The sequence below is a fragment of the Leuresthes tenuis genome, unplaced genomic scaffold (assembly GCF_036924035.1).
Source record: "Leuresthes tenuis unplaced genomic scaffold, fLeuTen1.0.hap1 SCAF_18, whole genome shotgun sequence".
NCBI lineage: Eukaryota > Metazoa > Chordata > Actinopteri > Atheriniformes > Atherinopsidae > Leuresthes > Leuresthes tenuis.
In genome coordinates, this window is record NW_027325372.1 from 15,250,700 (window position 1) to 15,321,594 (window position 70,895).

The following is a 70,895-nucleotide window of genomic DNA, read 5'->3' on the forward strand; positions in this document are numbered from 1 at the left end:
GCTTATTGTTTGACTTACTACATGCAGGACTATTCAGGTTGAGGAATGAAAATGATTGTTCGTGTATTGGATACATCTTAGGACAGAACTGGATGCAGTTAACTGTAACAAAAGTTGTAAACTGGATTGGAGGTTTGCTGTGATTGTGTATTTAGTGTTATTTCCACTGGAACATTTGGAGGGGGAAGATTTGCAGCTAATCCACAAGAGCCCTGTTGTATGTATTAACTGATTAAACAAAAGCTATTAGAGTGAAAGCAGACAAACACCTGGTCATATGCCATCTTGATAATTAACTTTGGAAAATCGATTGTTCCAAGAGTCATTGCCAAGTGGACATGTATTATTAACCTATGAAAGACAGTTTTAGAGGAGTCCTTTCAACTTTAGTTTTGGATTATGATCACTAAATGTGTAAAACACGGACAGTTTGCTTCTTAACAAAAAGATAATGTAAAAAAAAAAAAGATAGGAAGAAAATGTAATAAGGTATTTTTGCAAATTATATACAACAAACAGAAGTACGTTCTTAATGGCTTTTCTTATGGTGGTGAACCCAACGGGGTGAGTTTGAAACTGGTTATGGAAAACAGTTTGACCGTAAAATACACTATTATTACTTTTAAAAAAAATTCCCCAAGTTACTCAGAATAAGTAAAGATCCAATAGACATCTGCGTCTAGAGCTGCATAGTATTTATGATCCAATCCATGTAAAGCACATTAGTTAGATCACTTGGCAGTCAAAGAGCAGCGGCTGACAGCGACAACCTACCATGCTCGTGGAAATAATGAACTTGCTTTCTAATGCTCCAACATGATTGAACGTTCCGTTTAAAGGGCGTGGCTAATATTGATATACTGCTCCCTTATTGGCTTGGAATCATGTCACTCAGCGGAGACCTAGTCCCCATCGTTTGGTGGTAGTCTGAGCGGAGAAAGTAATGAAGATGGAAGGGGCTGATGGTATTGAATTATTGAGGATATTTATGGAGTAGCCAAGTGATAGCTGTTTAACCGTTACGTCGGAACGATAGAGGACAGTGATACCGGGAAATTGACAGATAGCATGCCAGTAAGTAAACATTACCTTCCTCAGTTCACTTGGCGTCTCGCCTTAGCCGACCTAGCTAACTAGCTAATCTGGATGCGATCGTGGTGACAGCTCGAAGTCATTCGGCAAGCCGTGGCAGAGAGCGCGTGACGGCGGAGGATTGATTTACACCGTGGCTGATACCGGCTAAGAAAGACGCTGAATTGAATGACCGGGAGTGCTAACCTTTTTCCCACTGAGTCATCAGCGCGTTGAAGAAGAATTTGTTTAAACACAAGCTGCGTTTTAGTTACCAGTGGCAAACCAGCTGGTTAGCACTGAGACAGGTATAGTTTCTTGGAACATCATCTATAAAAAAGGCTGTTCAACATGTTTTGGTAACGTTCTGTTTTGTTTTGTTTTGTTTTAAAATGTCACCCCTTTTGCAACTGTAGTAAAAAAAAAGTTACATCCGTCTGAAGAGACAGACTTTGTACCTGGCTGCACTGTAACAGCTGTGTGTGTGTACTTGAGATTCCTCAGGTGATTCCTCTGTCTATTTTTTTTTTATAGAGGAAGTGAAACTACCACAGTCTGGTATATTGCTTGCGCATTTTAAGGATTTTCATTTCTCAACGCGGCTACCACAAGGTGCAACTTTTTTCCTTTACCACTCAGGCAGTTCAGGGGTTTCCTGTATGTGGTGAGCCGCTGTAAAGATTTACCCTCCAGCTCTTGGTCTTAAAGCTTCAAGAGACTTTGAAAACGGCTCGTTGTTACTCTCTGAGTCGTTCCCAGAAAGGCTTCAAGTTGCGCTTAAGAAAAGGTCGCATTCGAAGCCCATTTCACAGGTTTCCCTTTACTGTGTATCTGTGTCTTTGGCTTTTCCCTTAGTCATAGATGGGTTTGTTGAGGGGGCACTAGTGAAGGAGTGTCATTAGGGTGTGTGTGCATAGATGGAACGAAAGTAAGCACAGGCTTGTTCACGTCCGCATCGTTTGCTGCTTGTGCCTTAGCCCTCTTAATGTTTTTTGACAAGGAAGCACACAAGGTCATGGAGCAGGAAGATCAGACAGGCTGTGCCCTCATCTGGCTTCACAAACTTGACCTATGTTGGTGCGTTCATGGCAAACCGAGCTGCCCCTTCCTATTGCCCCCGCACCAAATTCTGCATACACAAGCAGATATTGATTTTCCTCAGTGATAGAGTGTTTGGTATTAATAGTTATTCCTGAACGCTGGGTAATCCTAGCACCAGTTTACAGATTGAAAAGCGAGCACGTCATCTGCATTAAAAGTGCCGTTTGTGGCCCAATATTATTTTGTTTCTGTGTGTAACAAACAAGCCAAGACAAATGGAGGGGGGGGAATGTTGAAATGGTTACTCATGGCTTCCTCGGGCACGGTTGCTGCAGGATGATGGGGAACTGAAAGGACGAAGATGCATCATTGGCTTAGAGGCAAGAGAGAAGAGAGCGTGGGCTGCTATAAGAGGATTCCTCCCTGTCAGATCGCTCTATCTGTCTCCCTCAGTGCCAGAAACCACGCACACAAATACATGCACGAGCCACAGACTCTATCGTGTCTATTTAGCTGCTGGCAGTTCTTTTATGTAAATGTATATGTGTGCCCAAAAGAGAAATAAAACCGTACATAACCCCACTCCATTCCCCCGAGCTACAAGAAACTTGCTATTGTTGGAAATCCTTGGGGGAGAGCAGGACGGGAGGCGGTGATGCAACAGGGTTAACCTCAGACCAAGGTAGTCCAAATAAAGAAGATGGCAACGGACAGCGTGGAAGGGAGAAAAAAGAAAAAAAAGATATATAGTTGGCGAGTGATGTCATAACAAAATGCTCAAGTTATTTGAAGGGGTGTAAACGGCTCTTAGGAGGGCGGGGGTGGTGAGCAGGTGGGGTCAGGGCATGTTAAAGACTGCTTTTTCTCACCATAGTCCTGGGACTCAGCTTACACCTTCACCTGGACACTACAGGCCTCCTCCGTATACTAGCTCATCAGCTTTCTTCCCTTTAGGTTAAATCACACTTGCAGTAACCAGTTGAACCTGTTAACAGTTTTTAGCTGACCTGTTTTGGAGTCTTTGGGTGGAGGCACATGGTTTTACAGTGATTAGTGCGATGTGTTTTGTTTTTGAAAGAGCTGAAGTCAGCTGTGTAAACTGGTTTACGGTCAGCTGGTTTAGGTTTATTGAGCTTATCAGGTTTGTTTTGCTCCCGTTTCACCGTAACATTAATTCGGAAAGGTTTAGGGTGGTGTGATTATCTCACACTAACCAATAGCTTGGTGCAGCTGCACCGTGTACCGCAGGAAAAGCAGCTGGGGCGGCTCGGTCGCTCACTTCGCCGCTGCCTCTGTTTCTTTCTTCCTTTAGTTTAAGCCTACATTATTGGTCCACTCACTTCCTCAGATAAAGAGGGTTTCTAAATATGTGTGTAATAGGAAGTGAGGTAATCAACGGGCAGGGGATGTGAATGTGGATGTCCCCCTAATTCACACTCTCTTGCGTCAGTCCTCTCACTGGCAGCTTTCAGAGACGGGTATGTTCTCACTTCTCTTGTGAGTGCAGGGGCAAAAGCTGTGTTTGATGTGTTTTTTTTTTTTGTAATCTTCCATGTGAGGGCTTTGGTGGGGTAATGTTCAGGTGCCTTTCTGTCTGTCTGGACGTGCAAGCACACAACAAGGACTACAGGAGGAATGTAAATTCCAAGAAGACTTGTTTGTGTTGGAAGGAGGAGTCAAGAATAAGCTCATTTAGACGCGCAGCCCAGTGCATGTGGTTGTGTGTCAGAGTTTAAGACGGTGGCGTCGGTGTAGATTCAGCGAGTCAACTTCAGCTAGCTCACAGGAACAGGTTTTGTCAAACTAGGAATTGAAAACACTCTCTTGCACGCACTCACTGGTACAATATATGACGCGTTCTGTCACTCCATAGCAAGACGCTGGTTACAGCTGAGCTTTGCATGGGTGAAAAACTCAGCGAGCCACGTTTAGGCTGCTTAACGTGTCGGTTATTCCTTGAGCTCGTGTGGGTCTTAAGAATGTGCATCTTTCCTGATCTCATGTGTTCCTCAGAGGCTGGGAGGTTGCCAGCTGGCCAGCAAAGATCGAAACCAAATGAACTCTCCTCTTTTATTTACCTTACCGTCTCATTACTATTGAGTTATCCATCCCTTGGGTTGTTAAACACTGGCTGGTCTCCTCTTGAGGTTGAAATACCTGTGGAATCCAGCTTAGCCACGACATCTACGTGTATGAAAAGACTTTTTCAGTTCTGCTCACGTAGTTCATAAGATAATGATTCTGCTGTATGTTTCATCATATAGATTAGCTTATGTTGGTGGTCTGTTTCACTTTGTTTTCAAATAGATATATTTAGTCCGTTGAAAAAGAAATGAAAACAAAAAGGTTTCGGAGGAGTAGAAGTGATCCAAGAGTATTCATGTTTGATTCCATATACAGTATACACATATTTCCCATCCATCTCTCTCTGTTCACCTTGCCTTTTAGATCTGCTTTCTTCATCGCACTGTGCTGTCTGTCTGCACGTCTTTTTCACCTGTCAGACTTCTACTTATTCATCACTTGAATTAGTTCTCGCCTCTGCTTGTCAAGCCAGCTCAGCCACTTGTCCTCGACGCATGTTTGCTCATGTGTGTGGGCTGGTCAGTGATGTCGAGCAGCACAGAAGAAACTCACCAGCTGCTGCACAATTGTGCTCTCTCTCCTTTGGCTTCTGTCACAATCTGAAAGCCCATAATAACAGAGATGGATAACTAATTAGACAGACCAATACGGAAGACAAACATGTGCCCGATTACTCTCTTCGTTGTTCCCCCAAAGCGATTAGTTTTCCTTTTTCCTCCCGCAGTGCGTCAGTAAAGCCCTGAAGTCAGTGTTATGCGCTGTGCCGCTGTCGCGTGTGGTTTAACACGTTTTCCAAATGAGTTGTCGCTATGTCAGTGTGGGAGTGGTCCCAGTGATGGATTCTTGTTGTGTCACTGGTGCTCCACTAGCAGCTTGTTTAAACTGTATGATGTCAGTTGTGTTTTTGGGAAAACCAAGAATTAAAAGCAACAGCTGTAATGCGTGTTCCTGAGCTCTTTTTCTTCACCTCGTCGGCGAACATCACGTGGTGAAGGACAGCAGGTAGGAGAAACTCATACGGACTTTTCAGAAGATGACGCTTACAGTAAGAATCCGACCACACCTACACTCTGCTTTGTTGTGGATCTGCGTCACTAAAGTTCAATAAGTTTTCAACAAGTGCTGTAATGACTTAATCAAATGAAATGCAGTTGTATCACATTGGGACACGGAGGTGTATATATTACATGTATAATAAGATATATATTTTATTATCAAGGTTCATAATCAAGAAAGTTCAGAAAAAGGCGTAAAAGTGAACCCTTTTTTAGTGATAGGTCACTCACACTTACCCTCCTGTACTAATATTTAACCACAAAAATCCTCTTTAGTATGACCGGTTAAAGATTATTGACCATGCAGCTGCTTGGTTTTGAGTGACAGAGCTGTTTCCTTTTTCCTTTTCTAAAAAGATAATCAAGGAATCACTATGGCTGAATCCCATCAAATATAGAGAATTTGAACAGATCGCATCACGGCTGCCACTTCTGGCCTTTTCACATTTAACCGTTAGGTGCCTTCTTTGGCTTCTGCCACTCGAATGCCTCTGGGCCAGCAAGTAAAGGAGGTGAACCAGTTGATGTGTTTAAGGGCAAGCCAGCGACGCGGAACTTCAGCAACGCTGTTGTCACTCCGCAGTGTGTAACGCACGCATTTTGAAATGCCAAAGAGGAAGCGCAGCGGCTTAACATTGATACCTTATTTGTGCCAGTGGGGCGTAATCAATATTTGAAATCGACTTTAAATGCTTTCAGGTCATTTAATTCGGTGGGGAAGGTTCCTAACCAAAAAAGATGAGTACAGTGTGTTGTTTGGTTGCCTCCTTTGTACATCGCAAATGTTTTCCCGCACAAAAAAAAAAGTTTCTCTTTTTGAATCCTTTTTTTTTTTTTTTCACATACTTGTTCGATGTATCCATCCCTTGTTGATGCATCTCTCTGAATCCGCTTCAGATCACCTTCTTCCTGCAGCTTTGTAGATAAGCGTATATCTCGCGTAGGGAGGCGGCACGGTGGGCAGCTGCTGTTGGTTTTTGAGATGTCTTTTTCTGGATGCACTTGATTCAGATTACATGCCCCAGACACCACCGAGGACAACGTTGAGAGGTTACATGTCACTCTGTAGGAGGAGAATCCTTCCTCTTACAAGGCTGACTCACCCACACTCTAATCACGGCCTTTATTTTGTCAGCCCAGTTAGCCTTTATTAAAGGCATATGTAGGCTTTCGATAGCAGCGTTCTCTTTGTTGTCTTCATCAGTGTGAAAGAACAGAATAACAGCCTGCCACAAAGTACTAATTTCTCTAAATGGAGGCTATTCTGCTTTATAATCCTACCCTGTTTCGTGAGTCACTGGCTCCCCTCCCCCCTGTCATTCCTTTCATTGGTACGGTCCATAAATAGACACCTTGCTGCCATGGAGGGAACGCGCAGCAGAGTGATACAGAATGAAGCATGTGGACGCATGAAAAGATATATCTGGAAGCAGGGAGCATGCAGACAGAGAGACATGATGTGCAGGGGGATGAGGAAAAGAAAGGACAAAATAAATCCTTAGCAGTTTTCAACATTTATTGAACAGATGCGCGTTTGCACTGTGATCTAATGCATCTATATTCTGATGGGTTTCTTTGGGTTCACTTCCAGGGTTTTAAATGTTTTTCTTTGCAGCCAGCCTTGTTCGTAAGTTTAAAGGTTAATCATCTTTAAGAGAAAGAGTGTGTGTGTGTGTGTGTCTCTGTCAGATGTCAGACTCATTGAAAGGGAAGGAGTCTTAAAAAGATGGAAATGCGCCATCTTTAGTTCAAATCTGAGCACACGTTTCTGCATGAGTGTGCACATAGAAGGACATTTTCCTCCTTGTCTCCATTTCTCTCTGTATCAGCAGACATAACCAAACATGGACACTGTCTCTGCATTCAACAGCTAATTCAGCCTGTACTCCCACTGACACGACGCAGACGCAGCACACCCCCTGAGTGAAAACTTGGGTGGCATGTCCATGCCTACCATAAAGTGCAGATCTCAGGTCAGCCATTATTGTATTTTGGCAGTGTAAAGGTGGTGACTGTGAGGGGAAGAATATGCGGTTAGGAGTGATCTACGAAACAAGATAAAGCTGGACACATTTTGCATATGAGAAGCTGGGGGAACCTGTTTATGCATTTGGAAATACTGGCCCTGTGAGTGGCTCTGAGGATGATGCGAGGCTGTCCTGATCAGTCTACTATTTTCAGCCCAGTCTGAAATACATCAACTGCTGGATGGATTTGATGTGACATTTGTAGTCCTGAGGATGAATCCCAATAACTTTGGTGATTCCTTGACATTTTCCTCCTGCATAAGGTTGTCTTTTTCTGACATGTCTCATAACTAACGGATAGATTGTCATGGCATTTGGCACAGATGTGCCCAGCTCAGAATGACCCTCAATTACTTGGGCGATTCCTAAATTCCTCTAGTACTCTGGTGCGTGACCTGTACGACTAATGAAATGTATCACCCTCAGCTGTATGTGATGTTTAGTGCTATTTGGCAATTGCTGCCATCAATCTGTCAAACAAAAATGATAAAATAAGAGGTGTTGGCATTTAGCTCAAAGCACTACAGTGTCCCACAGAGCAGCTAGCGTGATTGTAAGCTATTGTGTTGTTGCCCTGTGAAGACATGAGCAGTAATGTCATTTGGAAAATAGCTATTCTGCTTGTTGATTAACTGACAAATCATTATCTGTAGGGTCAACTGACAAATCATTATCTGTAGGGTCAACTAGTTCATTATAAATGCCACCGGTTAACCCAAAGACTGTAGACAGAGATGCTGCTCTCTTAGCCCTATACCGTCAGAAGTGTATAGTCATTTTTTCCTCTTTCTCTTCCATTTCCTCCCTCCTGCTGATGACAGATGTGTCTGACAGAAACCATGGGGCTTTATTCCAAAATGGTGAGAATCAAAATATGTAGAAGCAGGCATATTGTTTCAGGGGTAAGCATGGGAGGAAAGGGCACCAGGAGCATATCACTTTAGAATAAGCTAGATGCATAAAAGTGCTTTGAGTGGGAAAGGCAGAGGGTAATGTGCGGACTGCGCAAGTGCTTTGACGAATTGCACGAGATGGAGAAAAATGACGACCGGGGACGGGAGCAGAGATGTATGGAGCAGAGTTTGTTTCACCATGAAGATGTAAACTGAAGTAAGGATGTGCCGAACTGTGCAGCCTGCTTTCCGTTTACTTTTTTTTTCTCGTCAGTGTGAAGGCAGCCAGGTTATTTGTGTGGGAGATTTATTTATTTATTTATTTTTTTTTTAGCTTTGCAAGCCAAAGTTGGGAAGCGGCTTGCTGCAGAGGTGTGTGTCTGGAGAGGAATGAGAGGCAAGCGAGGGGGATGATAGACTTGTGATTCTTTACAGCTTTGAAGCCGGGATCGTGTACATTTTACTGTTCGCCGCAACCATGGCAATGCACGTTGTTTTTAATAGAACGCTTTTTTTAAAATCCCAAATAATAGAATGCAAGAGGAAGTTTCCTTCAAGCCCTGATTGCTTATGTGTCTGTGTGTATATGTGTGCTAATGCATGCATATTAGTGCGTGACAACTAGAGCATGTATTTATGTAACGTTTCCTTCTCTCTCAGGTAGAGGTGACTCCACTGCAGATGAGGGAATATGTTGGCTATGGACCAAGGAGTGGTGGAGGACTGGCTGTCAGAATTTAAGGTACTCCTTTATTCCGTGGGAATCCGTGTGCCCTCAACCCATGATCTGTGTGCAGTACAGTCTCTATTTCTCCTTCTTATTGGCAGAATTAATTTCACTGGCATAAACAAACGCTCTCTCTGAAGTGCTTTGTTCGCACAAAATCGCAGGCTCCCACTCAAACATGAGCACCCACCGGTACGTGACTGGTACCGAAGCTGAGGCTTAGTGAGGAATAATAATATAGGAAGAGATGAGATTTTTACTGTGTAAAGGTACAATGGATCAGTCTGTTGTTCCCCCTCTTAGTGACGCTGACCTCCAAACGCAGCCAGTTCAATTTTACTGACGGCTTACATTACACAAACTTTCTTTCTCAGCAAGTTTTAAATGCCACAGACCGACCGTTTTCTTGCAGCAATTTCCTTCCATCTATTAATGTAACTTTGAGACTTTCTGTCTTGATTCATTTGTGTATCCTGGACATGGTTAAGTCTACGATGTAGTAAACTTCAACTGTTTGTGTATTTCAGACCCTCCCTGACAGTGCCATCTCCACCTATGCTGCCTCACTAAAAGACAAAGGTTCCCTGGTTCCCGCACTCTACAAGGTCATTCGAGAGAACTACAGTGACGTATGTACACATTTAAATCCCTTTATTCGTTTAACCTGTTGGGCAACCTCAGGTGAAATGAGTTGAAAAAGCCAAATTTGGAGCTTCTCTTGATTCGTTTGCGAGGTAACACGAATAATTTTCTCACATTGTCCCAATCCCTCAAAGTTGCTTAAAAGCTCAAACAGTCATTTGTGTCTGTGGGGTTGTGCTTTCACTGTAGTTTGGGAGTGTTAGCTGGAGAATTCAGTCCTATCACAGCCTGGTACAGTACCTCACCACGTTCTGGTCCAAATTTGATAACGGTACCTCAAAAATGAATATATTATTCAAGGTTTCTCTCAGAGTATGTCCAGACAGAGAGCTTTGGTAAACATAGTTGCCCTCCTGGGATGAAATTGCATTATTTATCAAGTAAATAATAATCTTATTGCCCAGTGATGCACAAACAGCTGGCAGCAGGGATTTTTTCCTTGAGGCTGAAATGACAAACCGCTGCTTTAGGATTGGTCTGTCAGAGATGTTTCAGGTATAACGAGGTCCTCTTCTGCAGGGGACGGCCTTTACTTTCAACACACACTCATTGCTTATTGCGGCCTTCAGAGAAGGTCATAGTTCCTATTTCCTCAAGCGATACTCCCAACAAAAGGATGCAGGCTCAGTTCAGACGGTGAACACGTAAAGGAGAGGCACTCCTCCTGACTCATTGAATTTACTGACACTGCGATGTTTTGGCTTGAATCCTCTGTATTTTGTCTGTTGTAGTAAGATTGTTTTTGGAGAGGGATAATATTTATCACTGGGTGGAAGTTTTTCCTCGATGGAATTTTGTACTTTTCCTGATTACTAACCACTTGTATCTTTAAAAAAAAAAAAATGCAATTAGAAAATGAAATGGACTTTCCAGAGGTATGTTTAAGGTATGCTGCACATGACAGATGGGTTAAACTTTAGATTCTAATCGCCTATCTTAACAAACTCGGACCAAAACTTTTGAGAATAGAGGTGTAGATGCCTTACTTTTTTTTATATATGTTGTAATTCTTACACTTTACGTTGTGACTATTTTATTTTGACCAACTTCCAAGTACGCCGCATCGCCTGAATAGTGTCTGAATTTAATCTGACATCACTGGTGAACCATAGATGCAAAATTGTGGCCTCACCGTGCATTTGCCTTTTTTTTTTATTTTATTTAAATTTTATTTTAATTTTTGCATGTCCGTCTCTTCCCAGCTGTTGGAGCCAGTGTGTCACCAGCTGTTTGAGTTTTACCGGAGCGGCGTGCCGCAGCTGCAGCGTTTCACGCTACAGTTCCTGCCCGAGCTGCTGTGGAGCCTCTTGTCAGCCAGCGCCGCCCGAGACCCCCACACGTCCGGCTGCATCGAGGCACTGCTGCTGGGCATTTACAACCTGGTAGGGGAGAGGATGGAGGCAGCCATCACAGTCTGTCCGTTTTCAGATGATTGTTTATTTGTTTATTACATATTTCTTTCTGCTGTTTCTGCCTTGTAAGCTATGTTTTTGAGAGAGATAGGAAGTAAAGGTTATAAATGGGGGAACTGAAACACAATGACTTTGCACCTTGCTGTGCCCATAATCTTCTCACAGAGATATGGCAGCACTAATAATTATTAAAGTGTGTCGAGTTGCGTTTTCATCCACTTTTGGCTCTAAATGCTCATCAGCTATCAGCAAAGTGCACTGTTTCCCAGCTTCCTCTCCAAATACCCGGATAGTTCAGCTGTCACTCAGCGCACTGGTTGGCCCCTAATAATCTGTTTGGCATTAACATGCACACAGGGGACACCGAGAGCCTGGGGTTTTCGTGCACGTGTGTTCACACAATATACACGCAAATAAGTAGACACGCACCAACAGACAGAGTGGGGAAATGACGCCTCGAGGTCTTCGCACAAAACACCCACACGAAGCGGGTGAATGTGCTCGGAGAGATCAGCGCACGCGCCTGAGAGGTTTAGGGCAGAGAAAAAGAGAGAGAAAGAGAGAGAAAGGCGCTCGTTTTTCCTCTCCTGCAGCAGCATTTTCTCACTTTTCCTGTCTTTCTCCTTTTTACAGGAAATAGTTGATAAGGATGGACAAAGTAAAGTGTTATGTTTCACAGTTCCTTCCCTCTCCAAACCCTCAGTGTACCACGAGGTGAGCGCGTCCACACACAAATACTTAGCTTGATTTTGCTGACATTCAGTCAATTAAACTTCATCCTGCCCTTTGTAGCCCTCGGCCATTGGCTCCATGGCTCTTACGGAAGGAGCTTTAGCTAATCACGGCTTGAGCAGGGTGGTGTACAGCGGGCCACACCTCCAGAGGGAAACCTTTACGGCACAGAACAGGTAAGGGTTTGTTTGTTTATTTATTCATTTCTCATTTCTGGTTGCATGTCCGTGTTTATGGCCTGTTTATTATTTTCTGATTTGTTCTTTTAAGTGGTAGCAAACATCAGCCACAATAGAAAAGCACATTAAGGACGGTGAGAGCGGCCTGACAGAAGCACTTGTGTTGTTATTCCTAGTATTTATAAGTCCACTGTGAAGACAGATGGTCGAAAATAGATGAACGAAGACATGAATGTTGATGGTGTGTGTTCAACTGCTGCCACAGCCAATTAGTTGATGCACGATTCACCGCCCATGGCAGTTGTCTTCAGCTTGCATGTATTTGAAGTTGTTACTTTGCTGTTAGGCTTTTCTTAAATTACTGTAACTTTGGAGGTCATGATGGACTGAGTGAAATCTTCTCGGCTTCTCTTAGGTCTCATTTCATACACCGATTGAGACGGACTGGATCAGTCTGTAACCTCTTTGTGATTTAGGCGTGTCATTTTCTACCGTAGTTGGACATAAAGTGCCATTTGAACGATTTGTTTGTGCCACTTAGGTTCGAGGTGCTGACCTTCCTGCTGCTGTGCTACAATGCTGCTCTCAGCTACGTGACGTCCACCTCCCTGCAGTCCCTCTGCCAGCTTAGCTCCAGGTAAAGGAGACAAACAAACACACACACACATGCACGATTCATGTGCTTCCTTTGTTGTCATACTTAATGTGTTTATGGAGGCTTCTGCCACACATACTCATACGTGCTGGTTTGCAGGTTCCTGCTTATCTGATCCTTTTATAGACTGCACTGCCAGTGAGAGCCAGGTTACTGCTATTTGGCATAGAGCTACAATGTGCATCTCAGTGATTTTGGTAATCTGTCAACTGCAGCTGAGCACTGGTCTGAACGCAGTGCTAAAGAGAAGTCACAGTTTGCAATGTGACAGCATCTTATATATATTTATATTTATATACAAATTTTAATACTATAAATGTGCAGGTTTTATCAGGTTTTACTTCATTCCTGCAGCTTATACTGCAACTATTTGAAAAGAATTTACTATTTATGGTTTAAATTTAAGCATATGGTACTTAAGACTCTTATCAGATCATTATTATGTAGCGTGCATTATATGTGGTGTGTGTGCTTGAATGTTTCTATTCAGCCGCTATTTAGTTTCATATCAGCTCACCACAAGGACGTAACCTGCCATATTCAGGCTGTCACCGTGCAGCCTGTGTTGACCTGCTTCCCTTTTTGCATTGAAGCAAGCTTCTCTTTTGCGTTTTTAATGTTGCTTCTCCTCTTCAGGGTGTGCATATGCGGTTACCCACGGCAACAGATGCGGCGCTACAAGGGCATTAGCACACGACTGACTGTCACGTCAGAATTTTTGGTTCAGCTCATCACGGGGATCCACTACGCACTGTGAGTGTTTGCAGATGACCACACGCAACCAGAAAACAGCTTTTCAGTCGAGTTTCTCTCGTGGAACCGATGAGCCAGAATATTATAGTTCTGAGTTGTCAGGGCACGGATCCCATCGGACCCCATTAGAGGGGTTTGGAGGTCAGATGAACACCTCAGACTTGTTCATCCTAAGCTGTTGGGCCCATTGCTGTGTCGCTACTGTAGGACGGGTGTAAATGGCCTGAAAACTATGTTTAGGTGTTACTCACTGAACCCGGTCAGCTGTGGCTGATTGGTGTATCTGCCACACCTGCACCTGATACTTAGTTGCACTGTTCTTTTTCTTTTTAAGTATCACTAGAAAAGATGTGACATCTTTATCTACAAAGTGACTGTATTTGGCCTCAACAAATGAAGCGCTTTCTTTAAAGAATGCTTCAGTTTGTGCAGGGCCTTGATGCCACATGTCTGTGTATTTGTAAAGGAATGAATCTGCAGTCGCTTTAGTTCAATGGGAACCTCTGTGAAACCTGTTGTTAACTGAAGTCTCCCCTTTTTCTTTTTTTTTTTTCCCAGACCAGAATTTGCCTCAAGTGTGTGGGAATTTTTTTGGGGGGGAGACCGTACTGTGTGCCAAGACTTTTCAAAAAGCTAACTCTTTTAAAGGAATGCATTCCTTTGCATTGAACACTAGCTGTGTCGTCACAATGTTACAGTTGCCAAGGAAAACCGCGGAAACGAGGTGTGACTGCCTCAAGTCTGATCTGATCATCGGCTCTTAATCTGCTGTTTGTGTACTTGTGTGTGTGTGTGTGTGTGACTGTGTCCCTAACTGTGTTTAAGGTGTAATGGTGAAGTTGAACTGGGATCCAAAGCACTGGATGACGTTCTGTATCGAGCCCAGCTGGAGTTATTCCCCGAAGCTCTGTTGGTGGGTGCAATAATTCATCTGCTGCTATTACATTTCCCTTTTAATGAGTGTGAGAGACAGACCGCATGTGATTGAGACGCACATGTTGACCTTTGGTCTTGATTTATGCACAGCACAGTACGCTGTATTGTGTTGCTCTCTGTGTGCCAGCGACTGCGAGCAGAGTGTAATCCCTCTAGATTATTTACATGCTTTCCCCTCTGCTCGCCTAAGCTGTAATCCTTGAGGCACAGGGAGTAGAGGATTGAACGTAGATCACAGTGTTACTACACAAGTCAAGGTGTGCTCCTCCAGCACAGTCAAAAACACACAACCTATACATTCACATTGGTGGGAATGCCGTTGACATTTATGTAAATTAAATTTCTAGAGTAAAGGGAAAAGTTTCGTCACATACCACGAATGCGTGCGTCATATTTTGGAAGAATAACCTTTTCTTTTTTTTTGTCTTTCTGTGTTACGTTCGTGCATTCGTTGTGAGTCTGCTTGTGCAAGTGGAATACACCAGGTGGCTTATAGCTTAGCATAACTTGATGACGTTTCCTTCATGAGACCAGTGTGCTGCAACATTATGCACAAAAGGCATGTTGTGTTGCGATCATAATGCCCTCAGCCCCGTCATACGCACTCGAGTGTTACATGATCATTTGTGCAAGTGCCACACGAGTTTCCAGCATGAGCAGACTTTATGATGCGAAGAGTTGTAAAACACAAAGGCCTCTTGGTCCTCTTTGATTTTTAACCTCGCATAGATGTGTTGATTAGATGCTGTTGGTTCAGTCGCATCAATAGAACTCGTGTGTGATGGTTCCGACATCTGTTCTTTGAATCTTATCGGTGGGATTTCTGTGTGTTCGTCCTGTGCCATTAGATGATGTAGCTATTAACGTAGCTGCGCTCAATCTATAGATCTGAATGATTCTATTCGTATGTTTGTGAAAGTTGTGGGATTTCACCTGGGTCTTACAGCTGCAAGTCTAAGGAAGTTAGGACACTGTAAAGTGTGACTATAAGCGGAACGCAGTGAGTCTCAAACCGAGAAGTTTTCAAGTTTGTGAATTACAATATCAAACGTTGGAAATCGGACGTTTTACTACTTCACGTGAAACTCAAATCAAGGTTTGCGACTGGCCCGTGTTTACTTGTGTGAAGCGTTCTCTCTTTTCGGTCTTTAAACATCTTGAAACTGAGGAGACCCGTTGCTTGACCTCTGGCAGAGGAATGCAGGCCAGTTGTTTACCAAAATAAGATTCTAGCCTCTCAAGAGTTTTGGGTTTCAGGATGCGCCAGATATTTGCAGTTTGTCTGGGCCCCTCTTCTATGAAGCCCTGCTGTTATAACGGATGCAGTCTGCAGTTAAGCGTTGTCTTGATGCAACATGCGAGGTCTTTCTTGAAAAAGACGTGATCTGGATGGGCGGATATGTCGCTCTAAAACCTTTATGTACCTTTCAGCACTGATGGTGCCTTTCCAGATATGCAAGTCATTGGTTTCCTAGGCACTGATGCACTCTCGTACAGAACAGATGGTCCCTCTCCTCTTTGGCCCAGAGACGTGATTTCCAAAAAGGAATTGCACATTTTTTGACCACAGAACAGTTTTCCGCATCACTTCAGCTTATTATTAACGAGCCCTATAGCCTTATAGCCCAGAGAAGACGGTGGCCATTCTAGCATATGTTCACACGGCCTCTTCTTTGCATGACAGAGCTTTAAGCTGCTTTTACAGATGACAAAGTGAACTGTGTTCACTGACAATGATTTCTGGAAGTGTTGCTGAGCCCATGCAGTGATTTGATTATTTATTTATTTACAAAATCACGCCTGGTATTTAATACAGAGCTGCCTGAGGATCACGGTAACCGGTATTGATATTCAGCCGTGTCCCTTGTCCACAGAGAAGTTCACATTCTCTTAATGTTTTGACAAAATTGCAGAATACTACTGTACTGTACACCTGAAGAATAAACTGGCTGCATGCATTTTGTTACAAAGCAGATGGATACAGTTTTGCTGTAAGACCCAGAAGTGTCAGGGATTGTCGGTTTTTAAGAAAGAAAAAGTGTAAAACAACACAGAGCAAAGAATACCAAAAACCTCCAATTAATTAGTAAAGATCCTGGGACCAGGCAGCCACTCCTGCATCCTCTGAAATAGTAATGTGTGTGGATGTGTACTTCCTCTACTGGTCAGGTGGGAAACGCCATCAAGTCATCCCTGCACGGAGCGGCGCTGAAGAGCAACAACAAAGAGGGCGCACGGAGTATCCAGGTGGAGATCACGCCCACCTCCTCCAGGATCTCCCGCAATGCCGTCACCTCCCTCTCTATAAGGGGCCACCGCTGGAAGAGACACGGTGAGACGCACACACAGGAATAAAGGCAACAACCGCGGGAGCTCGACTCGCTGAAACCAGAGAGGAGATCTCATGTCCTTTTTTATGTTTTCTTTAAAGAAAACAACAACTTTTTGATTAAAAAAAATTCCACATCAAAGGAGAGAGCAAGAGAATTAGAGCTTCTCATTGTTCATTTGTTCATTTCATAGACGGTCACCGTGTTCATCTTTCATTCCCACAACTTGTAGATTTACTTTTCTGGCATGTGCTGTTTGCCTCCATTATTGCCTACTTTTAATTGATTTATTTTTCCACATACGAATCTACTCGTTCACAATCACAAATCTGACTTGTGCGGATCTTTCCAAGCAGCTGGCAGCATCGTGGCTTAAAGCCTTCTGTTTGCCAGACACGTCCGCATAATGAGTTCATCCTTGAATCTTTTATGCTCTCCTTAGACCCAATAACTTTTGTAGTTTAGAAGTAAGAGAAAGCATCCTTCTCCTCCCGCAGTCGGGTAAATTACAGCCTTCGGCTGGTTTAATGATTGGGTTTCCTCTTGAGCAAACACCCGTGGCTCCTGCGAACAGGTTGCTTTTGTCATGAGCGGAATGAAGAAATCGCTGTTAAGTATTCATTCATTTGTAGGGGTCGAGTCTCCATATATCCCCGTCGCATGTATTTGTGTTATGTTTTGATCTCTATCATTTTTTTCTTTAGATTTTTCTGCCATTGCACTTATTACCATGGTCTGTCTTGTGTTTCTGTGGTCGTGTGTGTCTGTGCACATGACTGTCTTTTTGTTTGTTTTTTTTTTCCACGTACGTGTGCATGAAATGTCTGTCCATCTGTCCGTGTGCGTGTCTGTGTATTGTTCCACACCCCCCCTCCATGCTCCACCTCACCAGAGTCCCAGGAGGTGAGTGTAGACGGTGACGCTGCACTGGGGGGAGTGGCCATCCCTGAGATCAGTGTGACTGGTGTAGGTGGCGAGCGAATGGCCAACGGAGACTCCCTGCGGCCGCGCCCCGACGGCCGCGCCCAGCTTGACGGCGATGCTTTGGGTGCCTCCTGCGAGGTCAGCCTGGACCACCGAGGTCATGACTCCGGCACGCGGAGTCAGGAGGTCAGAAGGCAGAAGTCTGTGAGGCGAATGGTGGAGAATGAGGGTTCTGGGTCGGCCTCCACAGGGAGGAGCCAGTACTAAAGTCCTGCCCCTCCTTCCCCCTGCCCCACTCCTGGGGTAACCTAGGTAACCATATGTGGTGGCGTGGTCTGAAAAGCTGCATGATGACTTCCCCTTTTACCTTTCACGCTGGGCTCCAGCACCCTCTCTTCGCCTAATTGCACTTATTCCTCTCATCTGTCCGTCCACGGCCATTCATTCATTTACTCTCTCCTTTGTGGCTACAGCTTCCTCATTATAATCGCTTTCAGAAATTGCTTAAGGTCAAATGAATTATTAAAGATCTCGCTGAATAACCGATCAATAACCTCATTAAAAATGAATATGTAGTTTGTGGATGAATTACACAGTGAAAATCATTTGAAATGTTTCAGTAAAATGAATCTGACTTCAGAAGAAGGGGAATAAAGTCGATAACGGACAAATAATCTTAGTAAATGTCACACACAATCTCTTGCTAACTGTGTCTTTAAGGTTAATGTCACCCAACAGCGTCGAGTCGCCGATAAAGGTCCTGATGACCTGCAATCATGAAGCCTAATCTCTGTTAGCAGTTCTAGAAGACTCGACTCTGACAGGCATCAGTACACAGACGCGTGGAAGACCTCAACACGTAACTCCTGGGTTACACCTGGAAACGGATTACTTTCTGCTGACTGGTAGCTAGGAGCTGAGGAAAGATATGCAGGTCTTGAATTAAAATTTTTGCCCAGAGGTCGATGACTCTTGACCTGTTCCGAGCAGGCTAAATCTGGTCTTAAACAACTTTAACAGGACCTTCCTATCTGTCTGTTTATCAGCCTTGGACTGCTGTTATGTTACCGTGATAGCAGCAGATCACATGTGTATTTGTGAGTATGCAGGTTGTTGGCCTCTCACATGGGTGTGGATGCAAGCCGCATACTGCAGGCCGGAAACGGGCCTCCAGGATGTGTCTTTAGAGTTAATGAAGTGAAACAAGCAGCTCGTGCTCAAATTTATGCCATGTTTGCTTTCCTCTACTTTCCCTTTTGTGGTCTTTCCGAGGCTTATGTTCTGAGATGCTGTTCCCGCTTTCCTTTGGGGCGAAACGTGCTCTCCTCTGCTTCCAAATTACTAGCTGTTATCTCACAGCGCTGCTTGTTATCCTAATGTGTGCTGATCTGGAACTTGCAGTGACTCGTCAGGTGGCGAGATGTCCCTGTTAGGCAACTGACAGTGTGAAGGCGCCACCTGCTGGATAGTGTAAGGCCTCCTTTGTCATCCAGCTGCAAATTCTTCTATAATCTTCTATGTAGCGTCTTCTTTTTTGAACTGTCTAATCGTAATAAAAGCTTGACCGGATTCAGTGGGCTGGATGCCAGATGAGGCTCTTACACTTGTACTCTGCCACTGTTTTTCACACGAGTGCCTGTTTACCCCCCCCCTCTGTCTGCCTCACAGATGCAGTGGATCTGGGTTCCCCGGATGAGCTGATGGACATCTCGGAGGTGGATGAAGGGGTGTGGCCTGGTGGGGTGGCACCTGATATGACCCCACCCACCATCACGATCAGCAACAGCATCACAACGTTGAACCTGGGGGCCAAGGCCATGAAGAAGTGTCGGCTTGGCGGGCGCAACAGCAAGGACAAAGACGCGGGCCCTCTGACAACAGGCCGGGCCGCGAGTGAGAGCACGGAGCTGTCCATCAAGCGACTAACGCTCACTTCCAGCCAATCCGTGCCCAAAGCGGGGGCTCTCACCAGCCTGACGCGCACCGCCAGCGCCGTCTTCTCTCGCTCCTTTGAGCAGGTGGCCAGTGGAAACGCCCTTCCTACCAGCAACCACACAGCCTCTGAGGCAGGCCGCTACTCCTGCAGCCTGCAGGAGGAGGGGATGGGGTACTTGAGTCCCGCGCCAAACCACGCCCAGCGTTCCCCCAGCATTAGCGTGCATCTCGGCTCTGACCTTTGAACCCTTTACAACTCCTGACTGTATGGACCCTCATCTCTGATCCTGTGATCCCGTGACCCTGTACCTGTGATCTGGAACTCCAAGCCATGCCAACCGCAGTGGACCACAAACGTGTGAAGAGACGCTCCCTCTGGTTTCCCCCGTCACTCCATTTTTATTCTTTTTTTTTTTTTTTTTCTTCGATGTCTTTGATTCTTTGTGCTGTAAACTGCCCTGCTTCATTCACTCCTCTCCCCTACCTGTGGAGTCTCCTCTCAGCCTGAGGGAGGCAGGGCGTCAGGGACACCACTTCCAGCTTTGGTGATTTTTAAAAAAAAGATTTTTTTTTTTTTTTTGAAGTCGCGGCAGGACAGAACTGTGCGGAGCAGCCTGTCATAAATGAATGCACTTAAAAATGATCACTAAAAACTGTGTGGGAAGAGCGTCTGGAAATAATTTAACCGGCATTTGTTGCCCGTATGGGTTTCTTTTTTTTTCCACACATCCATCCTGAGATCGCCCTGGCGTCAAGGGGCGGGTCTACTGTATGTGTGAACAATGCTGGTGTGCGTGCATGTGTGTGTGAGTGTGTGTGTTTACTGTTTGCGTGTATGTGCAACAGTTTTTAGAACCAGGCTGCTGATTGATACAGTGGACAAGTCGATTCTCTTAGTGGAAACAAGTGTTTCCTTTCCTTTTTTAAAAAAAACGATACTAAGTCCCTTCCCATAGCAATACAAATCTAAATTCATCAGTATTTTTTTCTGGGCTGATTTACCCAAAAAGCCACACTTGACAGAAATTCTAAACGTGCTTCTTAAAAGAAAAGTCCTCATTCTTCCTTGAAAACCATTGAATAATCAAACCAGTGTGAAAAGAATCGGGTCATCATGTTTACAATCGCAGTGTTCTCACTATGATGAGAAGCAATACTCTCCTTCGCCCTCGTTCGCCGAGCACCTTCCTTTGCCGTGTACTTGATGGCAAAAACGGAAAAAACCCAGCTTCTTACAAAAGGACAAAGATGATTTGCATTACATTTTGGGGGTGGTGGTTGTGTATTAATACTGAATTTTGCACATGGAAGAACAAATGAGTCGTTTTCATCTGATTTTTCTCTTATAACTGCAGGGGTTTGCCTCTCAAATTGTCGTATTTTTCTTAACTATGCTTTGTTGCTCCTTCTCGGTTGATGTCGCCACCTAAACAACAAAGTCTAAAAGCGCACGCACCCACAGTTTACCGGCGTAACGAGTTGAAACCTCTCGAGTGTTTTTTCGGTTGAGTGATCGCTCAGCCCACACTGTAATTGAATCTCGTCTTGTTTTAGCAGTGGGAGCACATCTGGGGGGGTGTCCGCCTTCCACATTCCAGGTGTTTTTATAGTGATCAACTGATGTGTTTCCTCCCCCCCCCCCTGTCTTGTTATATATTGCATCCTCGTCATGTTGCAAGGCACGATGATACCAAAAAATGAAACTCAAACCATCTGCTACAGTCGATGTCCAGAATCAAGCACTCATTGCTGCTCCACTCTTCAAGCAAAATTTGTACCCCGTTTGTCTTTGTTCTGTAGCTGTTGAGTGTCTGTAGCTCGGTGGGACAATACCAATCATGTTTCTTTGTATGTGGGTTTACAGTGAATGGGTAAGCTATTGTTGTACATCATACTGTTCTACTAAAGTTGGTTATATTGGCCTTTCTATGTCTGAGAATAACTCACTGCTACAAGTTCTGGGAATAAAGTGTTTCTATATTTCACTTGTGTGCTTGGTTATATTTCTTTTGTTTTTTTTATAATGGCTGATTGATCAAACATCACCTTAAACCATATTGGAATATTTTTACTGTTGTGTAGAGTACACGGCCTGAATGAATAAAGTGACATGTATGGAAATGGTTTGGATCACATTCTCTGAGAGTTTACATTCGGTGACAGTAAGGGCTCCAGTTTTTATATTGAGGGTACCTGGCTTGACTTTAGATTTCTGATATTGATAAACGAGCCCCCTCTTAAAAATGGACTATCCATTAAGGCTTTTTTTTTTTTTTTTTTTTGCCCATTCTCATGAGTTGAACATGTTTTTGGAACACAGTGGTACTTTCCTCAGGCTTGAAAGGTTGACCTTATATTAAAGAATCTAGATGGCTTACCTGCTGTTATGGTTTCTATGGTTGATATATATTTAATCTTAATGTGTACACTTTCCTTCATTTGAGCTATGTTAAATGCAAGAAATGTGAGGAAAGGTGTGACATAAGAGGGCCCCCAGCAGCCTCGGCCTATAGCAGCTTAACTATGGGATGTTTCAGGATCACCTCAGCCATCCCTAACTATAAGCTTTATCAAAAAGGAAAGTTTTGAGCTTAATCTTAAAGGTAGAGAGGGTGTCTGCTTCTTGGACATTTACTGGCAGCTTGTTCCACAAGAAAGGGGTCTGATAACTGAAGGCTCTGCCTCCCATTCTACTTTTAGACACTCGAACCACAAGTAAACCTGAAGTTTGGGAGTGAAGTGCTCTGTTGGGAAAATATCTTACAATGAGATCTTTAAGATATGATGGAGCTTGGTCATTAAGAGCTTTATATGTGAGGAGAAGAATCTTAAATTATATTCTGAATTTAACAGGGAGCCAATTAAGTGAAGCTAAATTATTAAAACATCCGATGGAAGTTACGGTAACGAAGCTACAGTTATACAAGTCACCACAAGATGGCGACATAGAGAAGACGGAAAGCATCGGTTAACTCAGCGCACAGGGGGTTAGTTCTCCTACGTCACTTCCTTTTTCCTGTCCTTGGAATTCCAGGAGCCTCGCTCTTCAGGATAAACACATGGCTAAACTGACTAAAGAAACCAAACAGCGGCTGCAGCAGCTGTTCCAGTGCGGCCAGTTTGTGATCCGATGGGGTTTTATCCCAACCGTGCTGTACCTCGGTCAGTATCCGAACAGATGACGCAGGAGCTGAGGAGATGTGTCTTGTTAATGTTAGCTCAGCTTGTTAGCCTTTGACTACAGCTAACTGTCAGCGTTGCTGTTTACAGAGACAGTACAGAAGGTTTCGCATTAAAACCTACGTTGGATATTGTTTCATTGTGTCTCTCATAAACATAGTATGCAGGGTTTAAGGCCCAGCCTTATTTAATTAGCTGGAGTACATGTAAGGCAGCGCTATCCACGTTGATGGTGAAGGTGTGTAAGATAGTTTTTTCTATTTTTTTTGAGGACTTTGCAAGGCCTCTATAATGTAGAAAAATGCTGACTTTGAAGGACCAAAGTAGAATGCCCCTGGTGGGTTTAAGACTGTTCCTCTGAAGATATTTCTGGAGGACCAAAATACTTGACTGTGGTCAAGAAGCAGAGTTGGGGAAGTTGGGATCTTTGCATGGCTGTGGTGAGGGGTGTAGATGGGGAAGTTGATATTTTTGCATATGCGAATCCATAGCAAGTGGACTTGCCGTCCGTGAGAGAGTCTTCTGCGACTTCAGCAGAATGGAAACGCCAATGCTGAAACAGTATTTGGACTTTCATCATCTGTTACGTCATATCATTAAGAATTTTAGTGAATCTGGAAACTGCATCTGATGAATCAAAATATGAATTGTGGTCGTTGCATCCTCAGGCCTGGAGAGCACAGTGTGAAGGTTACTCCCTAAACATTCAGTCCCAATGTCAGCATCCGTGATAGTGAGATGCTATAGAAGATAACATGGGATGGTTAACGTGTACATCTCTGAAGGCAGTGAATGCTTCAGATCACCTTTTAGGATTTGATTTGATTTTTTTTTTTCCAGAAAGAAAAAAGCCAAACCACATTCACAATGTGTTAGAACAAGTTTGCCCTGTGGGCTGATCTGGCCTGCCTGTAGTACAGGCTTTCCTTTAGGATGAGAGGCAGCGTCCTGTAATTCTTCTGTATGCTTTGGATTTGCAGGTTTCAAACGAGGAGCAGATCCAGGAATGCCTGAACCGAACATCTTGAGGTAAGGATAGACTGGCGTGAGGTGTGTGCTGACATGTGGGGTCATCAAAAAGAGCAAAGCTGTTGAGACAAATTAGAGTTCTGCCAGAAACGTTACCAAGACAACAGTTGGTTCTGCCTCTGTGAAACATGGTGTCTTGTTTGGCTGTCAGTGGGAGTTGCACACTGATTTTAAACTTTATGTGAACATTACATTTTCTCTTGAATTCTGAAGAAGCCAATGAAGAGGCACTAATGCTATGCTTATATTAAAGAAATGAGATCGTCCAGCTAAGAATAGGAAAAATACTACATTTTATCGGCTCTCTGAGAGTTAACGGTTACAGGGGAGCTTCCCAATGGGTCTCCCAGTCCCCGTTGACCAGGGGGCTGTTTCTGATACACTTGAGCTTCTCTGTTACCGATCACCATATAGTTCTGGTTCCTTTCATGCTGGGAAAAGCTCCTAAGGTGTGTTAGGACCTCAAAAAAGACTTTCTTACGAGAATTTCTTACGTGTTGGCACAAAAAAAGAGACGGGACAATGAAAAATATGAAAGGCACTGGCTGTCTGACAGCACCTTGGACTATCTTTTAAGCTGGGCAAGCTGGAAACCTGTTTGATGCGCATGTTTAAGAATAATAAAAAAATCACAGCTCAGGCAACCAGAGCGTTTCAGGGTGGAGAATTGGAGCACATTTGACTGGCTATATGTCTGCTCTCCTGGTCCTCGGTGCCTAAACTGTGGCAGAGACCAGAAGCTCCGACTTAGCAGTAGAAAACAGTGGAAAAACTTTCATTGGGGTTAAATGGAATAAAACTGTTCCAATTAAAGATTATCTGTAGTGTGCGGACTCAACAGTGTGCGTCCGAACACTGAACGCTTCTTATGAGACCATAAAAGAGATGATTTATTTTTAAATGAGTTTCAATTTGATTGTATGATATAACATTACAGTAAGCAAGACCAAATGAAAACCACTGTATATGATCCAGAGCGGCAACAATTACTAAAGTCATTTTCAGCTGTAGTCGCCAAGTGTTTTGGTAACTGAAAAATTAGGGTGAGTACATTTGAATGTTTTCTATTTTTACTGTCCGTAAGGGCAAAATTCATTTGTGTTGTGGGCAAAGTGAGATATTTGTGGACATTTTATATTAAACAAACAAACTAAAAAAACTACACAGGAATAATCAGTCGGTAACTGCCTGTTTTCAGGGGACTTCAGGGATTTTGATGAGTTTTTATTTGTTTCCTTCCAGTTTGCTCTGGGGTTGAGGAGCACCTTCTCACAACCAATTCCTTCCCCTCATCAAGACCATGTGACCTTCCATCAGTGGGCCAGGAAATGAACATCATCTCTCAGATCAGAATCTCACTTTCCTCTCGAAATCATAGTTCCCAGTGTTGGAAAAATAATGAATGGGCGTCATTTTCTGCAAAACATGCGTGTACAGGATACGATTCCATGTCCCTGCAAAGATGTTTGTGTTTTTCTTTGTGAATGTGTGACGTCTGCTATGGTCCATTTCATGTTTGTCTCCTTTTTATTTGTAATTTAAATTTCTCACAATAAAACCTCAAAGAATGACACTCCTGTCTTGTTTGATTCTTGAAATCGAGAATCCTGAAGATGTTCCAGAGATTTTGCCCATATATATATATATAAATCTTCTGTGGGATTTTTAAACTAAACTTTAAAATAAAAGCCTTGACAAATGGCATCAACGTTGTCAAGGCTTTTATTTTGAAGTTTATTTAAAAAATCCCACAGAGGATTCTGCAATATTGACCATGATTCGTGTGCATTTATCAGCGCGTTTGCTGGCTTTATCAGTTCCTACAGTTTGTCATTTCAGCTTCCTCTGAGCGTACAAGTGACTGATCAGAATCTGTCCACAGTCACTCAATAGATGGGAGTCCTAAGCTGTGTGGAAAGTTGGAAGAAACTTGCTATTTATCCAAGTTAGTATTTATTTAAATGTTTTTATTTCTGCATTTGTAGAAAAATTTCCTTGAACTTAACACGTAAGAAAAAAAATTCTTTGTGACATGAAAAACATGATTTAACAATTAGTACAAAAAAAGAGCTTCTCATGAAGTAAAAATAGAACAGTGATTTCTTTGTTAAAAAACATTCTTTAGAAATGTCTCCTAACTGTTGCCAACAGAGCTGATGGTGTGAGTTGTTACAGTCCAGGAATGAAAAGGCAACAAAATCTCTTTAAAGTACTCATTTCATTTCAAGATGATTTATCTAACAATCATGGGGTTTTCTTTAATAAATAACTTATTTCATCATGTATAAATAAGATAAATAAGATTCAAGCCCTCAGGCCCACAATATGCAATACAGTAGATTGGTCTTCCCCACCAGAGCACCGTCAGACTGAGAGTCACAGAGAAGAATAACGGTATCATAAGTAACTAATTTCCCTGAGTTACACCTTGATTTGTAGAACTAGACCTCTTTTATATCTTTTCCCCCTTGGAGGAAACTAATAAGGCCCCATTTGTGTGGGCCGTGCGTCTTATGGGCATCTCCCATTTGCGAAATGATCTTTTGCCATCGATGAGGAAGAGGCGGAGGTTGTACAGGATGCTGTGCGCTGTCATCTTTCGGTGGAAAGCATCGGGATTGTTGTTCAGCTCTTTCAGCAGCTGTTCCTCCTGGCTGCTGCTGAGGGCCGTGACCCGGTCACCGTTTCTCATCTGTGGGCCACAACTGACTGATTAAGGAAGGAATCCAACGCCCAGTTTGGCATTTAACAAACAGCACGAAAAGCAAAATCAGGGCACGCATACTAAATGATTGCCTATCTGCCCAGTTTGATTTATGTGCTAAGTCATGGTTTTGAGATGCTTCACTATTTATGCGTTGATACTTGAACCTTTTACTCGCAAGAGTTTGTATGTTGTGGTTTTGTTATAAAAACGGATAATAAATGTTAGGTTGGTTCAAGCATGTTTTTTTTTTTTTTTATTATTCCCTGTACCTACCTTCTTTCTTATCTGTGGGATCAGCAGGCAAATGCTTGGGTTGACCATCTGCAAGATTGGAGAGTTGGGGTACTCCCTCTCTACATGCTTAAGGAGAACCCTGTAGACGAGCAGACCCTGGACCAGCCTCTGCAGACAGGCATCCTGGACAGAGAGGAGACGTGAGCAACCAAAACTCCATTTTATTGGACTGGTCAGTATAACAAGATAACAAATAAAAAGAAAAAGGAAAGCGATCATCTGTCTACCTTGCTGAAGTTGGAGTCTGGGCATTCAGCTGGGAAGGAGGAGTGTTTGTAGTTTTCCAGGAACAGGTAATCCACATTACCCTGAAATTCCTCTTCAAACTGAAAAGACAGGTAGGGAAGATGATGAGAAACAAACGACCCGAGAAACGGCGTTCAGTGAACTTCTAGATTAAAGCTCTCACCTTCTTCTGATGAGTGTTGGTTTGTCCTATTACTTTTTCCCAAGTCTTCAACATATCCAAACTTCCCACCAGGTAGGATGCCTCCTCTCCCTCATCCTCCTCCTCACCTGAGGTGTCACCTGCCGCTGCCGGGCCATCGGTGGGCGCGTCCTCGAGTGGAGCTCCGGACGCGCGCCGCAGCAGTGCAGCCGCCAGCAGCACCGCAGAGAGCAGCTGAAGATCTGCGTACAAGCATGAATGAATGAATGAATGAAAAGAGGAAGAGAGCGGCTACAGGAAACCCTCGCACCGCAGCCTGTAAATTACTTACTGAATTTAGAGGGCATGACGCGCTGCTGGGAAACACTGGCTGGGTTTACTCTGATGCTGAGGGCTGCAGGGGCCTGAAGGAGTTGGCTCGTCTTTACGTCGGGCTCACATTTTATATTCTTCTGGAGGGATTTCCCATCGAACCTACCTCCCTTCAAGAGGAACCCCATTGACAAAGTTTACGTCAAGCATCCGGTGCATGCAGAAACCTTAACCTTCGGGTTGAGACTGGTTTGTTTCAAAGTAACCAGGTAGAGCAGAAATGCAACATCCAACATACGAAGCTGCTTGTAATACTATTTCCATCTGGTTTATTTGTTACTTAGACCAGGCTGAGGAACGATGCCTTTTAACAAACTATAACAATAATTGGGAAAACAAATTTCAGCCACACAAAACACACACAGAGTCCACGTTGACTTGACTGAGAAAATCCCTAAGATATTTTAGGCCCAGTAATTTAAATGGAAAATCCACTTAAACCAAACATTTGCATAGCGGCATCCCGATGCTTCTGCTGGTTACAAAACATATGAATAATTAATTGCATGGTCTTCCCCTCACGCAGCGACGAAATGACTGCTTAGTTCATTTGAAATAAACGTGTTTTCCGCACAGAAAGTGTAACTCACGCTTTTGAATATTTTATCCCCTGAGGTCTGACGTCCCTGTTGCTTCCTCACACCGATGTTGTGCGTAATGTTTCTGATCCAATATCAGCCACGATGCTTGGATTGATTTTCTCAATCTAAGGGTTTGATCAGTGGGCTGTTCTGGCAGATTGTAGGAAAGTAGAAATGTAGTGTCAGCCACATTTGGATCCATTTGACTATTTAATTCCGTATTGTCTGATGGCATCATGTCAGCAGCTCTGATATTTCACCTGACCACCCCTCTGTTAGGCCCTCTGATTTTATTGCTCGATTTTTCCATTTTCAGCCATATTGTGGTCCATGTACATGCAGTGAGATAAAATTTAATATTTCTAGAGCTTATTTGTTGGAGAACTGACTTGACTTTACTTGTTGTGCACCTGACTTGATCTTGAGGCTGTTTCCATGTAATGCTACACTATACTTAGGCTTCACCACATTTAAAAGGAGAACACTGGACTTTCTACTCCACTGACATGTAAAAGCCTTGATTATGATACCCGATTAAAGACTGGGCCGGTGCTACCCTGTTATTCTGTCTCCTTTAGAAGAGCAGTGTGTAGTTGTGGACCCTCGTCATATTTCAGTGATCATTAAAACCCCCCACAGTTTCACCAGACACAAAACACCCCCTTAAATTCTCATGGGGTGTCATTAACATGAGAATGGGGTGGGGGGCATTCACAAAAATCCAAATACTGATAGAAAGTAATATAATGTACTTGAATATTTGAATCTAAAACCAGAAATCAACATACTGACTCACCAGCCTTTCATTACAGTAATAACGATCTAATATTGTCATACTTCATAGATCACTCACAAATCCACTGTGACACTTTTCTCGACTGTTTGCTGATCCATAAACCACCACTTGAATCTTACACACCACGTCCTCCAGTTGTAAATCAAAGAGGTATTTTGGATCTAATATGCCAACAAAGTACAATTTCAAATCTGCTGTATCCAAAGGTCAGAATATTATTTATTTATTTATCATTTATCATTGAGTTTTCGTGGTGATATCTGATCATCACCAATGGTGAGCGAGCTCATAACCAAGAAACCAGATTCTTCTAGATAGCTTCTATGTTGCGGTATTCTTCTTCTTCTACCACTGCTTATGATCTTAAATAATCCAATGATCTCCACTGTTTGCAATTGTATACAAAAATCAATTAAAATGGCATGCCACAAATATATTTTCCCTTTATTCTTCCAATGTAAAATTCGTCAGCACTCTTGCTTTTGTCAGATCGCCATCTGATTTTGTAATACACCAGTCCACACTTGCCTAACACATGAAAACATATGACTCTGACTCAGTTTTTTCACACTTCAAAGCACTGAAAGTGCAAGTTTGTGTTTGCGGGATTAGATACTTTTCACAAAGCGTTACCCTTAACGAATGGATCTTCCCTGCTCACCAAGACGCAGAGTTCGACAGGCTGAGATCTTTACGTATAAACTTTTAATCTGATTGAAGTAACTGCTCAAAAAAAGGTGGAATTACTGAGATGCAATTCTGTAGAAGCGATCACAAAGTTTCTGTTCCACTGCTGAATCATTGCGATTCAGAGAAAAATGTGAAACCTGACCTGTGGCCATTAGGCAGCATCTTTTCATATTGCACACTCATGTCCAAAAGAAAGAAATGTCTGAAGATATTGCTCTGCAACGTCATAGGCAAGTGGAACGTTGCTCTTACTGACTAGATAACAGCAGAAGAGCTTACTGTCAAGCTCTCTATCAAGCTGTTGCTTACGATTGGACAAAAAAAAACAAAAAAAAACCATAATGCATATCTATCACATGAGCAGATTCTCAGATTAATGACATATATTTTCAGTTTTGGCTTCTCGATGTAGCTACTGTAGCGAGGCTGTCAAGTTGATTTACTGTTTATGTGAAGCCGAAGTTAAAGTTTCCACTTCGTTGAACCCAGAATGGAATCCCACATGGCATTAGTAAAAGCTGGCTGGATGAGGACTATACAGATAAGCTGAGTCCTGCTCAAGCAGTGTGCAAGAGATCCCCTTGATGGAAAATTGGTGATAAGTCTTACTTCCTTTTACAAGTGGAAAAGGTTATCTGAAATTTCTCTTTCTGATGACTCAGAGCCAACAAGAGCAAGTTACAGGACTTGCTCGCATGTGAAGCAACGGGATTGTTTGATTGGGTAATTGTATGATCAATTTGAGGTCATCCTGTGGGCCCCAGTCATAGCAAGGTAATATAAGGCCGTGATGCCTGTTTCTTCAGCTAGAACACATACAAACCAAATACATTTTTACCAAAACACTCAGACAGTTGTTCATCTTTTTAATTTTCATTTTCATTTTAACCCCCCCCCCCCTCTATTCTATCCTTGCAACCTCTATCCTACCACCCAGTTTCTACTGTTGCTGACTAGGCTGACTAGGCAGCTTAGTCAGTCTAGTCAGAGCTGCCTACATGACCTGCAGTGACCACTTCCTGCTACTACTGGCTCTTTAGTCATAGATACATATGTCCTAGGCGATGTGATGCCTCTCATATTGGCTTTGGGACATCTTTGAGTACATAGAAAATGCAAGTGGTGTGAGAACACTTTCCAAATGTGAGCTTTACAGAAAAACAGTACATCTGACAAAACACCATTAACTCTCACATGCTTTCACAGCCCACTGGCCAAGAACGCAGGGCTACTGGCTATAGCCTAAAACTTAAAAGCCCATAAAAAAAAAACAGCTTCTCTAAAATCTTTGCACCTTCGAGGTGTGACAGAATCATATCTTGAGATTCTCAAACTCTTCCACTTGCGGTATCAACTCGCCCCCAGCCCAGAGTGTGCTTTCCACGCGTTTCAGGCCAAGAACTGTTGTATCAGACTTCGAGCTGCTTACTTTCATCTCAGCCGTTTCACTCTCTGCAAAGCGTCCCACTACAAGCTGGCAGTCGGGACTTTGTGTGGCCAACAGGAGCACATCGTCTGTGAAAGGTGAAGATGTCATTCTGAGCCCAAACCAGACATCACCCAAAGCTTATTTCTACATTTACTCTAGAAGACTTTGTAAACATAGGGCAGCTCTTAGCATTAGTCACACATAGACTTGTTAGGTCCACTCCCACTCACCCCCCAGTTTTTACACCAGTGTATTATCACCATTTCCTTTACTTTCCAGTTGTAGAGATGGCATTTGACTTCCTCTTTAGTGTTCCTTTTGACCTCTATGACCTCCTTGAGACCTCTATGAGGGTTCCTTGCATTTTTCTCTTCTTTTAACCCAGAAGAATTAGCTGTTTTAAACAAGTAATTTATCGTACAAGTTTTCTTCATTAATCATTAATACTTTGAGAAACAAAAGCAGTCTCTAATGGATATAAATGGGATATGATGCTTTCAGAGCTGGGCATCTACTCTTTGCATGGGTTGTATGTCAACCATTGTTCACTTTTAGTGAAGAATGTTCTCTCAGCAACAGGATACATCACTTACTTCTTTCATGAACACTATGAGATGTCTCTCAGTTATGCCTTCATAGTCACAAAATGTAATTCTGTCTAACTTCTCCAAGCGAAGATGTTTGACAGAAAACTTTACCCTCATGTGGACCGAGTCCAAAAATTAATAAATAACTAAAAGAATAATACTGGTTGCAGCTTGGTGTCCTGTAATGCGTATGATGTAAGAACGGGTTTGCATTTTGATCGGGGAGTATTTTGGTACTTCCAGTGGACAGTTTGAGGCTCAGAATAGCTCAGTGGTTGCAGGGCAGAGTATCCGAGGTTACTGGGAAGTGCCAATCTACGACATCCTCCTGTCTGCCAAGGAGCTCCAGAGACACTTTATGGTGCTGACAAAGTTTAGAGGGAAAAATAAAATCTTGTGTGCAGTCTTCACTGTTCTATGGGCTAAAATAGACAGACTAGTGATGTGTAAGTAGTTAACCACTCTCATTACATTTTTTTTGGTATTGATTCATCTTATACCATCAAGATCCAAAGAAAACCTGCTGTTTCCTCTAAAGGATGACATTTATTCTTTATGTAATACTTCAATCAACTTTACACTCCACTATGGCCATGCACGGTAAAACGATTTTCTTCAAATACACACGTGCATGTGCAAAGTTTGAGCTTTTGCCTTGCTTAGTGGTTTAAGAAGGGTTTACCATCCGGAACACTAAGCAGTTTTGAGTAAATGCACATCATGCTTTGCTGCATCCTTTTCTACAACATTTGTGTTCTAAGGAAACAGAACTTCCTTTTACAGTTTTTTTTTTTTTTACAGAATTTTGATTGTAACTTTTCTTTCTAATATAATTACTCATTTGCAGTGGTTTGGTTTTTTTTTTTAAATGATGGCGACTGAATCTACAAGTGACGTAAGTACAGTTTTGACTTTGATGACAAATGAATCCACTCTGCAGTCCAGTTTCTACGACGGCTGTTCAGGAGGTTTCGGTCAAGTGTGTGATTGTCACCAATCGCTGGAGTTGTATTTCAACACAGTCTCAAATCCAGTTTGTAACCGTCAGCAGACTAAAGTTGCTGACTGGTGCTATTGGACATGATCTTTTTCTATTTTTTTGTTTGCCTGAATACTAGAAAATTACATGCACAGACTTATAAAAGGCAATAATATCCCCATTAAAGAGGAGGAGGAGGATAGCTGTAATAAAAAAAAAATCATCCAGCACTCCAGTATCTTTAAGACTTTAATCTTTTTACATCTTACATTTTACTTGCTGTTATGTTTGCATTCAGTCCATTCATTCAATTTCATGATTTTCTTATAGAACCAGGCTTGTTGTCTCCCGGGAGAAGAGTGAAAGTGAACGAGGAATGAACGAAAGTGAGGGCTTTTGAAAATGTCTTGCATAACATCAGGAGCTTCTGATCATATTGGAAATACACAAGCCCAATTTTCTCAGTTGATGAAAATCCTGTAAAATCATCAACATTTTGACAGCAAAACCATAGACAACCCCCAGGGACTTCCCATATCTATGTGGTGTACTTTGATTCCCTAGTGACTACTATATTATAATTATTGTACTATTGTACTGAAAGAATTGCAGTTGAATGATTTTATCCAATAACTTTGAATGGCTGAGCTGGCTTACCACAGGGGCTCCAAGGGATCAAGGGGATTTCAGACTTTTGAAGTTATTGTCAAAATTTCTCTTAGAAAAAAGAAAAATTATACTAGCACAGAGAGACAAAATTACCCGAAATATAATATATAGAAAAAAAATCTGAAAAAAGAAAATGGGTGCAAACGTATCACAACGAGAATTAAGCCAACAAAATGCAAGAGACGATTACAATGCATTTGCAAACTGACATCTAAAGGGAGACAAACGACCTCAAAAATACAGAAAGTTTTTTTTTTAAATTGCCTGAAAAGAGATGCTAAATCGGCATGATACAATGGATGGCAAATTACACAAAAGACAGCGATAAGAATACAGAAAAATAGTGTATCACAGAGGTAAAAGAACAAACAATGGACAGATGTCTCCCTGGGTCTGCCTACATCATGACGTCCACAATCCACGTTTCGCTCCTTACGTCATCCTGCCCACGTTCCACTTCTGGTATACTGTGAAGACACACTTGAAAGATTGTACGGCAGAAAGCTAAACTCTGTGGACTTCAATGCAAAATACTGCAAGTACAACACCCATCCTGCACGTTTTTGAGAATCCTTTTTACGTACTACTTCCCTCTAACAAGTAAACAGTTAGAGTTTGAAGTTTAAAAATACACGGTTATGGTAAGAAAAATCTACATGGTCAAGCCTTTCACATTTGACTATATATGGGTGGTGATTCCCATCATGTTACGTTGATGCTGCTCTTCAAAAAAACACTGCCATCACACAGTTTAGAACTACAGGTTGGGACATTAAACACATTTTGGAGAAGGTGTGTGAGATGTTGTTTCCCAGGTAAAATCTCCGGAGAATAGCAGCATTGTGTGTATCAGTTAATCTTGTGCCAATTTTTCTTCAGGCCACTGTGGAAGTGTCCATTTCTTTCCACTTGTTTGATGTATGAATGTAGATACACTCAACATTTGGAAGAAATATCAATACAAAAAGAAATCATCAAGGAAGCCCATCAGGCCTTGTTCTTGAAATAGTCAGGTGTTTTAGGTGAATTTCGTGTGAACTGTGGGTCCTTTTTTGTACGTTGTCTTCCACAAAGTGATGACACTTCTGTCTTTTCCCCTAAATGCCTTTTTCTTTTATAGCTAATCATCTCACTAGCCTGTTGTCATTTAACCTCATTATTTAAGGCATTTTTCACCAGGTTTACAATTTTTGTGGCAACTTTTCTGATACTGATATATCAGTAAAACAGGAGGAGGCTGCCAATAATGTTTATACTACTTTGACCTGTGCAAATGAAATTAGATGTGGCTATAACGATTTATATATATTGAAAAAAGCTCATCAAGAAGCTTAAGGTCAATAGTTGAGACATCCTTCTCAATGTATTAATATTATGGTGAAACACCTCATTTCAGTAAAAGCTGGTAAAAATTTACATTCTACTGATGTAAAGGAAATGGAGTGTTAATAATGAGAAGGTAGTTTTTCAGAGGGGAAATTACTTTCTTCCCACTCTCTGAACCCACCCCTATCACCACTTTGAATTGATATGATGGTCTTGTATATCCTCCGATCCCTCTTCAGACATGCTCAGACAAATCTTAACTTAATCTCAACCCAGGAAATCCTAGTCTTGGGTCAAAACTAGTAACATCCTCTTTTTGACTTTCTTTATCAGTGAAACTAAGGGAAATTCATTGCACTGTTGCATAAGCAGCTGTACAAATAGAAGGAGAAAGACTTTTGTTTTTCATTATGCCTCTCTATGCAGACTGGAATGCCTACTTTTGACTAATGTAGTTGCCTGAACAAAACTGGATAGAAAGATCCTAAATCCTGTCCACTTCAGTCTTCCTCCGGCATATTATTGTTCTGTCTACATACACACACACACACACATATATATATATATATATGCATTAAAAATGATATGCAACAAAAAGGACCAATCTGATTCATTATAAGTCCTGTGATAAAATGACAAGCTCCTGTTCGTATATATCCTGAATGTATATCAAGATGAGTTGTTTAGAAAGCAGAGGCTTGTAAACCAGAATAAATGCAGAGACACATGCTAAAACTAATATGCTGCTTCTCCCTAAGTTTCGACCCCACATCGTAGCACATCGAACCCCTTTATTTGTGTGATACTTTCTTTAAGCCCCCTTTTTTATGAATATGAACTGCACAGGCACAGTATAGACTCTTAATCAAGTTGTCAGAACTAGATGTTGACACAGGGCTCTAAGGTCAGGAGCTATATATACACGAGACCTGGAAGTACAACAGTAGAGCAGTCTGGGCATTAGGGAAAAAAAACATGGACTGAATCCTTCTATTTTTTTTCATATGCCAAGAGACCATTAAAAATAGAAACCTTTCAGGTAGAAGAATCAGACTGCATGTTGTGAGCACTGCTCCAAGCTCTCTGCTTCCACCTGCCCCAGGTGCTCTTATCAGCATCACAGAGTCTGATCTCAAAAGCCCTCAATTGCAGGGTGCTTGTGCCTTTAGACCGAGGCTGTATAAATCAAATAGGCTGGTACAAAACAACGTGACGGATGAAGAGTGCCTCCGACGCTTTAATGCTAAGACCGCAGTTCACACGGACTGCTGCTAGATGGCAATCTTGCCGTGGCTCCAAAATGGACACCAAGTCCTCTCTGAGAGGGTGAGTCCTCAGGCCAAAGTGGAAACACATGCAAACTGCAAGAATATATGGCTTTGACAATAATCAGAACAAACTTGAAGGACTCAATGTGAATGAAAGTACATGTTTGTACGTGTTAGTTTGATTACTTTCCATTCATGTGAATTTTACACATATAAGAATTCATACATGTTGCTACAGTAGTATAAAGTATTTGTTTATCAGCTGACAGTTATATCAGAAAACATGTCAGAAGGTCAGAAAATATGGAAGCTCTATAACAGGCCCAAGCAATTCTAATTTCACACACTGAAAAGTCATGTCACAGTTCTGAAAGCGTCAGCTGACCCCAGATTCAAATGGAGGGAATTGTGTCTGCTACCATGCTTCCAGCTCTGTGAGGCTGTATTTGGAGCACAGCTCTGGTAAATGGTGTGCCAACACACTCACAATGACGATATTATACATACTTACCGTTCCATTTAGCCTGCTGATATTTACTCATTAACAATTTACACACAGCATAGTTATGGCTTAAAGGCATTTAATCAGCCCTTTAAAGTCTCAGTTGAATCGCAAAGCTGGTCTGCAGATAATGGAGAGTGAAACTAGACTCGGTGTTGGTCTGACATGAACTTATGCCTAAATATCATAGATATCCATCAAGCCCACACTACCCAAATGTTGTTGTGGTATTTATCTCATGACCAGAAATTTCAGCCTGTGTGGTAGACTGCCTCTACAAGACAATCAGCAACACTCATCTGCTGGGGACCAGAAACTTTGGTGCTAACCTTCACTGTAATCGTCATCATCGTATTTCAGATGCATCACTTTGGGCTAGGTGGTGAAAATAACAGTTACCTAACATGGTGTTACAGCGTATTTACCAAGAGAGAAAAAACACAGATCTGTACTAGCTCTATGATATTTTTGTACACATGAGCTTATGTGTCACGTTGTGTGCAGCTTGTATCTCAATACGGCAGTGAGCTCCTCACTTTTCTCTCCTCTCTGATTCTGCTCCATCTCCTTCTCTGCTCTCTTCTTTTCCTTGACATCCATCACCGCTCTGCTGCATCTTCTCCCCTCTTTCCCACCCCTCCTCTCATCTTTCTCGCCCTCCAGTTCCTCTTCACCCTCCCTTAGAGTTTGTACTGCTTTCTCAGGTCACGGTGTTCTTCCCTTCCACCGGCGTCCCGTCCCTGGACGGAGGGCTCCATAAGTGACGGGGAGGAACTGTATCTCTGCTCAGTCAGCCACGGGCTCTCTTTAATATTTAATCAAGAGTGCATTTGTTTGAAGAGAGCTCTGAATTTGTGTGTGACTGGGAGATAAAGAGAGATGTCTGAACAATGTGTGTGTGTGTGTGCGTTTGTAGACACTATATTTATATGCAGTGGAGGTACAAAACATAGTATATTTGTGTGTGTGGTGACAGTTGATGAAAGGCTGCCCCTACATGGTAATTACTTTACTGTCTCTCGCCTGCTTTCTTATCCCACCTCTTCCTTCACTCCACTTCTTCTGTGTATAATCCCTTCCTCTCCCACATGTAATTATCATGCACTGTATAGCACCGTATATACGCCACTATGTGGGCTTTTTTTTCAAACGTTCTGCTACTCTCATGTTTTATTTGCTTCTGCTGTGTGTGCACATGAATGTGTGCATGCATCATATCCTCGTTTCAGCGTGGTCCCCAAGGACTGCAGAGCAGCATATTTCATCATCCTCCAGACACGGCACAAGAAAGCCCAAAGTCCCCTTCTTATTCTTCTTCATCAATTTGCTGCGTTAGTGTTTTTCCCCCCCATTTCCTCTTTCTTCCTTTTCAGGGTGCTGCTGGTCCTTTGAGTCGAGGTTTGCAACCTTCTTTAGAATGAAGGAAGAGCTGTTGAAAATAAGTGCTCCAAAATCACTCCACACCAAAGTCCTTTGAACAATGATTTCTGTACTTCGAGTAAAAAGACAGACTGGCGTGCTTCTCCTTAATTTTATCTTCTGGTGGCAGAGATACTAACATCTTTCACATAAGTAAAAGCAGAAAGGGCACAATTTGAAAATGACTCACTCGTATATTAACTTACATGCAAGCAATAGCAAAAAAGTACATAAAGTATTCATTTAAACAGGGCAACATTCATTATGAGAGGTTTTTAAGGGTTCAAATCTGGTGTAAAGTAATCAATAACTGTGTCGGATAAACAAAGTCGAGTAAAATGTAAAATAATTCCCTCAGCAGAATGTGACAATGCAGTAGGAGATGTTTTTGTTTAAAAAAAAACATGTTATGTACGTTCCTTAACTGGTTCTTAATATTATCTGGGTGGCCAACTCGATGAGGTTTATATGCTCTGTTAATAAAAATATCCATTGTAATGATGATATTCTTTGTGCTATACTTTGCTGCACTTCTTTTCATCAGTGTGAAAGGCTCTGCTTCACGTCTCTTTAAGGCCCCCCTCATAAAAAGACATAGTTGGTCATCTGATGGAGAGTGAGGCAGCTTCTCATTCTTTGGCCCTTTTCCAGTCCAGTTCTTCCCACGTGGCAACCGGAACTTCCAATCGTCGTTCGCAGGTGACGATATATATGCTCAAGAAGGTAAGTCCTTTCAGTTCCTTTGTCATAAATCTATATAAAATAAATAAATCTTCCAAAATTGTCTAATGTTTTCCATTTCTTGTTCTTCGGAAATACAACAAGCAGCAACGGCAGCAGGAGTGTTAATAATAAAAACAATATGTATATCAAGCATTTTTCCAAGGATAGCTGTAAGTACTGTTCTTTAATGCAAAGTGCATTTCATACAAAATGCTTTACTTAAAAACACAGTGAGACATCAGGTAAAAACATTTGGCTCAGCAGAGAGTGCGGACAGGAAATACCCAAATAAAACACCATGATGAAATTGAATTTAAAAAAAGTACTCCATTTGATCAATTCTTTCATTTGTTCCAGCTTAAAGTTCTTTATTTCAAAATCCCACTGAATTGGGCAGAGATGCTGTAGGAAGAGAGCTTAGAGGTCAGTTTAGAACACAGTCTTTGAGACCGGCCAAAGGGAAAAAAGTGTGTTCTGTGTGAGAGAATAACTCCCTTTGTTGTAGATTCGGATTTGGGGCTTCAAAGACCTTTTAATGCGCTATAAACCTCAAGAAGCATGATAAGACCGTAAAGTAAAAAAAGTCCTCTGGACAATATCTTCAAATCCCATCTGATCATATTTTAGAGTCTTTGCTTTAAACGTTGTTGACTCGGTCTCAGAGGGCTGCTATTGCGTTTGTGCCACGATCCGATTGGTTTGCAGTCATTTTGCATTTATGGTGCTCTTAAGCCCCCCCCTGCTGGGACTCTTTTTCTTCGCTATAAACACGTTCCTTGTAGTTTCCATGGGAAAAAAATGGTGCACTGACTGATGCCAGGGCTGCTTTGCATTTTTGAATTTCCACAAAATGTCAGGCCGTCCTCAGAGTTCTCATTCAGCAGACGTCAAGCCTGTGAATAAAGTTGATAAAAAAAAAAAAACAAAGAACAGACCGCTTTAAAGCCAGTTTAGTGTAATTGGTACAAGACTCAACATTTTATCTTCAAGATAAAAAAAAATAAATAAATAAATCAGCACGACTGATGAGGTGCTACATGCAAAAACTGGAACAAATTTTTTTCATATGGGAGTTTTCTGCATTTTTGTCATTTCTTTTTTCCCACAATAATTAGTCTCACTGTATGCTTCAGTTACCAAACCATGTTTGGACAAGCCATTCTGTGCCCCTCACATGTTCAACGTTAAATGATGGATTTCGAAACTTGACAGGCCTATGAGTGCATGATCCTTGCAGGACACAGAACACAGAACTATTACTGGTCCAGTAGTGAATCAGCTAATCAAAGCATTTTGAGCTGACGCCCCTTTCCTTTCTTGCTGTCAGACACTTCATACATCACACGGCAATGGTCCTTAATGCATTCAAATAGCTTAAGCTCAAGGACTACAGCAGATTTATACATTTGAATAAAGTGCTCACTGGCTGAGTTTAAGGGGCTATGAAAGGTCGGACTTTCGTGCATTTTTATCTTGATAATGTAGAGAGATTGGCCCAGGACAGGCGATGCCAGCATTCAAAGTGTTGAATGATAGAAATGTTTAGAGTGGGGTTTCTCAGTCTAGAACTCAGATCTTGGGTTTGACATGAAAGAATGAAACGCTACAGGGAATTTCTGCTGAAACCAAAAAATAAAGATTTTTCTTGTGTGTCTGTGTAACATTCCAATGCACACTGGCCTACTGCCTCAATCAGCGATGGTGTTGGCATAATCTGGATCCCTGAAAGGGACCAATTATCCCAGATTATAAGCCATATCAGGAAGCAGACACGACAGCTTTTATAGTTATACAACTGAACCCGCTGCACTCGGGCTGAACTCTGCTACTCTATTTGATGTAGAGGGGAGTTTCAGGCTCAGATCCTCTTATATCTACTGAATTCAAATGAATTCTCTTTCATATCATATTCACTCGAGATCTTTAAACAGCATTTTCCAGCGTTCATCAGCTTCCTGACCGGCCTGTCTTTTTCAGCCCATTTAGTAAGAGCTACTCTTTACTCTCGACTCATTCAACGCTCAAAATATGACAAACATGTTACAGAAACAGAAAAAAAAGCCTAATTCCATTTATTACAACAAAAATGGAGGAATAAATCTGAAAACTTATCATGGTTCAAGGGAACAGCATATATTATCTTACCATTTCATTCAGAGTAAGAAAACACCACATCCTACTGTTGTACCGATATCTTATCTTCTTATCCACGGCACAAAAAACACAGTTTTGTAAGTTCCAAATCTATGACCTATTCAGTTGTAAATGACTGCATGCTATTTCATGACAGCATTGAAAAGACTGCAGGTGCAGAATGCCTGAGCGGAACGGCTACATGGGATTCTACAGCACTTCCTCAACCTTAGTCTGAGTCAGGGGAAAGTCCCAGTGCTTTGGAACACATCCTGCTCTGTTCTGGTACCTAAAATAAATTCCATCCATCTGCCCTTGGTGACTAACATCCCATATAATTAAAGTCCTTGTCAGATTGTTATTGGCTCATATAAATCAGCAAATGAACACTTTTCAGGATTGACTGTTTTGCTAGTCATCCTGGGGGTAGTCTACCTGCCTCAATGGGCCCAGTCTCATCTGGACAAAGCAGGCAGCACTGAGATGATCACATTCTTGGATCTCTCCAGTGCTTTTAACACTATTCATCCTGCACTATTAAATGAGAAGCTCCAGAAAGTACAGGTGGATGCCTGCAGATAGACCACAGTGTGTCAGACTGAGAGGTTGTGTGTCCGAGAAGGTGAGGTCAGCAGCTCAGGAGCACCACATGGGACTGTACTCTCACTGTTTCTCTTCACTCTGTGCAACTCAGACTTCCAGTACAACTCACCTCCACTGCCTCATTCTAAGTAAACAAGACAAATGAGATTACAGTGGATTTTAGGCGAACCAGGAATAAGCCAACCTGGGAGAAGAGGTGGAGGTGGTAGACGACTACAGACACCCAAGTGTACATGTAGACAACAGATGGTCTGGCCTGGAAATGCAACACTGAGGCCCTTTACAAGAGCAGACTCTACTTGTTGAGGAAGCTTAGGTCCTTCAGTGTTCACTAAGTCTGTGATGTAGGATACATTTCTCTTTGCAGTCCTCTCTTGTGGCAACAGCCCCACAGCTACTGGCTCAAAAAGAATCTAACAAACTCATACAGAAGACTGGCTCCGTGCTGGGGACAGCTCTGGAGAATTCAGAAAAATGTTGCATTTGCTAAACAGACATTACTGCAAACCCTGTACGCAACCATAGTGATTAAATGAAGAAGGGATTTGCCCATTCCGAGAGTTGTGGAATGTAGTGCCACTGTTGTTTTAAAAAAAAACAAAAAAAAACAGAGCCACGAACATGCACAGTCATGTGCTCGTTGTCATGCCGAAGAGACTGACAAAGACACCTCCAGAAACCACAAAAAATGTCAAGGGACAAGGTAAAGTGTAATGCTACCTAACAGGAATAGGACTCCATTTTTTTTATAAACTATTATCTATGTGATGAAAAAACAAACTCACAAAAACATGAAACAAACAAAAATAAAATGTGATACAGGTTGCTTTATGTGGCATCGACACACGGGCAACGTAGTTCGTATATACATATATATATAAACATGTATTACATGAATTTACATTGTCATAAATTCTGAGGAAAAAAAATGGCTTGGATGACCACTGAAGATAATTGCGAAGAATTCATAAAAGCAAATGGTTCACCACAACGTGCAAACTATTCAAATATCATCAACAGATTATTTCTGGAACATTTCTTAGGACAAATAAAGCTAAGATCTATCTATAGCAGACCGATGAGGAAAAAAAGTATGAAAGGCCTTAATGACTTTAATTGTAGAACATCAGCTCTAAAACATTCACAAGCAGCATGATGGCAAGGGCATGCACAGCTTCTAGTGGTGCTGGGTCACTGAGGAAGGGTGCAGAGATGTGTAATGTCTGCTTACATTTAGCCAAATGCCACAAAGTGGACTGGACAGTGCTTTTCAGTGCAGATCTTTTCTCTGCATCTGTGGAGTCAGCAACCTGAACTTAACCTGAATGGACATGTGTTTTACTTGCTGAGGACAAACTTTACAGCAAAAATACCCACAAACAAACAGCAACTGAAGACAGTAAAGTGAAGGTCGGAAAAGGCCTGGTGAAACATTACAAAGCAGGAAACGTGTTTCGTGGCGATGTCCGTAGGTTCCAGCATGAATATAATTCTTGACAATGCATTTAGAGTTAACTTTTTAAAATGGGATACCGCATATAGAATAATAAAAATCAAATTTAACGAAAGTGACATATCCCTGAGCTTACTTCATGTGCTTCATACTGAATATGAGAAAATGACAACAACACTTATATTTAGTACAGTGGTGATAATATAAAGAGAATGAATTTTCCAACAGGCTCTGGTTGATCCACTGGGCATTAATTACACTTTGATATGCAAACACAAGCTGTTTCTATGAAAAGGAGGAGTAATGACTTTAAAGAATATACTGCCTGATTCTGACTATTAGGATTATGAATATTTGCAGCACCCTGAACCACGTTAGAAAGGCAGTGTTCCATCTAAACCAGAAAAAAAAAAAGAAATCATGCTGCCCATCTGACTCTACCTCAAGTTATAATGGAATTGACTGCTGGCTCTACAATTTTCCCCTCACTGTCAGGACCAAATTCAGCTTGAAACTAGAAACGTAGAGCCAGATAGCTGCACACCCATACAAACACACTTTGTGACTGCTCTTTGTTTACCTCTTGTAATCTGAGACAGGTAGAGCAGTGACGTCGCCCTACCTGGTTCTGTCTGGTTCCTTTTTACCCCCTTCCGCCCTAAACATTTGCGTTGTTTTACTACTTCTACGACAAATACAGAGTCGAAACAATCCACCAAGTACCAGTGCAGCATTAACGTGACGGTGAATGGTAGACTAACTTGCCCTTTTCCTTGTCACGGACATCAGTGAATGGAAAGTGGAAGTGATGCAATGTTTCTGTGCTTCTGTGCACCTGTGTCCACCTCCCCCTCCCCTCACCGGACAACACACGCACACCACATCCACACATCAACCTGGAAGAGTAGGATTCAGAGGGGTAAAAACGCGTGAGCCATTGGGTGGAGCAGCGTCGCGTGCTGCGGAATACATTGAGTGAACCGGGCTGCGCGCGGTTTGGCTGCAGATGCGGGTCGGTGAGTGTGGGCGCGAGGCGGGGGGAAATGGCGAACAGGCGCGGGCGGCGGTGCCCCTTGTGAGGATACTATAGGTAGACACTGGGAGCGCAGACAGGCAGCAGGCAGCTCGAGGACACACAGGAGAAGAAGGGGCAAACCATGGAGGACTCGGAGCCCGCAGAGGACGGCTTGCTCGCGGGCTTGAGGTGGAACAGGAGCGCACGGGACCAAGCACAGCTCAAACACAAAATCCGGGATCTGCCCGGGCTACTCAAGCACGGACTGCACCTGCGGAAGAAGAGCGTGAGTATTTCAAACCGACCGCGGCACGTCTGTTCGTCCTTTCGAGTTTGATAGCGGGTGAACGTTGGTGTCGGGTTTTTCTTTGCCTGACACCGTCGCTCTGTACTCTGAGGCCGTTTCGTAACCTCGTCACGACTCAGGTGTTTTCATTTTGCCACAGGAATCGCTGTCGCAGAGGCACCCTTTCTATATGTGCGCGCGCGAGTGTGCCTGTGTGCTACATCCATAATAACCAGAAAAACAGGAGGACACCATACCTTCACACTCCTGTAGTCAAGGCAACACCCCACCACCGCCAGATCCACCACACACACCTGCACTAAGAAACAGGACGCTTAGCCGTGCATGTTTGTATACAGTCTGTGTATAATTTCCTAACTCAGCTACAAATGTTGGAAATTCAAGTCAGTTTTTGTTGTTGAGGTGACTTATTATTTGGTCAGACAAAGGAAGGGGAAATATTAAATTGGCATTACAAGTTGCAACAGTCCAATGATGAATATTCAAATGGAGTTGGCTTTCATTTCTTTATTGAGCAAAGTACATAGGTGATGCCAAATGACTCATATCCTGACTAATAGGAATTTGTTCTGGAGTAAACACACCAATATTTCTATGTCAAATTAATGTGCTTGCATTTCTTAAAGCTCTATGGTCCTAATCAGACAAATGTTCTGATATGTCCCTTGGGGACCTTTTGGTTCTTGTTCTTGAAGCTTGGTCAACTGAGCAGTAAAAGTGTGTGACCTGGTGTGTGTCAACGTGCGAACAAGCCAAACGGCCGCTTTAAGTGTCAGCCTCGCTCATCATCCTCATCAGTGGCACCCACTTAAAAACGCATCCAGAATTCCCCCTGTGGGAGTCGGAGGCAGTGTGCCAGGACTTCCAGTCCTGGAGGAGCCAGATGTTCTAAAAATATGCAACATTTGTTGTGTAAAGGACCGTAGAGATAAACGGTTTAGGTCATGCCACTTCTGGTTACTTTCAGTGATGCCTAAACGAACGGCGGATTGAGGTCACTCTGTGTCGTGTTAACGGTTATCAATTTTTCCTGTCAAAACAAATGACAGGTGTTACATCTTTAAAAATGCCATAGAAGAATAGAACAAGTATGCACCCATATAACAATAGTATGTCAAACTGAGAGCTGCAATTACTGATCCTGTTGTCTTGCTTTGTTGAGTTGGAGACTCAAAAGGCAGGAAAACAGGGAGATATAGAGCACATGAGGAATATTTGTCTTTCCCTTCTCACCTCTTTGTGGGTTTTATGCTTTCTTGTGTGGGTGAGTGTGATGAGGCGTGGATAAGTAGTGCAAAGGTATGGCTGTTCTGCGCAGACTGGCCCTCTCTTCACCCAGGCAGTTGACTGTGCTTCACGCGTTGTACAAACACAGCTGTTTACCAAAAAAGATGTAATGATGATGATAAAGAAGACCGACATCGTTATGCAATTTGAAATTAGAGCATGTTTTCCCTCCTCCTCGAGGGGAACACCTCTGCACACATCGTGTCTGTTTGTAAAAGTGCAAAACCTCTGAAATGAGCTCTCTCTCTCACATCGCTCGATGTGTCATAGATGTTATCGTACAGCATGTGAAGTGAACTGGAACTGCTGTGTTGCATAAAGCCATCTTCTGCCTTCGGTGCCGGCATAATCCTGTCTTACACTGTGCTCCGTCATGACTTGCTCTGGTATCCAACTATGAGTCCTTTATTGGTTGCTGTATGGCAGTCTCATGATAATTTACTAATACTTTATTTTATACACTTGCCAGGTTGATTTGTGTGCTGCTCAGGCTGGATGTTATGCAACAAGAAAGTCCTGGTTCACATTCTTTCCTTTTTTTCCCCCCATGGGAGTTTAGCTCTGTCTGAAATTAGATGTAAAAAGTCTGATAAAGCGCATTGGTATAACATATATGTCCCAACAGTGAGGAAATGCTGTGAAATGGAGAGTATTTAATGGCTCAGGGTGCTGCTGGCCTACAGCATTGCTTGTTGGGCTGGAAAGAGATGTAATTTCTCAGTATTTTCCTGACAGCTTTGTCCATCCAGTGTCTTTAAGCCCTGATGAAATTGTCAGCCATCTGGAAAGTTTGACATGAAAAGGAGCCGTTTATATCATGGTGGTATTGGTTTGCTACCTTGAAATAGATTTTATTTGATAGAAGATCAAGCAGACGTTGAACTCCAGAACACAGGCGCACATGCATCTTGTAGTTCCTGTTTGACTTGGCTCTTTGCTTTGATATTCAGATGAAAATCTCACATAGCCTCTGTGCAGAATCTGTAGTAAATCCACAGTTAACTGTCCTTAACCTGTAGAATTAGGCCATTGATTGGTTTGTGGTATGTTTGATCCGATCCAGGTGTCCACACACTGATGTGTCATTTTATGGTAAAGTCTGGTTCTGATTCGTGTAGGTTTTTTCTTTACACTTCAGCTTGTTTATCACGTTCCTTCAGTTCCTGCTGTGGGTGGAAGAAAGTGTTTGTTCCTTTTTTTGTTCCCAAATTTCTCAGTTGTCTCCGTGTCGGGAAGCCCTCTTTTTCTTTTCTTTTCTTCAGTGAGATAGTCAGTATCAATCAGTTTACCTGTTGCTGGTTTTGATCTTATCGTCTTTCTGTTTGTGTTTAAAAGTACTCGAGTAAAAGTGCAGTAGCTTGTCAAGCTTGTGCACTCAACACATTACACGCTGGATATTACAGTACTCCTTCCAAATGGTGCTCTTGGATCTGTTTTAAGAGAGAAGCACTATTTGTAAAGTTGAGCCTTCTTGGAGATTCAAACTCGAACCCGAACTCAGACCTACAAACAAACCTACTGACCTGTGAACACTGTATGATGCTGTACTGTTGGCTGCTTTATGTTGTAAAAGGAGGCTTTAAAACCACACTCAAAATGAAAGCTATCCTGTGTCTGTAATCACTATCTTAGAGGAAAGTTGATGATATTCCTCCGACTATAATATCATTTCTGCTATAAAATTGCAGCACAGCGGAGGCTTGGGATGTGTTTTTTTGTGTGTGTGTGTGTGTGTCTTCAAGCCGTATTTCTCATCTGTAACTGCATTATACATTGAAATACGAAAGATGAAAGGACAAGTGAGGGATGGAGAGAGGCTTAAGCACAACATACTGAGTGTGTAAATGCTAACAGCAATAATTATGCACAGAAATGTGCATTTCATGCTGGAAGTGCAAGTAGTCATTGGAAAGGTTGCATAATAATGCAAATGCACGTGCAAGGCCTGATTATACAAGAAGAAAACTATGGAAGTGAAATCACGAACTTTGAGTGAATATGACTGTTTGAATCAATCCCATAAGGACCACTGGAATGTTAGCCATTGGTAGCCTGTGATCATGTGTTTTATTTGAAAGTGGAAAATGTCTATGAATGAAAATTTATACTCAGTCACGAGGAAGATGGTTGGAGAGACGATGCAACTCTGTTTTGACATAAACATTGGAGGCTATTTAACCAAACATAATGATCCCATAAATGAAATCAGGAACATTTTGAAAGACGACCCTGTTTAGGTTCCACATTTCTACCGTCAGCTGTCCGTCTCACGGTGTTCCCAACCGTGGGGGTGAAAGCGCTGGCGGTGAATCTGCCAGTCACTTTCTCGATTTAACGAAACAATTGTTTGGTCTGTAAATATGCCAGAAACCGGGGATTCAGACCCCAAAACAAAATGGCGAGGCAATTGTTAAGGTCACCGTTAGAATAAGCAGGAAGTTGTTTGCTCATTCTCAACTTATTTTCCGTTTAACTCCTAATATTAGTCCAAACATTGGCTAGCTGAAGTTCATGGCTGGTGGATTTCTTAACAGTTTTTGCTGGGAGCGTGTGTGTGTGTGTGTGTGTATGCGTTCATTGAGCTGTAGATGCTTTGATGTCTCCGTTTTGACTTGTATGATGAATGCATCAAGGAGTTACAGGAGCTTAGCGTGGATGTGTGCGAGAGGGGACTTGCCAAGCATACCGTGCTACAGCTCTTCACTGTGCTCAGCAATCTAATCTGAGAGTAATCCATTTCTCGCAGATAATGACCTCGCCTCTCCTGCTCTGTCTTTGACTCTCTGTATATGCACTTTGAAGTCATCGCACAGATAAACGTGTCAGCATGAGCACTGTCTGTATCTCTTCTCTTCTCTTCTCTTGGCGCTCGCAACAATGGCAGAGACCCGCTGTCACAGGGATGTGTGTTTCCGCGAAAGAAACCGATGCGCAAACACCAGAACCCCACAGGAGCATTGCAGCAGAAATCTTCCTTCATGTGTGATACAGTCTGAATGAAAAGGCGTCTGGAGTGTGTTTGGGAGAAGGGACGATTGTGGAGAAACAAAGACCTCTCGAGATCCGTGTTTACCAGACGGGGAGACAAAGAGATGAAGAGACGAGATATAGCGACCAAGACAACGGAGAGAAAGATAGAGGAAGATAGTGACAGTCAGAAACAATTTATTTAGCCTATATGTGCGTGGCTGGCTGGGTGCTCTGCTTAACTCAAGGTCCAAACACTGCATTGGCAGTACAGCTACACTGAGCCTGCATTTTTCACAGCAATAAAACTGTTCTTTTTCTTCATTTTTAAAGAAAAAAAAAGAGATGATATGTTTAAATCTCAAGCCTCACACTTTCTTGTTAATGGGAGAGACTGTGTGACTGATTATTTTAATTGTGCTCGATCATTAATCCATCAAAGCTCACTGACGCTTCTTCTTTTCATGCCGTTTGTTCATAAAGTGCACTTTTATATTTGCAATTGAGTTGAACAGTGTTTTGGTCCTCCGAGACAAACGGCACAGTTGATTTGACTCAAAGTGCTTGAGATGCAGTCAGTGCGCCAAGTTTCTGTTTGAATTCAAAGGGCTCAGCTAAGCCGAGCCAACTTCTGCTTTAAGCTTTACATTCGATCGTGTTGGGACTGGTGTCCGTGTTCTTCTCTCAGTAAGAATGCAAACAAGGATGTGCTATTTCCCCCAAATGGTGAGTTGATGAAGAGTAGATGAGCTGTGGGTAATTTGCCTTTTAAAAGGTGCGTGGGCGATCGGGATGTCTGCATTGTCATTGGCTTGTGTGTGAAAGCTTGTGACATCCCAGATAGTGTCATCGCTGTAATGGGCATCACCCACACTGATCTATATCCCTCTAATCATGTCTTCATTTCTCTTGCTACTCCAAGCTACGGCTGAGCTTTTCTCTCCATCTTTGTCTGGCTCACTCTGCCTCCCTTTCACGTTTATAATTGAAATGATCTCTGCTTCTCACTGCCTCATCTCTTCTCTCCATCTGTCATGCTCATATCCATTGTCATATATTCATACAGTGTGGTGAATTGTTCGACTTCCTCTATTCTTTCGCTCGATCACTTCAGTTCATTTGTATTTCTTCATCTACAGTCATCACTCCACAATCAACCCTTTCAGTGATCCCACTTCCCTTACACTCCTATTGCAGTAGCTTCTTGCCTGCTTCTTTTTAATAAATGCCGTCATTTTTTTAAACAGTAGTGCCAACGCTGCCATTTTATGGAGCGATCTTTTGACTCCACCATCGCCAGTGAGACTGAGACGATACAAGCACAATGTTTTTGTCATACTGCATACTGTACACCGCTTTCTGCTCTGATCGGTCAAGAATCCTTCTTTCTTTGAGGGGTGCATACGAGCCACCAGGTGGGCCATATTCAAAAAATGTTTCACGGCGATGTGACGAAGCGAAGGAAGAAAAGCCTGAGCTACAAATAAGGCATTTCAGGCTGTGAACTCCGGGCTTTGTTGTCCATTTTACACTTACAAACATTTGAGCGAGGGATAGCAAAGGATTTGACATTTTGATGTGCACGTGGGCTCGCTGTCGGAATGCCTGCTGAGGAAGACATCTGGTTTCATGTGTGAAGATGAAGCATTTCAATTAGAATCTGAGAATCCAACTACTTGACCTAAAAGGTGGAGGTATCTTTTGTCTAAGATGGCTTTAGAGATGATTTAGGTGTGTCAGTATTAAAAGGATTGGTGTGTTAACGGTCACTCTGTGTATTTGTGACGTCACTCTTTTTCTTTTGATCAATGAGGAGAACACCTTTTGAAGTTTTGTGATAAAGGGTTGTAAACCAATAAATGCTGAACGTCTGTAGTAGGTGAGAAGTGTGATAGGAAGTGTAAGGGTTACGCTTTGTAGGTCGGAGTAAAGAAATCACCAGATTACAGAATTATACTTTTGAAGTTGATTGTTTTTTCTATCTTAATATATTTTATGTGTCAGCAGTAAAAATTACATTAGACCAATGGTTTTAAAAGGCTTTTTTAAAACATTTTAAACATTTATTTTCACACGTTCCCTTTTGTAGATCTTATATTTGATCTTAATAGTGCAGTCACTTGTATGAGCGTGTGTGTGTGTGTGTGTGTGAGGATGGGTCAGTGTGGACTGTAGTGTAAAAGCACTTTGAGTGGTCAACTAGACTAGAAAAGCGCTATAAATGTATAGTCCAATAACTCAATTTCTATCTATTTTATAACCGGTGTTTCAGCACAGTGACAACACTCATCTTGCAGATAACAATCCATAAAGATTAAGGGTTTAAACTCCTGATAGTGGGATGGATGCACACAGGCAAAGACTGATGATAGTAACCACGAAGAGCTGTTTTATTGTTTTCCTGTAAAATGTAGTAGTTGAATTCAAAGTTGCAATTTATTGAAGAGGAATGAACAGATGAGCGTTTTTTCTCATGTCATGTATGAGGGCTCGAAAGAATATGATTGGTCGCCTTCACTGATGAGCTTCTGTCGACCAGACGGTCACATTGTCTTTAAGTAGAAATAAGTAGCCGTGCTCTTTAAGTTTCGCGAAAGTCTGTCGTAGTAAAACATGCGTACGAAAGCACTAATGTGAGTAGTGGCAGGGGGTTATTACCGCTGTGAACTCAAACAAAATCTGACTAATGTGTTCGGAATGATAAAACTGGTCTTTCTCATCCCTGAGTCATATTTGTTCAGCGTGTTTACTCTGTGTGTGTGTGTGTGTGTGTGTGTGTGTGTGTGTGTGTGTGTGTGTGTGTGTGTGTGTGTGTGTGTGTGTGTGTGTGTGTGTGTGTGTGTGTGTGTGTGTGTGTGTGTGTGTGTGTGTGTGTGTGTGTGTGCGTGTGTGTCGTTCTGTACGAGCTGACTCTGATGCCTTGTGTTTTGTTTCAACAGCAATCCCCTGACACTATCCCCGGACCAAGCACTGGACCTGCAGTACACAAGGTAAGGAGGCGCGCGTGCACACACACACACACACACACACACACACACACATACACATCATACACATACAGAAGTGATGTCATCCCTTTAGTTTTGCTGTGAAAGCAAGTGTTTGTTTATATCCCGTATTGATGACATCAGAGGGGATATTACCTTTTCAGAAATGGTTTCAGCACCTACACACACACACACACACACACACACACACACACAGGGGCTTATTTTGTCATGCATCATGATAATGTGGTTTGCAAATATTTTCCTATTGCACTCATGCAAAAAAGCCCAAGGGTTGAATTTCTCATATATGTACATACATACATATATATATATATATATATGTAGTCTTTTCTCAGCACTGAAATATGGAGCAAAAGTTAATAACTAAGATAAAGAATTCAACATCTGAGTTTAGAATGCTGCTTGTTTTAGAACATCTGTTTCTCAAGATTTTCATTTCAGTACTTTACCTTGGTGTGGTACCCTTTAACTTTGATCTATACTTAGGCAACTTAACTCTTCCCAATTACAGCATATTTGTCAAGAAAATGATTTTACTATAAATGTTCTGCTATATTGAATTTGATGGTTAAGATTTTAGCCAATTATTAAACATTGCACATTATTTGTGACCAGCCTCAGCAACGTGTTCAGTTACATTTGAGGGCTGGTTTTGTAATCCTGGTCAAACCCTGGACTTTTGTTTTTGTTTGAAAGGGCACTGATGACATCATGGAGCAGTCCGCCATGCGGCACCACCATGTCTGTCCACCAGCTAAGAGTGGGCAAAACAAACACTGGCTCTAGAACAGGCTTATTGCATTATTGCATTGCCACCCTGATTTCTTTATACATTTGGAAGGAGAGGGTCAGGTGGGGGTAGTTCAGTTCACTTACATGGCCAAAGATTTATTAATACTCAGTGTTTTAAAAATTGGAGCTGCTGGTGCTATAGTTGCCTCAATAAACAAACACTTGTACTGTTCAAACCTTTAGCCACCCGTCCTTTCTTTATATTTTGCTTCCAAAAAGCCACATATTTTTTGTAATTTTTTTTTAAGGTGGTTTTCAAGCGATCATTCTTGAGGTTCCAAGGTTTTCTTTGGGCATTGGCTGATATGCATGTGTGTGTGTATATATATATATATGTATATATATATATACACACACATTATTTTTCAAACTAATTTCTAGTCCAGTTCTTGTATCTGACCATTTTCAGAGGAATGCTTAAGTTACTTACCACTAACCTGTGAATCGTTCAAGCACAACATAACAAACAATTTGACAAAGAACCAGTTTGAACCAACTGAAATCGGTTTGTGTCTTAAGGCACTTTTTACTTGCAGGTTGTCACAATGACATCATGTTTTCCTTTTTTGTTAGGCACATCAACAAAGTGATCCCCAAAGAGTTTTTAGCTGAACACTTTGCCAACCATGCAAAGACATGTTGTGAGTCTTTAAAAAATTTGAAGAAAAATGTGCAAGTGGCGGACAAAAAAGGAAGTGTCAGGCCTCAAAAGACATCTAAAGCAGATGAACAGCATCTTGGCACCATTTTGTAAAATATGATCTGTGCACACTCAAGAGCAACCAATAGGTGTGAAGCCGATCTCAAAGTCAGCAGTTTGTGATAAGTTTATCCAAGTGTGGGAGGGAATTTGTTACAGAAAAAACCCCCTAAAAAAGTAGAAGACTATCTGGGGCCAAAAGCAAGCAACATTAAAAGATTAACCCCACAAATTTAGACCTTATTTGGTGGAACTGTTTCAAAATAAGCTGTGGTATATCCCCCATATTTAAAGAAGCGGGTCAGTAGCTCTTTTGCATATTTTTTCTAATCTTTGGACAACAGTGGAGTGGTGTTTAACATAGGAATGAACAAAAATCACATGTAAATTATGTAGAAAATATAGTAAATAGGCAAAATAATTTACAGTAAACATACAGTACAGAAGACCCAGTTGTGCTTGAGTTTATGGAAAGTGTCTGATGTTGTCACATGCTTTCTGTGGGGGCTACGCAGCAGGCTTTGCTCCATGGTGTGGACAGTCAAAGATGGTATAAATACAATAAGAATAAATAGAACGGGCAGCCAGGTGAACGGCTTCAACTGAAATACAGTCGTCTTCGTAGTGGCATCAGCAGCAGGACTATTGCAGAGTGTGTAGACGCATTCAATGTGTTTTCCTCAGGGGGAAAGAAATCGAGCTGCCCTTGTGAATTGGTCAATGAGAGCTGCATGCGGCCATATTAGTCCTCTACAACAGTCACGTGTAAACCAATACCGAGACAAGAATTTTGTCATTTTCATGTTGTGCGTACAGTTTAGCCCCCTGACTTTAGAACAACTGCGCTAGCTTGATTTGACGTGTTTGTGTTTTGTCAGTCTTGCTCCCAGAGTTTTCCATGTGCTGGCCGGGCTGTGAGGAATGGCTTCCTTTCTCATGGGCCTTACCCGGCGAAAGACAAGATCCACCTGGCCAGAATCATACGGTACACTTGCCTCCGTCTGTTTGTGTGTCTGTGTGCACGGATGAATCGATAAGTCCACTGAAGCATTTACACTGACTCGCCAGTCACTCTCGAGCCCTTTCTTAATTGGACAGTCAGATTGTTTTTGCAGCGAAGCAGGAAAGGAAGCAGGATGTAGGTGATGGAGAGTTGAGCACAAAATGTTATGCATTTTACTGCAGAGCACTGTACATATAGAATTCAGATGGATGAAAAAGTGTCAAAACCCAAATATAGATAGACACTATATGTACCATCATTGTATATAGACCCACACACTCAAGCATACTCATGGGGAGGAGGGGGGGCTTACAGAGAATTAATGAATAATCAATTTATATTGATTGAAAGAAAAGACAAGCTTTGTGCCAAAGAAGTGTGTATGTGATTCACGGCATTGTGTGCTGAAAACGTATACGTGTGTGTGTGTGTTCTGTGTGTTTTAACAGGCGTAGCTATGTCGGAGTGGAGCTGGTGCAGTGGCTGTGTGAGCAGTGTGTGTACGTGCGTTGTCGGACTACTGCCGTGCGTGTCTGGCAGGTGCTGCTGGAGCTGGGAGTCCTGCTGTCGGGTAAAAAAAAAAAAAAAGACACACACACACACACACACACTCTGACATGCCGGTAGTTAGGACTGTGCTACAAAATTTATAGCCTCCTTTCAGCGACATCAGCAGCTATCTGCACATCTCTAAAGATACAAGCGGCTGACTTATCCAGCAGAACAGAGAGGTTCATTTACCGCCTCATTCACTTGCTCAGCACATGAACCTGATTTTTAATTTAGATCTTTCACACTAACCAGGAATCTGTGCACTGTTTATTAAAGCCCCACCTCCCACCAATCACTCATTATACTGCCAAAATCGCCCACCTTTATTTATCTTTTTTGTCTGTAACCATGTTAGCAGATATTTACTCCACACTGAACCGTTTGAGAGCCTGTTAACCTAATTTCAGTGCGCTAACAGGGCCTATGTGAGAGCTCTGCAGCAAGAGGTAAGACAGACATTGTACACATACAGTTTCTAAGGCGGTTCATGTTTCTTTTCGGGGGATAAACAGTCCTGCTTAGGTGCAGTTCATTGGTCTGGTGAGTAAATCCAGGTTTTATCCGTGGGTATCGTGTCTCTGCTTTTTAAAAAAACAAAACAATCAGTTTATCTCTTGTTTTTCTTGTTTGATAGAATGATTAATTACAATTCAGGTGAATTCCATTTACTTCAATTTTAATATTTGTTCACCAAGTTAGTTGTTTAACTCTTGAGTTGGCTCTTAAATTTTGAGACATAATGAACTTGGCTTTCAAAGATTTGGCTTCCTTTTTGCATATTTCTAATTTATACCCACATTTCACTGTCAAAGCGTTAAAGATTAAATGCCCTTGTGTTAAAATAAATAGTGACATATGTTTACACATCGTGAATAATGTTTTTTGGGTTGTCTATGTGATGCATATATGATTAAATAAAAACAAGCAGAGGGGAAAAAAATCAATAAAGAAAAACAAAGCTTTCAACATGAGCATTGCTCATAGGCCTCTGGCTTAGTGTTGGCCTCTAATATATGACTATAAAAATAATCACTCCTTGATTTACTTTACTCAGTTGAATGATTATTGTGTTAAACAGCCTGTTTAGCTTCAATGACTACGCCATTGACAGTACCGTCTGTTCTTTCCCCAGTGGACCAGCGTGTGATGTTTTCAGACTCCAACTCTTACTACCAGTTCAGTTTTGAGGAGTGCGAATCTGCGTCCTGTGAGTTTCGATCCAATGAGGGGGAGTGGCCAGAGGCTGTTAAGCTCCTCCTACAACTTGCCCCATATGTCCAGTTTCGCTCTGGTGGTGGGGCGACTAGCCCGTAAGTAAAGAATAGATATGTGGAGAGCTGCTGCTAGTCCTGTTTATCTGTTGTGATTTTAAGGTGTTTCCACAGTTTTTATGTGACTCCTCTATCAGGCACGACATGGTCTCAGTTGACCTAAAATATAGGCTTATTGTTCCTTTACATTTTCAAAGCTGAAGTGACAAGCTTCCAGATTGCATCTATGACTGTGGCCATTTGTCTGTGATGCCTTGCAGTGAAAAGCGACAAGCAACTGTGCATGATTCGGTTTTAGGTGTCACACTTCTGCAAGTGCATTTCTTCCCTTGCGGCATGAAAAACAACTTAAAAATTCACATTTCCAAAGATCATTCTCAAATTCCAGTGAGAAATCAAATCTCTTAGCAGTGTTTTTATATCCTCAATCTGCGCTGAGACATATAAGCGACGTGTAATGTGATCACTCGCATGCATGGAATGGTCTCCAAGGTGCACTCACATATACACCCTAAGTGGTGTCAGCCAGAGTTCCCTGCTTTGCTGCTCCTGTGTGTGGGGGTCCTGCTGAGGCTGCTACTGAACTCAATCTGTCACTCAGAGAAATTGTGAGAGTGAGATCGGTGTGTGAGAGAGAGAGAGAGAGAGAGAGAGTGTACGTGGAGGAGGAAGGAAATATGAAGTATATATGGAGTGCGAAGGAACAGAAGCACAAATCAACATATTCTTGTGTGTATGCCCGTTGTCTGAAGAGTTCACAAGCATCTGATGTATTTGATACGTGCAAAGCTGTATTGGCTCAAATGTCTTTTCCAGGTTTATGCTTGAAACGACACCTGAGGTGTGAAGCTGCTGCGTACTTCCAGGGTGGACACAAATGGGATTTTGCAGTCATTATCCTCACGTTCGCTTTTGTCTCTGCTGCTCCGTGTGGCTCTTTCCGACTGTCACGCCACTTCTCTGCAGGAGTCCATCTCACACCATCCCTCCCGCTTTCATTTTCCTCTAAAGATAAACCGTTGAAGCTGTGTGAGGGGGAAAACGTCCAGAATTACCCCATCTAAAAATCTGTCAGTCAGTCTGCAGTCAGCCTCCTCGAGGCTCCTCATTTATGTTACACATCCTCTTTACGAGTTATGGCTCCACCGTCTCCCCCGTCTCTGACTGTTTTATCTAATGAGGCAAGCATTAAACTGATACTGATAAGTTAATACACAGTAAGGGAACATTGCCTGATCTTTAAGACTGCTGCTTCAGTGGAGCCAAAAGAAAAGCTTGCCTGCTGATCATATGTCGATTGATACTTTGATCCTGAGTCATTTTTACTTAATTCACTTCAGCACTGATTGCATGTCTCATAGGAGCTTTGTGTATGGACAATAACTTCTCCTATTAGACATGTGGTGATAGCTGAGGGGTTACCAGTTTGTTGTTTTGTTTTGCTGCAAGAAAAATGTTGTTTCTTTATAGATATATAACAAGAATATTAATTTCAGTCACCTTTGTCTCTCCGTCTCCATCTGAATTTAGCACAGCTTCAATTGAATGCACTTTAAAGGTGAAAAAAATCTGCCTAATCCTCTTTCTACCGTGTTGCTTCACATTAGAGTAAGAGCCAAACATGCATATAAAGTGCGTTTCGCATTAAGATTTAACTGTGAAGGAGGATGTGGTGCCAAACGCAGTAGAAGTCGCTGCTTTGGTTTAAGTGCTTTTGTTAAAGTTTAGGTCCTGTCAAGTTGATCTTTGGAGTGTGAACTCCTCACGGAACTGCTAATGTTTAGATGTGAATGCCTTTCTCATCAGTTGAACTACAATGCATGCTCTAATTTCCTTTAATGTGGTTTTATACATGATTGAATACAGTGAATTACTTATATATTTGTTGACCTAATAATCTGACTATAGATATTAGTTTGGTGTTTGAGTCAATGATGATAAATTTGTCAGTTTCTCTCTTTGAATTACAACGTCCTCCGCATTGTGCAGCAGAAGCAGATTTGCCAGGACCTGAAAATACGGCACCTTTGCTTAGGAAGAGGGAATTAGCTTGCTTGCTTTGCACAGTGGTCTGGACCGAGACAATTCGTGGCTCTTTTGTCTTTTAATGAGAAGGGGCAAGAAGTCAGACACTGCACAATATTGCAGGAACATTATAGCTCGAGGGAAGGGCAACCAGTCAGTCCCCAGTTTTGAGCAGAGAACGTGTCCTCCTGTGTAAATGAGACTCTTTGCACTGTAACACGTGCTAGACTTGCTTTAGACTTGCAACATTCAGAGCGAAACCGTACACAGGCAATCGTTGACTGTTTTTCACGCTTAAGGAATCTGCATCAAATCACAAAACTCTTTACAGCATTAACCTCGAGATGTGATCTGAAAAGGGAGATGGTGCAGGCACAGATCATAATAACCCTCAGTGCTGCTATATGCTGCTTAATGGTCGGTGACGCACCTCCTACTGTGCCTTTCCTCCAGCTCTGGCACATTTAGGCTCATGGTGAGTCACCAAATTACCAACTGTTCACTAGCTGAAAATCAAACTTGATGACCCAGATGGGACCAAATCTACCCTGACTCTTCAGAATAGACCAAGATCTGCAAAAGGATTTCCTCATTTTCTGAGCAACAACCATTGTTTTACCAGATTTATCAGAAGTTTTAGGGTAGAATTAAGTAATTCTGACTATCGGTATTGAAAGGAAAGTGAAAACACTGCATTTATTGCTACAGTATCAGACTGACACTAAACGCATGGTATTTTCACACTCCTTCCAGGCATGCGATGGTCCACCTGCCTGCCTGGCATGTCTGTGCCAGAGCTGGTAGTTGATGTGTCAGGCTGAGGGCTATAGTGTTATCTCTTAGAGCTTCTACATCTATCGTCTCCTTATCAGATTACAGTATACACACACACACACACACACACACACACAGTTGCGCAGGGCTTTGTCTTCTTTCCTCTACAGCTATTACAAGTGCCACTGGGATCTGTGCATGAAATCCAAATTGTATGCAAACGTATCTGAGCGTGTCTGCGTGAATGCTTGAGGAAAGAGACAGATGTGTGTTCTGTGAGGTTGAGGCAGTGCAGTGGACGCCAATCCAAAGAGTTTTGTAAGAGATCATATTGGATAAGGAGCCCTCGGGTGTCGTCTGTTGCCGTCGAAGACGCACTCTACAGCCTTGTATTATTGCTGTGGGAATAATGGAGAGTTTACCCCCAAACAGCCATCTGTTTATACAGCACATACACAGTCAAACATGCACACAGATGAAGTCAAGCACAGATGCTTGGGGGAATAAAAAAGAAAAAAAAAAATCCTCAACAGGGGTTAGACGTCTTTATACAACTTGAACACATGTACACGGCCACCGCATTGCCACGCACACTCGGGCACGTGCGCGCGCACGCACACACATGCAGAGATTCTCTAACATCAATAGAAGGGTGTGTCTGGGAGCTATTTTACATGAAACCACATGAAAGAAGACAGAAGAAGGAGAGACGGAGGTTGCCGAGACGGATGTTTGATACAAAGACGTATAAGAAGCACCGAGCTAGAAGGACATAAAAGAAAAACGGACAGACAGAACTTTGCAGACGATATAAAATTCTTACTAAGAATATATTGATATCCTTTGTGTTTATTTATTATGTTTGGTTTAGCAGGGAATGATGTGTGGATTGTGTTTTCAATTAAACAAGTAATTCAATGGAACAATAACTTAAAAAGCTGTTGTTTTATTTATTTGTTTTGTGGTGTTTTGATTTGGGGATTAAGAGAAGCGGTCATCTACTTAATGTACCTGCCTAGCAGCTTATTAAATTTAGTAAATTGGAAAGTGAAGATGGAGAGAAGCTGTCTCTATTCAGTTTAATTAATTATCCTCTGGGTTTAAAAGAAAGGACAACAACAAAAAAAACGGTCCACGTTTCATAATAACCTGGGGATATTTGCATATCTTTAGACTGTAGTTCTCTTCTTATGATGCCAGGGGGCAGTGTAGAGAGGACCACTGCTCTGCAAGGAACTTTTACCCCTGTGGGCTGTAGAATATTGAACACTCTGCAGTTGCTAATAAAGCTATTTTGTGTTTCTCCAAGGTCAGAGGAAGACTCTGAAGGCAACAGGGACATGTGCAGTGAGATTCTTCAGATGAAAGCCCTGGAGAGGCTCACTTCTACGGTCAGTGTGTGCATAGGAACTTGAGACTGAGAAAGTATGCCATCACCTGCTAAGATAACGCTAAAACAAAGCTGAAATGGTTTGTGGGATGTCCTCTTTATCAGTTCTGATTTTGTATTCGTTGTAACTCCTTGTTTCCATTCTTTTTTTCTTTCACCGGCAGGTACAAAGCGAGTTGGCAGCTGCTCTTGCTCGAAAGACTCGCAAAGCTTGTAAGTATACGTGTTGTTGGAGCATGTGTGTTCTCCCGACTCTTTGAAACTTTTGCCATAATGAGAGGATGTACTGACATGTCCTATTTGGTTGTAGTATCGGAGCAGGACTCTGTGACAACGGAGACGGGCCGCCAGGAGTCTTGCACACCCAGCAAGGAGAGCAGCCCGGTAAAACAAACACACACACACACACACACACAAGTGGATAGACAGTCTTTCATGATAGGAATATCCATATTAGTTAATTTAAGCTAAGTCCTGATCCATCATTTGCTTGAATGCAGCATCAGAGAAGTGTGTGAACCTTAAAACTGTGTGCTTCTTGCTCGTTTTGAACGGCACTTTTCTTTGTTTTGCACTACCCTGGAGGCCGAGATACCACAGTTCGCAACTTTGCTTTTCGGCCTGGCACAGCATCATTTTGCTGTAGCTGTCACATTTGATTAGCTTGGGTCTGTCTGTAAAGGTGCCCATCTATAATCATGTAGAATACAATTTTTTTCCTCCCCGTGCTCTGTGTGGACTGTTTTAGGTTGTCACAGATAAGGCCTCAGTTAGCTAGCTCGGCCCCGTTTCAGTCTCACTAACAGTTTAGTTCTCTTTGCGTGAAATGTTTGGACGGTTTTTTGCAAATTTCACAGTCCTAGAAGTTTGCAGTCTTTCAAACGTTCTCATCTACCTTGCAGGACATGGCACTGTGGCATACACAATGCAAGTTATTGTTACTCTCTAGGGCAGTGTCCTCGGGACCCGCTGCCCAGCATGTTTTTGATGCTTCCCTCCTCCAACACACCTCATTCAAACGAATGGCTCCTTATCAGGCCACTGCAGAGCTTGATGACTGACTTTAAGCTGATTTCCTTGATGATTTCTTTATTTTTTAGTAGCAGTTCTGCTTGAACCCAGATTCTCCAATCTACTTCAAAGATTAGGCTGGGCGAAGAAGACTGTCAGCATCTTCAAAACAAAAGCATTCTAACAGCAGTGAGAGTGACTGCAACTTCACCGATGAGCGCTCTAAGTTGCAACATGAAACTGAATTGAAGCCATTCTTGAGAACTGTAAGACCGACTGTGAGATTATTTCCCAACTTTTCTAGAAAGAATCACAGTTTTACTGGCCTTCATGCTAGCATTTTCCATTACACAGCCCACCGCAACTCCATCTGTCTTCAAGTGACACGTTAGAATAGATTTGCTGTCCTTTTCAGAAGATGCATCAAATTCCAGTGAAAGATAATTGATTTAAATTTCAGCTCAGCTGCCAACGGACAAAGGCTTTTACATATATCTTGTGCAGATCCACAAGTGCGGAACGGATGCTCCAGCTACTAAACTGTTACACCAGCAATGCATCACATCCAGATCCAGTGGATCTCGGCCAAGAGAATGCTCTTGCAATCTCTCTGGGATGTTTGATGGCATCTGCTAATTGTAGTGGTAGAGTAAGTATTTGCTCACCCTCTGAACAAACCACATTCCAGAAAAGCTTGGACGCTGTGTGACATTGCAAATAAAAACAGAATGCAATCATTGTCAGATCTCCTAAATCCATATTTTATTAACAATAGAACATAGAAAACACAGGAAGTGGTGAAAGCGAGACATTTGACTGTTTCATGAAAAATATTTGCTCATCTACGATTTAATGGCAGCAACTCAGAGCCATGTTTTTACCACTGTGCGGCATCCCGTCTTCTTTTGACAACAATCCGTAAACATCTGGGAACTGAGGATACCAGCTGCTGGTCCTTTGGGAGATGAATGTTGTCCCATTCTCATCTGATACAGAATTCATACAACATTCTCGCTGCTTAAGAGTCTTTTTGTCTTTTTATACATGATTCACTATATGCTTTCAGTTGGTCAAAGGTCTGGACAGCAGGCCGGCCAGTCCAGCACCTGGACTCTGCTTCTTCTATGAAGACATGGCATGAAGCATTGATTTTCATCAGTGTTCCTCTCACACTGAGATATCTCCAGATTCTCTCTCTATTTTTTCTGAGGATATCACATACTGCAGGTGATGGAATATTCAAAGTATTTAGAAAGACTCCGTCTCTCTTGGGTGCTTTTTTAATACCCGATCTTTACTGAGGAATCGTTGACATCCGTTACTGACCGATTAGTTGCAACATGTTTCTCCAGCTGTTATTTTTCTAGACTTTTGTTGCCCCTTTTCTGAAATGTGTTGCAAATTCAAGATGAGCTAATATTTCTAAAATGTCTCGCCTTCAGCATTTGATTTGTTTTCTATGTTCTGTTGTGGATTGAATATTGTTTGATGAGATTTCGATTTTATTTACAATTTACACAGTTCCAAACTTTATTTGTCGTTTGTCGATATATATAAAGGGAAAAATAAAGCGCGTCACTGACAGTGCAGTTAACTCCAAAGCCTATTTGCTTTTTGTTTCTGCTTTAGCTAAATGTTGTGGTTTGAAATGCATGAATCAGATATTCTACCAATTCCAAACTCTAAAGCTGCTGGAATGAGCAAGAGTCTGATTTAGTTTCAGTTATCAGTCAGTCCAGTGAAGGCATTGGCCTGTCAGGATCAAAGACAAATTAAGGACACAATGGCAGGGTAAAAGAAATGGACAAAGACGGATACACAACATAGACACACACAGACTCCAGACAGGTTTATCTCGGTGTGCTCTCTGTTTTGGACAGGAAGCCAACAGCAGGTTTACAGGAAACAACCCGGGACACGGGACTGTGGCTGCGATATAATGACTGTGTGTGTACGTGGCTATTCTACAAGATAAGAGTTGTCATTGAGGGGTGTTTTCCTTGTAAACAAAATGAATGATGCTCTGCAAGCGCGCGTGTGTGTGTGTGTATGTGTGTTACCCTCTGCTGGAGCATGGTACCGTGGGATAGTTGAGCCCACAGGAAGAATTGCCCAACTTTCAGCCAAATGAAACAACCCTCCCTGTCGCGATTCCAATGAAAATAAATAGACCAGGCTGCCCGCCACTGGTGATAGCCATCATACCAGCAGCACCCAAGGGAGCACATGCATCCTATGCCAGGATAAAGCCATAAGTCTCTGTACTTTCCTCCAACTTTTTTAATGAAACATAGTCTGTGCTTTTCTTTTTTGGTGTTTTTCTTTCTTTTCTAAGACATCGCTGTTGGATATTCCTTTTCACTGACTTTTTATCTACCTCAGAGGGAATAAGTCCTGACTGCAGGAGGGAGGAGACAGACACACCACACACATACGCTAACTTACTCGCTTCTCACACAGACGCCCATTCCCGCCCACTTATACTACCTAATCACACACTCTTTCTCTGCTAGATCCTCTGACACAGAGCAGTCGGACTAACACGAAGAGAAGTGCAACAGATGGCAGCGAATTACTCTCTCAAATACAAAGAAAGAATTAGAAAGATGCAAGACTTACAGGGAGAACACGATAACTGAGGATTAAGATTTCTTCTCATTCTCTTCACATGGACAGAAACAGGCAGCTGCACACTTGTCATTACATCATTTTTGGATTACAAAGCGCATCAATCCTCTTTTGGACAAGCACTCTGAACTGTCTTGACCTCTGATCCTTAGAAGTACTTTGAGTGTTCCAAGCATGTCTTGGGACTGCGGGTTGAGATATGTCTTCATGCCACCTGTGTTGCAGCTGGGTGGGGTGTGTGCGTTGCGGGACAGCGGCGGCAGCGGCGGCGGAGGCATGGGGTCCATGTGCGGCCGAGACGAACTCACCAGCCGGCTGGGACTGGAGGCCGTCCAGCGGCTTGCCAAGGACGGCTGTCGGCTGCTGCAGAACCACAACTACCGCCTACCCGACAGGAACCAAGTGGTTAGTAAAGAGTGTGATCAGTGGCTCTGATTTCATGAAATGTCATTAATACCATGCAGTATATCTTCAGGGTGCATGGTGACGTTCAGCAAACTCTCAACATATAATCTGCAGCGTGAGCTGTGGTTATATGGTTAGTGTGAGTGGAGCGTAAGGACGTCATGTGGTAAATGTTGTCATTATTGTCGTCACTGTTAAGTGGACACACACCTCAGGTCTGAGTTACTCATGGATTTAATTCAGGGCTCATGTTCGTAAATCCTCATCTCCACCATCTCGACTGGTTTTCCTGTCAGTCTGCATGACATAAAAGCGCGTATGTCTGTATTTCCAGCATTATTTGCCCCTCCGGACATCGTAGACATGTGTGCCAACATGCACAAACCAGCATGCTTCCATTCAGATGATTTTAGATTAAACAACCACCACTTCTCTACTAAAGCTTGTCTAATGCGGGTCTTAACGACGGCAATGCGATCTCATGCTCTTTTTACAAGCCGTCAAGAACTTTGTGTGAGTGTCTGCATGTTCAGTTGCGTGTGACAGTTTGCTGGCTATAATCATTTGTGAGAGTTTGCGTGTGTGTGTGTGTTCGCGCACTGTGGCCGACTGAGTCGGAGTGTGCTCATAATGAGTGGGGTGTTACTGAAGCGTTGTACTGTATAATCCCGCTCTACAGTACACCTGAGGGCAGGAAGCGAAGCAAATTCAGCCTGATTTCATCCTTCATCGTGATGTGCGTGTTTATGAGATCTACCGCAGGACTTATCAGCTCGGTTGAGTTTGTCTAAAGCCCAGCCGTGGGGATTTTCTAAAATGCGCATGATTTCACTCTCATTCCTTGTAAAAATTACAACAGCAAAAATGAGCAGCGTCTGACAACAGCTTAACTAGAGTACAGGATCACAGAGATATATATACTGCACTGTAAATACAGTGTTTTTGAATTAGGGATGCACCCTGAGAGGGTTCAACTTAACTTCTACTCCCACATGATGCTCTGAACTTTCCTAATCCTAATTATGGCGATCACTGGTTCTTTGTTGCTAAATCAGTTTGAATGCTTATTAAACATCAGACAGATTTTTAGTTAGGAAGCATTGGACAACTAGTAAAACGGAGGCATACAGAACCATTTTTTTGCTGTTGATTCTTGAAATGCATCAATTAGAAGACTACACCAGATCCATTACATCTCCACACACAAACACACACACACATTTTAGGCTGAGTTGCTGCCAAATGTGTTTGAAATGTAATGCAAAAGTGTGTTATTTGTGTTAGGGGTTTAGAAATTGTATATCTTAAAAACAATCCTGACAAACCATCATGTGGCTGATATGACTGAGAGATAAGTTTTCTTTTGACATTAATCTGCATAAAGAGAGATTTCAGGAAGTGTTACAATGTTGAGGGGGTGAATAAACACCCGCGTTGTTCAGAGATCCTTCAGTCACACGTACTGTACCACCTGAATGTTGGATTTTTCCAATTAGTATGAAGTTGTGACTTTTATCACGTTTACATTGATCCGTTTTATTGTATTTACACATAAATAGAAAATGAAAGTGCGGCTCGACAACATCAGGTCCCAAATAGTTTTCTCTCAGTACAGACCAGTCAGAGCACATATGACCAGGAGGCAGCTGCATGTAACGGTGGGGAAGTGCAAAAAAACATGCATCGCATTAGAAACATCCTTAAAAGCAAAACACTTTAATGCAGCTCAATTTTCCTAATCTCAGTTATTTAGCCCCTAGAGAAGGTTATTACCTGTTGGATTATTTTATGATTGGAAACAGTCTTTTAGTCTTTTAGTAAGTAACAGCAAATAAATCTTAATCTTTCTCTAAAACCATTTAGGGATTTGGCATTACATTGTTGACGTGATCCGTGCCTGCAGCATTTAGCAGAAACACAAATCAAGCAGCCAGCTCTATTGATGACTGAGACCGTTCTTTTTTACTAGGTTGTCATGGTGATTGTATTTTCTGTATGTGTGTCCTTTTTAAAAAAAAAAAAAAATTTTTCCCCATGACAGATGAGCACTGATAAACTCATGTGAGCCGTTTCCATAGTGATAGAACTTGCGCGTTCGTAGAGAGCATCGGGTGCATTTCTGCCTTCAGTCACTTCTGACTTGCTCTTGTGTTTTTCCTTATTTGATTCAGCCGTCACAGTTTACCAGAGTTCATCCTACATAGGGGATTATGACAAGGTCACAGTATGCATGACATGCACAGGTACGCTTTCTGCTGAGCCTGTGCTACTTTCTAGTGGTTGTGGGAATTACAGTACAATGCATGTTCGTGTGTGTGTGTGTGTGTGTGTGTGTGTGTGCTGCTGACCTAAAAGGATTGTGTTTTCATATTCTTATCCATTATTTCCTGGAATTAGGCCCAGCTCTATCACAACATAGATATGGCTTGGTTACTATTGGCTCAGACGCCAACACACACACACACACACACACACACACACACACACACTGGTAGGAACAGGAAAGGAACAGAGAGGGCTTCCTTTAGACTTTCCATGAAGCCCACCTTTCCTCTAAAAAATATTATGTCATATTGCATTTGTGTGTGTGTGAGAGAGAGAGAAGGAAAAGGGACTAAGTAACAGATACTGTGAGAGCTTTACTGCCAAGCTGATTTTTGTGCAGTGCTGAGTACATGCTTTTTCCCACTTAACTTTAATTATATGAAATGGTTGCAGTTTGACCCCTTTAGGAGAGCAACGAGCACATTTCCTCCACTCTCTTATTTTCTGCTCTGAAATCTCAAACCTCTCCAGCCTGAACTCTGCCCTCTGAAACAGAATGAGGGAGGGGGGGAAGGTTTCTAAAAGGAAGATGGCTGGAGATACAGATGGGTGATTTAAAGAAGGAGCTGAAAGATGGTGATGAAAGTTATGAAACTTTTTTTACGATTTTATAACTTAAGGTTTTGTCTCCTTAAACCGTGAGAAATGTCAGAAGCAACTTCTGCATGTCATAGTTCTCAGACCAATTTGTTTTTTCATGTACTGCTTTTGTCTTTATGGCTAATAAAAAAGGAAATATCATTTATATTCACTTTAAGCTCGAACTACAGTTCGATGCACAAGCTTTTCTTTTTCTTTTTAAATCCCCCCTTCTTTCCTTTACACTCCTATGTACTCTCACTTTCCTTCACAGTCTCTTGCCTTTCATCTTGCTCTCTTCTTTTCATCCTCTGTTACATAACTTTCTGCCCCCCCCTCGCCCAAACCTTCAAGTGCCGTCTTGCGATATTTTTACTTTTTCATGCCTTAGGGGTTTTTAGTGTTTTTTTTAGTTTTTTTTTTTGGGTTAAATTGAACGAAGCTGTTTGTCTTCAGGGATTGTTTGATCGAATGTGAGCTGCTTGCCCAACAGTTACGCACGGTGTATGTAGTACCCATGAGTAATTTTCTGGAAGCTGCCTGATGTTTAGTGTGAATATGTGTGTTTTAACTCTGCCTTCCTCCGTTCTTAGCTCTGACTTGTTTTTCTTGGCATCTGTAGAAAGAGTGTGAGCGTTCACGGGAAGGTCGACAGATTGTTACTGTGTCAGAAGCACAACACAGTTTCCTCTGCTTTTAACAGCGGTTGGTCTTGGTTACATAACATCTCTCGTTTTTTTATTTTTTCACTTTATTTCTGAATTGTTTTTCCTGCTAATAAAATCTTGATTGTGTAAAGAGACAGGAAAGGTCGGCTCTGATGGAGCAGGGCCATTTGTGATAAAGCTGGCTGCTACTTGAACCGTAGATGCCGCGGTCTAATTGCATGTCTCCTTTAAACCACTTAGCAAATGTATTATCTTGATATCACAGCAGCACTGCTGGGTGTGGTCTTGGTGCCAGCCCAGAGTGTGATTAATTGAACAGGGTGTCACAGCCCTTTAAGTCGGCTGCCGCTATGCAGTGCTTATCCTTTGGTTCAAAAGTGGTGTGAATAACTTTGTGGAAGTTTAATTTCAGCGTGTTGCTTTAAGAACTGAAATTGATCACTTTGTCGTACATGTTCTCCTCAAATGGGCCGTTGGTGTGCATGCTCTCCTGTAGAGCAGCTGAGTAAAGTGTTGATGCCCCAGATGGGTTAAATCAGCGACTGTGCGTTACTCAGAATCTGAATAGTTTGTGTGTACAAGAAGGACCAAAGTTCCCTACTTCTTCTGTTTGTAGAGAGTGAGGACTTAGGAGTGTGCAGGACACTGTTACGGAGCTTCTTTGACATGGCGGTGGAAGCTTTGTGAAGGACAGGGATAGACTGAAAGAGTTGGCCAGACGGGCCAGCTTGGTCTTGGACTGATGCTGGACTCCACAGAGGAAGTGGGAGAAAGGAGGATTTTAGCATGATGGATTTTAGCTTAGCTAAATCCATCATGGATAACATGACACTAGGAGGGCCCTGAGCAGCGCGTTCAGTAGCAGACGGCCTCAACCTCGATACAAGAAGAAGCGTTACTGCAGGTCCTTCATCCCATAAGCTCTCTGAACTTTTAAAACCAGTATGACATAAAGCTCAAACTGTCACCTTATTCATTTGGATGTGTTTTTATTTCCACACTACGTGTGTCTGTTTGTTTTTCTTTTTACAAACATGCTTCAAACCTTCTTGGGGAAGTGGTATATTATGCATTGTATCGATACAGCTAGCATGTAGCTTGTGTGTACTGTACTCTTTTAGATGTGACATTATTTACATAAGCGAGAATGAGCTGGAATGGCTCTCAGTTGTAAAAAGAAAAATGTCAGCATTGCCCCTGAGGGGGAGGTTCTGGCTGCTGAACATCTGTATCTGACTCTGGTAGAATGAGTCATCAGGACATAACTGCAAACACAAAGAGCACCGGAGGCATATTGTTTTGTCTGACCTGAGCCGTATCCCACCTGCTGTCTCTCACAATCAGACAATCACAAAGCGTGTGTGTGTGCATTTGTTTGTGTGTTTGCGTGCCAGCGTCTTCCTCGCGTTGACTTGTTTTTGGGTCTAAAACAGGTGTTTGAGCGCTCATTAAAAATCTAGATTGTCAATATTGCGACTACAGTTCTTGATAAGTGCATTGTTTGCACTTTCAGCACCCTTCGCACTCAGCACAACGATATGATCAAACTCAACAGAAGCAGCCCTGTATGAAGAAGCTTTGTGTGGTGGTTGTGATTGCTGCTTCGGCGCTCGGGCTCAGACATAAAACCGCAGCGAGCAGCTGGTGGAGAGACGTGCTGCTTCATCTCTGCTCCCTCTGCCTTTGATCTGCCTCTCTTTTTTTCTCCCTTTCTCTTGTCCTTTCCTCAGGCTGTTTCTTATTGTCGTCCTTCATTCATCTAAAACTCTGCTCCCGTGACACTGGACTGTCACAGCAAATGTGTATGTGCGTCACAGTCAAGCATCAGGTTGCTGCCATGTTTGTTGTTTTTATTGCAAGAAAATCATTTCAAGAGTCCGCCCACAGTCTGAGTTGTGCTCACTGTATTTTATAACACAACACCATGCCCTTTAAAGACAGGAAATGCTAAATTTTGATCCCATGAGACTGAATCTACGTGAATGGGGTATCTGATGATGATAGTTATTTTTCACATTTTGTCATACTTTTTCTTCTTTTTTTCTGGTATGATCCAGTAAACATGGCAAATAAGCTCTTGTGTCTGTGTAGCTGCATAGTAACTTTTCAGTGTTATGTTGTGGACCAAAGAGTGCAATTGCAAAGCTTTCTTAATCAAACACATCTGGCTTTTTTGCTTTCCAGCACTCCACACAGCCCTGCCCGTTGCTAGAATCGGACTGCAATGTGTGCAAGTGAATGGTTAAAGTGGATATGAAGTGATCCAAGTGTGTACAGTCTGTACAAGAGTGTACAAATAAAGTGCAGACGGTAGGAAAAGGAAGTGCTGTATTTAGAGTAGTCACGTGGTTTGAATCGTGCTTATTTTGTCGCCTGTCTTGACTGAAATAAAGCATGCGATAACCTCACCACTTTTAGCCTCCAAGCAGTTTTGTCCTTGCTTCACTTTGTGACTCGTCGCTCTATTTTTTTCCTTTCAGGAAGCAGTGGGGAGGGTTTGTCTCAAGGAGAGAGGACGAGACGTATTGGTGTTGCAGAGGGTGACATCATCGGTGACGTCTCCCTCGGACCGGCCCTCACCTACATCGTCAGGGGGCGGGTCCAGAGAGGAGGACTGCAACAAGAGGTCAGTCCCTCCTCCTTTAGAACTATAATAATCCTCCAAACTGACAGTCACAACAATAAGATAAACATAGTACGCCTTCTCTTTATCTGTTTTTACTTTGGGTTCTCGAGTTGCAACCGCACTCTTGAATGCACACATACAACATTGGTCGTGTTGCTAGCATTATATGTGTTTGTGTCTGGGATAATGTATGCTCTAGCCTCTGGCAAGGAGCAGCAGGACAGAATGGCTTTTTGTTTTCAGCTGAAAGGGGGGAAAATAACACCAAGACTCTTTCAACACACAAGTTTGTGTGTTTAGGGTTGCAGACTGTACCTTTACAGAGCTGTCTGTGTATACTTTAGTCTGTGTCTGCCAAGACCTGAGGCACAAAGCAGGGAGTGTCAGTGACAGGCAGGTTAAGTGGGGGTGTGTGCATGCACATGCAATTTACAGCATCTTCAGTAGCAATCAGTTCATACACAGTGCCACTGTAGGAGCTGTCAGAGGGAGTCTTAGTCTCTAGAGCTGGTAGCTGACAGGGGCAGACAGCAAGGCAGCATATCCCACAGAGGAACACCCTTCCTGGGTATGCAAAGCTTAGGAAAGAGCTAATGCCGGTGTTCAGATATGAAGATGACCTCTGAGCAAGCTACACTTGCTGTGGCAGAGGATGATATAGATGACGATAGTGATGAAGACGATGATGAGGAAAACAGTGAGGATGAAGATGGTAGGAATTCAGACTCCTGTACTTTTGATGTTCCCCATTTTCGCTACATTGATGACGACAATGTGGAGGAGGAAGAGGAGGAGAGAGAATGGAGGGACGGAGGTCGCTGCACTCCGTGGTCTCGCCCTAGTGAGGAAGACTGTTGCAACTCTTCCTCTTGCAGGTACGTGGTGGTGTCGGGAACGCCGCTCAAGATCTTGGAGCATCTGCTAAGTGACCTGCGACTGGATGACCAACGAGGGGCACCAGAGAGCAGGGAAAGCGGTAAGGTTGAAGACGCACACGCGAACACACCGGTTTTTGTAGGCAACGTGCACACAGA

General features: G+C 42.4%; 4 protein-coding genes across 8 annotated transcripts in view; 3 read left to right on the forward strand and 1 right to left on the reverse strand.

Moving 5' to 3' along the window:
- The first annotated feature begins 882 nt into the window (after positions 1-882).
- On the forward strand, positions 883-21,382 carry hycc1 (hyccin PI4KA lipid kinase complex subunit 1). 5 transcript variants are annotated; one of them, XM_072369929.1, is made up of 12 exons: positions 883-1,074; positions 8,833-8,914; positions 9,427-9,528; positions 10,744-10,923; positions 11,587-11,667; positions 11,746-11,861; positions 12,406-12,501; positions 13,156-13,272; positions 14,098-14,185; positions 16,378-16,540; positions 17,431-17,774; positions 19,131-19,317. In XM_072369929.1, the coding sequence occupies exons 2-11, from the start codon at positions 8,864-8,866 to the stop codon at positions 17,727-17,729; spliced, it is 1,293 nt and encodes a 430-aa protein (XP_072226030.1). In that variant the 5' UTR covers positions 883-1,074; positions 8,833-8,863; the 3' UTR covers positions 17,730-17,774; positions 19,131-19,317. The 5 variants fall into 5 exon arrangements, with proteins under 5 accessions (XP_072226030.1, XP_072226026.1, XP_072226029.1 ...); XM_072369925.1 differs by lacking the exon at positions 17,431-17,774 and having other exon boundaries at positions 884-1,074; positions 19,131-21,382; XM_072369928.1 differs by lacking the exons at positions 883-1,074; positions 17,431-17,774 and adding an exon at positions 1,159-1,379 and having other exon boundaries at positions 19,131-21,382.
- A 1,020-nt stretch (positions 21,383-22,402) lies between these two features.
- On the forward strand, positions 22,403-25,172 carry tomm7 (translocase of outer mitochondrial membrane 7 homolog (yeast)). The gene is made up of 3 exons (XM_072370160.1): positions 22,403-22,559; positions 23,558-23,606; positions 24,849-25,172. Exons 1-3 carry the CDS (start codon positions 22,457-22,459, stop codon positions 24,862-24,864), a joined length of 168 nt encoding a protein of 55 aa, XP_072226261.1. The 5' UTR covers positions 22,403-22,456; the 3' UTR covers positions 24,865-25,172.
- Positions 25,173-26,058: 886 nt separating this feature from the next.
- On the reverse strand, positions 26,059-29,546 carry il6 (interleukin 6 (interferon, beta 2)). The gene is made up of 7 exons (XM_072370084.1): positions 29,492-29,546; positions 29,378-29,397; positions 27,327-27,477; positions 27,017-27,237; positions 26,835-26,933; positions 26,587-26,730; positions 26,059-26,298 (listed from the first exon to the last, which is right to left on the reverse strand). The coding sequence occupies exons 1-7, from the start codon at positions 29,544-29,546 to the stop codon at positions 26,059-26,061; spliced, it is 930 nt and encodes a 309-aa protein (XP_072226185.1).
- Positions 29,547-43,383: 13,837 nt separating this feature from the next.
- The window catches only part of rapgef5a (Rap guanine nucleotide exchange factor (GEF) 5a), a 39,671-nt gene continuing 12,159 nt past the window's right edge, over positions 43,384-70,895 (forward strand). Inside the window, exons 1-11 of the mRNA XM_072369941.1 lie at positions 43,384-43,826; positions 51,041-51,091; positions 53,483-53,589; positions 54,057-54,178; positions 55,292-55,469; positions 59,539-59,620; positions 59,784-59,832; positions 59,930-60,003; positions 63,484-63,663; positions 69,716-69,861; positions 70,737-70,837. Of these exons, the coding sequence (XP_072226042.1) occupies positions 43,683-43,826; positions 51,041-51,091; positions 53,483-53,589; positions 54,057-54,178; positions 55,292-55,469; positions 59,539-59,620; positions 59,784-59,832; positions 59,930-60,003; positions 63,484-63,663; positions 69,716-69,861; positions 70,737-70,837 (1,234 nt within the window). The 5' untranslated portion in view covers positions 43,384-43,682. The remainder of the gene's footprint in view (positions 43,827-51,040; positions 51,092-53,482; positions 53,590-54,056; positions 54,179-55,291; positions 55,470-59,538; positions 59,621-59,783; positions 59,833-59,929; positions 60,004-63,483; positions 63,664-69,715; positions 69,862-70,736; positions 70,838-70,895) is intronic.

Bases quoted from the DNA above. Each gene is read 5' to 3' on its own strand.
- il6 (XM_072370084.1), bottom strand. From the start codon at position 29,546: ATGATTCAGCAGTGGAACAGAAACTTTGTGATCGCTTCTACAGAATTG. The intron at 26,731-26,834 runs GTAGACAGATGA...CTCTCTGTCCAG, and splicing joins CAGACTCCAACTTCAGCAAG to GATGCCTGTCTGCAGAGGCT. The intron at 26,299-26,586 runs GTAGGTACAGGG...TGTGGCCCACAG, and splicing joins TCCCACAGATAAGAAAGAAG to ATGAGAAACGGTGACCGGGT.
- tomm7 (XM_072370160.1), top strand. From the start codon at position 22,457: ATGGCTAAACTGACTAAAGAAACCAAACAGCGGCTGCAGCAGCTGTTC. The intron at 22,560-23,557 runs GTCAGTATCCGA...TTGGATTTGCAG, and splicing joins CCCAACCGTGCTGTACCTCG to GTTTCAAACGAGGAGCAGAT.
- hycc1 (XM_072369925.1), top strand. From the start codon at position 8,864: ATGTTGGCTATGGACCAAGGAGTGGTGGAGGACTGGCTGTCAGAATTT. The intron at 11,668-11,745 runs GTGAGCGCGTCC...TGCCCTTTGTAG, and splicing joins AACCCTCAGTGTACCACGAG to CCCTCGGCCATTGGCTCCAT. The intron at 11,862-12,405 runs GTAAGGGTTTGT...TGTGCCACTTAG, and splicing joins ACCTTTACGGCACAGAACAG to GTTCGAGGTGCTGACCTTCC.